This window comes from Nerophis ophidion, linkage group LG12 (assembly GCF_033978795.1).
Source record: "Nerophis ophidion isolate RoL-2023_Sa linkage group LG12, RoL_Noph_v1.0, whole genome shotgun sequence".
NCBI lineage: Eukaryota > Metazoa > Chordata > Actinopteri > Syngnathiformes > Syngnathidae > Nerophis > Nerophis ophidion.
In genome coordinates this window covers 50085092-50157180 of record NC_084622.1, presented here as the reverse complement: position 1 = coordinate 50157180, position 72089 = coordinate 50085092, and the positions used below count along the sequence as shown (strand labels likewise).

General features: G+C 41.1%; 1 protein-coding gene across 1 annotated transcript; it reads left to right on the top strand.

Annotated features, from left to right (window-relative positions):
- The first annotated feature begins 28722 nt into the window (after positions 1-28722).
- Positions 28723-71132, top strand: LOC133563519 (partitioning defective 6 homolog beta-like). Its single transcript, XM_061917682.1, has 5 exons — positions 28723-29062; positions 52125-52347; positions 62618-62898; positions 67750-67875; positions 70804-71132. The coding sequence occupies exons 1-5, from the start codon at positions 29006-29008 to the stop codon at positions 71095-71097; spliced, it is 981 nt and encodes a 326-aa protein (XP_061773666.1). The 5' UTR covers positions 28723-29005; the 3' UTR covers positions 71098-71132.
- The last annotated feature ends 957 nt before the right edge of the window (positions 71133-72089 follow it).

The following is a 72089-nucleotide window of genomic DNA, read 5'->3' as shown; positions in this document are numbered from 1 at the left end:
TGTTTAATATGTGTGTGTGTGTGCTTCACTGATGAGAGTATTTGGTGCACATCATTTTGTCCTACTAATTTTGGCGGTTCTTGAACTCACCGTAGTGTGGACTGTGCCGCAAAAGTTTGTTTGCATGTAAACAAACTTTATTTTATTTTGTCTACCAAAAGTTTTATACTGTGCATGAATGCACAAAGGTGTCTTTTGTTGATGTTATTGACTTGTTGGAGTGCTAATCAGGCAGATTTGGTCAGTGCATGACTGCAAGCTAATCCATGCTAGCATGCTATTTAGGCTAGCTGTATCTACTTATTTGAGGTCATTTAATATAATTTACTTCTATCATCTTTGTATATAATTTAGTTTTGCTTGTCTCGTGACACATTATCTGTATGTAACATTGGCTGCATGTCTGATAGTTGTGTGTGTGAAATGTCGTTATAGACCACAGCAAACATTATAAACCTTGCCAAAGATTGTAATAAATCCATTAGAAGACAACCTGGTGTTTCCTTTACCTTGGACAAACACATCTATACCTTTGGCCATTGAAAGCCAGTAGTTACCAGGAGTTATCTCACCTTCTGATTTACTAATTGTTTCTGATGTTGTAAAAATGTGTAGAATAAATATTACATTTCTGTCAACAAAGATTTGCGTCAGCCTGCAACACATAGTCATTTTGTTAGTAGGCTATCATAGCTAATATAGACACTTACATCATGTGTTGCCTTCGTTATAACACTTAGATAAGGCTTTTCTTCATTTTTTGTGGCTCTAGACAGATTTGTTTTTATATTTTTGGTCCAATATGGCTCTTTCACTGTTTTGGGTTGCTGACCCCTGCCCTGCCTTCCATCCATCTATTTTTTACTGCTTGTCCCTTTTGGAGTCGCGGGGGGTGCTGTAGCCTATCTCAGCTACATTTGGGTGGAAGGCGGGTACACCCTGGACAAGTCGCCACGTCATCGCAGGGTCAACACAGACAGAGACAACATTCAAACACTAGGGACCATTTAGTGGTGCCAATCAACCTATCCACAGGTGCATGTCTTTGGAGGTGGGAGGAAGCCGGATTACCCGGAGGGAACCCACGCAGAACATGCAAAATCCACACAGAAACTTCCACAGGAATTCGTATTGTGAGGCACACACACTAACCCCTGTTTCACCGTGCTTCCCTGACTAGAATGCATACTTGCAAAAAAGGCTTGAAATGCTAAGGAAACAAGCTATAGCAGCTGGACAGCAGAGTTATCATTATTATTTTATTAGCCTTAGACTTCTTTTTCCTGTCATTAAAATTTGAACTTTACAGTACAGATAACAACGAAATTGTGTTGCATTAGGTCATTGCATCAGCTCAGTGTTAAATGTTACAGAAAAAAATTGATTGTATAATTAAACAAACTAATGAGAACACTCACAAAAGTACCAACAATTGGTGTCATTGATTACTGGTAACGATTATCTGGTACCATGAAGCAGTATTGAATCACTTCAAATGTGAGAAGTACCTTCCCCATTTTATAATTCATCCATGAGTGTTAAAAACACCTACTACCTGTATTGACTGTGTAAGTGTTTCATAAGTCTCCTGTCTGTTATCTGCTGGGAAAAAAAGTTATTACGTTTGTCCTGAAAACAACATTTCCATCCATCCATCAATCCATTTTCTACGTGATGTTGTCTGTCGATCTGTGTTGGCCCTGTGATGAGGTGGCGACTTGTCCAGGGTGTACACCACCTTCCGCCCGAATCAGGCACCCTCTCTACCCCTTTCCTAATCAGTAAATATATTTTTTTGCAACGAATAGCTGCACAGAAGACAATATAAAACATGCAACAATGGCCGATGAACCAAATACTAAACAGTAAAACAGGGGCGCTCACACTTTTTCTGCAGGTGAGCTACTTTTCAATTGACCAAGTCGAGGAGATCTACCTCATTCCTATTTATAATTTATATTTATTTATTTATGAAAGAGACATTTTTGTTAACAAGTTAATGGTGTTTAATGATAATACAAGCATGTTTAACACACATACATTCCTTTCTTTCATGAAGACAAGAATATAAGTTGGTGTATTTGATTCTGATGACTTGCATTGATTGGAATTAGACAGTGGTGCTGATAACGTCCGCATTTTCAAATGGAGGAAAAAAAAAGTCCTCCTTTCTGTCCAATACCACATGAAAGTGGTTGGATTTGGCATCTCATTTGTCCAACTTGCATACTCGTTTTTAAACACTTTGTTATGAGAGTAGCATATGTGTGTGGCCCTTTAATGTCTGGCAGCAGGTGAGTGACGTCAGTGACTGTGCGGGTGGGCAAGCAAGTGAGAAAGCGGTCCCTGAGGGCGGGGGAGAAATACATTGGCATCAAACTCCGTAGCTTGCTAGCTTGTGCACGCTAGCTTTCTGAGACTCTTATTTTGTTAGCACAGGCAGGATGAAACAGGTCTTTTATGGTGAAGACAGGAACTGTGCAGTCGGTCTTTAGAGTTTTGACAGTAGGTACGGAGTCTCTAGAAATAAAATGTGTTTCTCTGCGTTCGCCCTGTTAGTGATTTTTTTCTTAAATATGAGCTCGCAGCAGCCAGCGTCATCTCACAAGATCCTCGGGTGCCGAGAATGTCAAACAACTGACGAAAGTGAAGTCTTGGTATGATTGATGATTGCTCATTTTTATGTCTATTTTTTAATGCCTGGCTTGAGATCGACTGACACACTCTCCGAGATCGACCAGTCGATCGCTTTCGACGTAATGCCCACCCCCGCAGTAAAAGAAGATCATTTAGCCTATTTGGATCTGTAAAACCCTGGGATAGGAATGAAGATTTACAAAATCATCTTAAATTTTTTAAATCCTAAATCACCGCTTTGCGGAAGGCCGCTAGAGGGGTCTGGGGGCATGCCCCCCCAGAAAATTTTTGAAATCTATATTAGCTTAGGATGCATTTCCTGCTATTTTGAGTCAAAATATGTTGTTAATCTTCACCTTCAGTTCAATAGATATATCGAGCCATGCCCAGTTCCATTTGTTTCTCACGCCCTTATCGATATCTTTCGCTAATGAAGCATTCCTATCTTAAATAAGCTTAACCAGGTCTGAAACGGTTTTGTCAATAAAGAAACGTGTTAATCGAGAGCTACTGTGTTTTCTTTCCAGATTAGTCGCCGATAAACAAAACCAATATAAACAGAATACAAGTTCAGAAACGCTCACAATAATTGAGGATCAGGGACTATATATTGTCGGCAAACGACGCGCGCAGACGCCTATAACGGGCAATGTCATTGGTTGATGTTGTCAGCTGATAGTAGAGCTAGCCAATCAGGTGCCTTCACACATTGGCATTATATTTTTTGCGGGAATTCTCTGTCTTGTATTGATAACTAGGTCAACGCAAAGACAAAAACCACGAGTACCTAACCCCCTCTATAATTTTCTCCCCAGATTCAAACGATTCACAGAAATGACCCTGGCGGTAGGGGTGTAACGGTACACAAAAATTTTGGTTTGGTTTAGAGGTCACGGTTAGGTTCATTTTCGGTGCAGTAAGAAAACAACAAAATATGATTTTTTTTGTTATTTATTTTCCAAATTTGTAAACAATGGCTTGATCCTTTTAACATTGGGAACACTATAATAATTCTGCCCACGTTAATCCACATTAAACTGCCTCAAGTTGTTGCTTAAATGAAATAAAATGACACAACTTTTCTTCTACATATAAAAAGTGCAACATTAAACAGTTTCAAGTCAACTCATCATGCTTAATTTATTACAACATTTGGGAAGCCTGTAGTTGATTTTTTATTATGTAAATGTTATATTTTTATCAACATGTGATAGCAGGGACCCTGCCATTCAAAACCAGGCTGCTACATTACTAATGATTAATGTAACTATTAGGGGTATGGGAAAAAATCAATTCAAATATGAATCGAATCGTTTATGTTGTGCGATTCAGAATCGATTCTAATTTTTAAAAAATCAATAATTTTTTTTAATAAAAAAAAAAAAATATATATATATGTATATATCTATATATATATATATATATATGTATATATATATTTGTATATATATATATATATATACACATATATATATATAGATATATATATATATATTCTTTTTTAAGCAATCCAACAAACCACTATACAGCAATCCCATAACAATGCAATCCAATTCCAAAACCAAACCTGACCCAGCAACACTCAGAACTGCAATAAACAGAGCAATTGAGAGGAGACACAAACACGACACAGAACAAACTAAAAGTATTGAAACAAAAATGAATATTATCAACAACAGTATCAATATTAGTTATAATTTCAGCATAGCAGTGATTAAAAATCCCTCATTGACATTATCATTAGACTTTTATAAAAATTAAAAAAAAGTGTCACAGTGGCTTACACTTGCATGGCATCTCATAAGCTTGACATCACACTGTGTCCAATATTTTCACAAAGATAAAATAAGTCATATTTTTGGTTTGTTTAATAGTTAAAACAAATTTACATTTTTGCAATCAGTTTATAAAACATTGTCCTTTACAATAATAAAAGCTTTTTACAAAAATCTACTACTCTGCTTGCATGTCTGCAGACTGGGGTAGATCCTGCTGAAATTCTATGTATTGAATGAATACAGAATCTTTTTAAATAAGGAACAAATTCGTTTTTGAATCGAGAATCGAATCGAATAAAAAAAAATCGATATATTATCGAATCGTGACCCCAAGAATCGATATCGAATCGAATCGTGGGACACCCGAAATTTCACAGCTCTAGTAACTATAGCTGAAAAAAATAGTACAGTAGCAATAGGAGAGACTATTCATACCTGAACACCATGGAGTTCATGTAGGCTTAATGATGCACTTACATTATTATATACACTATCAGAGACAGAAACTCTTCATTTAATATAATGTCCTTTTTTGCTGCTTCAACACACCTCAATCAACACTGTCTGTAACACACACACACACACATACACACACGCATGCACGCACGCACACACACACACACGCACACACACACGCACACACCGCAAAATGAGCTAACGTTACGCTAAAAGCTAACTAGCCTTCATTTCAAACAGGACTGCGAGTGAGCTGAGCAGTTTGTTTCAAGAAGGTCAACGGGCTCATAGTGATGTTTAGAAAGTAGTTGACTTGGAAGTGTTTAGTGTAATTTGGAGAGACCGCTGTTCACCTGCTAAACGCCTATCTGCTCAACGCTAAAGCGCTGACTACATGCGCTCTGAATACGCACAGCTGATTGGCTTGTTATCGCTACTGTTGTAACCAATCAGATGGTTGTGTGGGAGGGACAATGCAGGGTGCTGTGCAGGAGACAGAGGCAGAACGGAGTGGAGCAGCTTGTTAAGACTTTAGCATGTGTTCGTGTGGAACTCGTTCGGTACTCCTCCGCACTGGACCGGAACCCCCGTACCGAAACGGTTCAATACAAATACACGTACCGTTACACCCCTACCTGGTGGCGCCAAAATCGGGGGAATTCCGCGGATCCGCGGAAAATTCCCATCCCTGAAAACCAAAATAATCCCACACTTCGGAACATTTCCTTTATCTTAATTCTACTTAAATCGATGTTAAATGCAGAATTCCTTCTGTTTCATTTAGTACGATCTGTCACTTGTGGGCAAAAAGAAGTGCTTCCTGATAACAGTCAATACAAAGCACCTGCATTGGTCACATGGTATTTCGAGACACAGTATCTTGTCTCTCCTTAAAGCATTGATACTAAAGCATCAATGCTTTAGTATCACTAATATTAATGTGAGGAATGTTCATCTTAACGATTCAGTTCGATTCTGATTCTTAGGGTGACAATTTGGACCAATATCAATTCTCCATTCAGCACAATTCTTGATTCGTAATGTATTATGTGATATATAATAGATAATAAAACCATTCAAAACAGGTTACAGGTAAAAAAGAGATTGCAGATACGGCCTAAAAAAATAAATTTTTGACAAATTTTTACCAGTTCAGCATTATTTTTAAGTTTTGAATCGTTTTTTTCCAAACACCCCACTTAATATACATTTTATTTTATTTTACAAAGCCAGAAAATAAGTTGGGGGACACAGCAGAACTTTGTAGGCAAAAATAGTTCAATTAAGAGCAAATGTTGTTTTGTTATTTTATTTTTTCCAGCCTTCCATTTTTACGCCGCTTATCCGAGGCCGGGTCACAGTGGCAGCAGTCTAAGCAGAGATGCCCAGACTTCCCTGTCTCAGGCCACCCCCTCTAGTTCCACAGGGCCAGCTGTGAGACATAGTCCCTCAAACGTGTCCTAGGTCTGCCCCAAGGCCTCCTACCGGCTGGACATGCCCGGAACACCTCACTTGGGAGGCATCCATAGTAGATACACCCGAGCCATCTAAGCTAGCTCCTCTAATCATTTATCATTATAGCGGAGGACTATTTCACTGGCGGCCCAGGGGCGAAATCCAGCCTGGTAATCACACCACGCTCCGGAGTAGAGTTAAAAAAAGACAGCATTATCATAAGAACATTCGCATGCTGTCAAGAGATGATCTTTTGTACAGGCCAAAAGTTTAGACACACCTTTTTCTCATTAAATGTGTTTTCTTTATTTTCCTGATTATTTACGTTGTAGATTGTCACTGAAGACATCAGAATGAGTTATGTACTTACCAAAAAAAGGTGAAATAACTGAAAACATGTTTTATATTGTACTTTCTTCAAAATATCCATCCTTTGCTCTGATTACTGCTTTGCAAACTCTTGGCATTCTCTCGATGAGTTTCAAGCACACCTGTAAAGTGAAAACCATTTCAGGTGACTACGTATTGAAGTTGATGCCTTCAGTGACAATCTACAATGTAAAAAATAGAGAAAAGTTCCTCTCTATTTTATTTTTTCTTCTTCTTTCTATACCGTCCTGGTGTGGTGTGGACGTGGCCTGAATTGACTTTGGACATCTCAGAGTTTGACTTTTTCACACCTCGCTCTATTCATGTGAACAAAGATATATATGCACAGCTGACTTAGGGTGGAAAATATATTCGTGAGAACAACCCATCTGTACTGGATAAAGATGATTAGTAAAAAAGTTGAAAAAAAGTGGAGTAGAAACATTATGAGTTAAGGTTAAGTATCAAAGTAATTGTAAAGTTATTCACACCAGATAAGGTAGTACAATTTTACATACACATGTTTGTAAATCCAAATTGTATGTGTGTGTGTATATATATATATATATTAGGGGTGGGCAAATTAGTGCGTTAATTATGAGTTAACTCATCAATCTATTAACGCCGACAATTATTTTATCGCACATTTGCGTATGTTGTTTACATGCTTTTATTTTGTTAACGCCTTTTCTTAACAAGATGGCGTCGCCCGGCGTCGAGGGACTCTTGGTAAAGATGGAACATTTGGCAAAAATACCGGACAATTCTGCAAATTTCATGGCTGGCTTACCGCGTGGTCACTCCGGGATCACTTACGACCGCCAGACAATTCTGCATGTGGATAGATCGGGCCGTTTTGGACTGAATGACGCGTGCTTGCTAGACCGGCTAGCTAGCATGGGAATACTTTGCCGGCTACATCCAGCAGCCTGTGAAGCAGCGGAGTATGTTTGTTGTCTGGCTATTTATGAATAATGCAGACGAGGCGTATTAGCTGAGTTCTTAACGTTTACTTTCAGAGCGTGCATATCACAACATAAAAGATGCTGTCATGGCGACACAACCTATACCGGGCTACCGCGCATGCTCGTCACTCCTGTTGCATGCTGGGTAGGGTAGTTCTTTTTTTCCCTGGCTCATAACATCACAATATAGTACCATGTATATGCGTTCAGTTTATCAAAGCACCAAGCAAACAATCGGAAAATTCCCATCATATCAATTCCTAGATATGGTCATAATTATTTTAAGTGCACTACGCAGAATAAACACATTATTAATATTGCTACTACGGATAATTTGATTAAAATTCCCTAAAACAGCCCACTACCTATAATATAGGTTTTTTAAACATAAGATCCCTGATAAAAAAAATGTTTCTGCTGTTACCTCAGAAATTGCCTGTTCAGATGTTATGATTGTGGCTCAGAGATTTGTATGTAGATTATATTTATTTTCCATAACAAACAGGATAACTTAAATACCCTGGCAGTGGCAATAAGCTTAAATGTTTGTATTTACATTTTTTGAGTTGATTTTCATAAAATATGCTATTTAACTGCTACTGTTTAACAAGGACTGATTTAAATTGTGTTTGCACAACAAATGTTTTGGCGCTTTTGTTCATGTAGGAGAATATTCCAATAAAGGTGCACTACACACTACTTTTGAATTCATTATTGGGCTTTGCGTATACAATGCAGTTAATCACGATTAATCAGAGAAATAGTGCGATTAACTTCGATTAAAATTGTTAGTCGTTGCCCAGCCCTAATATATATATATATATATATATATATATATATATATATATATATATATACATATATATAAATATATATATATAGAAAAAGATCTCTCTGTCAGAGTGTAGAGATAAAACACTGCGTTATGGAACGTTTATGTCAACGAAAACACAAGCCAATTGAAATTATAATCAGTATTACAGAATAATTCAGATCAATGGAGTACATACTGGTAGGATGTGTACATTTGAATGACAGTGTTACCTCGATTTTCATCGGAAAAACACTCCAATAGTAAGGACAACCGAATTGTTTAATTTACTAACAACATGTCATAGAATAATTATAGGTTTTAATGCAGAAAATAATGTGAAATACATTCAAACGACGAAATGGATGAATAAACATATATTACTTTTGTCTTTAACGGGTAACTGCACTTATTTTGGAATTTTATCTTTAACAATCATTATGACGATAGATGGATTTTTTTTTTTTTTATGCATTCCAAGTATTAAACACATGTAAATAAAAGTCTGCTTTCAGGGGAGCCAGTGGGAGCTCCACTACTCTGCCTATAAAATCAGATAAATAACCATTCAAAAAACTCAATTTACATTTTGTGACTTGAATATTGCACGGTGGAACAGGAGTTAGTGCATCCTGAGTAGTCCTGGTTTCAATCCTGGGCTCCGGATCTTTCTGTGTGGAGTTTGCATGTTCTCCCCGTGACTGTGTGGGTTCCCTCCGGGTACTCCGGCTTCCTCCCACTTCCAAAGACATGCACCTGGGGATAGGTTGATTGGCAACACCAAATTGGCCCTAGTGTGTGAATGTTGTCTGTCTATCTGTGTTGGCCCTGCGATGAGGTGGCGACTTGTCCAGGGTGTACGCCGCCTTCCGCCCGATTGTAGCCCCCTCGACCCCAAAGGGAATAAGTGGTAGAAAATGGATGGATGGATGGACTTGAATATTAACCAAGTAATAGTGATATTAATATTATAAGCAGTAACGAAGACAAACTATCACTTCATGTGTGTTTATATCATCGACTGATCAGCTGCTTTCATGTTTCCCTGCTCCCTGTATGTTAATTGTAGATAATAAATCATGCCTCTCACCTGGACAGAAGGTGGCTGTTGATAGAATCCGATAAGTTGGGACACGTTGACAGCCATATAAGACCTGTAACTGGCGAGGACGACAGTCCCCCTGTTACTTCGCGAGGATTATGAGACATTTTTGTACTAAATGGGGAATATATACACATTCTAGCAGTCGCATCCTAATGACAGTGGACCTTATACAGTAGGTGATGTTTTAGTATGTTTGTTGGCTCCCATTAAGTCTACAGTGAGTAGAAATCAGTGATGAAAAAAAAAAGGCAATGTTTGATGAGTTTTTGAAATGAATGTGCTTAAAATGTTTAAAATACATCAATACTAAATGTTATTAGAAATGTGCCAGTTACTACATTACATATATACTTACATCATGTATATAAAACCCTAATGGATGTGTTTTAAGAGCTCTATAGACAGAATTGAACGGCTCCCATAGGACGGCAGACTTTTGATCGCATTTATTTAATATTTAGAATGCATTTGTTAGGAAACCGCATGGCTGCCATTTTGTTACCCCAAGATGCAAAAACCAGGAGTATGATAATCAGGTAAGATGACTTTAATTATCATCAAACTGAAAAATGAAGCAGTCTTGCAAACAGAGGTTCCAAACAGAGTGTGTTATCTTCGAGTATTGAGGAGTGCTCGAGTGAAAACATAAATACACATATGTTGATTGGCAACTTGTGTGGACCGGCTGCCAATCAACGACAGGTGAGGAGAAAACAGTGCTCCGCGGAACAAACAGGAAATTTAACAAAATAAGAGCACTGACGAGAAGTAAATACAAAAACAAGGAAAACCAACAGAAATGAAGTGACAGATCGTCCATCACACCATTAAGAATCATCATGTCTTTCAAAATTTTTGTGAACGATAGGCAAAATTCCCCAAAAAGTGCAGTTCCCCTTTCATAAAGACTTTTTGAGCCACCATTGAGTCAGTGCCAGCACTTTGACAAAGAAGTGAGAAACACTCCTGAATTCAAGAAATAACTCATAAAAAAGTATTGTATTTCTCCAACAAGTGGTCTTCGCCAGCTAGTCGTAAATAAAAGGAGATGCATCTCTTTGAGACATTTGTGATTAAGGGCTATAGTAGTAAACTTCGATTGATTGATTGATTGATTGTTTGATTGAGATGTTAAATTGGTACAATTCTAGGGATGTCTTTGACTAAAGATTTTTATAGTCGATCCATGCTCCCAGCGACTCCGAGAGGGACAAGCGGTAGGAAATGGATGGATGGAATTTGATTCATTAAATTTTTCGTACAGTCGACGATCAGTAGATCCATCCCATCCATCCATTTTCTACCACAGTGCCACTTGTCCCTTTCTGGATTGCGGGGGGTGCTGGAGCCTATCTCAGCTGCATTCAGGCGGAAAGGCGGTGTACACCCTGGACAAGTCGCCATCCCATCACAGGGCCAACACAGATTGACAGACAACATTCACACACTAGGGACCATTTAATATTGCCAATCAACCTATCAGTAGACTCGATGCCATTTATTTTTCAAAGGAATAAACAGATGATGATATTTAGTGGTGTATACTGACTGGCCACTAGATGTCAGAAATGTCATACGGATGTGCTACATGACATCCATGATTAGAGATACTTGTGAAAGGAATACAGTTTTTTCATTTAAGTGAACAAAATAAAGAACTCAATTTTTACCTACTAAAATAGCTGAAGCACCTGAAGACATTAAATTTGACTAAACAGAGGAAGCAAAAGTCATAATAGCAGGATCATAACGTGTGCAGAATGAGAGCTATAATTGTACGTGGTGGAAGGTGTAATTTCTCATTTCTTGCCGGGCAGATGATCGTGATGGCACCGTGTGCTCTGTGTGTGAGAGCAGCGTCCTGACTAGCCTCAATCATGTCACCCATGTAGAAACATCCTCCAAACATAACATACTCTTGTTTGCAGATGAATATATTTTATATAACAAAATATGTGGAGGGCCAAAACACAGCCAGCTGGTATTAGAGACCTGAAGTCAATAAAAGCAATCAGGAAGTCTAAAGAGAGATCTAAAACTAAAATTCATTTATTGCTCTCTGTACAGATGAATATTGTTGTAATACTTACAGGAGACATGATGAACACAGTCATTATCCTTCCGACACACCAGCTGTACGCGGGGTCCTCAGCATGTATTGACTCCTTTAAATCCCATAGATGGAGAAGGGGGGTTCAACATGAGATGATTCGACTGGGAGCTGGATAGTCGAATCAGATGTATCTGAATCAAATTATTTAGTCTTTGACTGTTTGAAGACAGCCCTATCCATTAAATTCATTATTTACATGTATTTCACGTTTTCTACATGTAAAACTATCATTATTGTATAAAATGGGTTTTGTGTCAGGAACAAATTCATTGGATTTACGTTATCTATTGCTTCGATTTTTGACCGATTTTGGTTCTTCTGTTCTTTTGGAAATCACTTTCTGAATTGTATACTGGCATCGTGAAGTATTTCAATCAATCAATCAATGTTTACTTATATAGCCCTAAATCACTAGTGTCTCAAAGGGCTGCACAAACCACTACAACATCCTCGGTAGGCCCACATAAGGGCAAGGAAAACTCACACCCAGTGGGACGTCGGTGACAATGATGACTATGAGAACCTTGGAGAGGAGGAAAGCAATGGATGTCGAGCGGGTCTAACATGATACTGTGAAAGTTCAATCCATAATGGATCCAACACAGTCGCGAGAGTCCAGTCCAAAGCAGATCCAACACAGCAGCGAGAGTCCCGTTCACAGCGGAGCCAGCAGGAAAACATCCCAAGCGGAGGCGGATCAGCAGCGCAGAGGTGTCCCCAGCCGATACACAGGCGAGCAGTACATGGCCACCGGATCGGACCGGACCCCCTCCACAAGGGAGAAAAAGAAAAGAAACGGCAGATCAACTGGTCGAAAAAGGGAGTCTATTTAAAGGCTAGAGTATACAAATGAGTTTTAAGGTGAGACTTGAATGCTTCTACTGAGGTGGCATCTCGAACGTTTACCGGGGTGGAATTCCAGAGTACTGGAGTCCGAAATGAAAAAGCTCTATAGCCCGCAGACTTTTTTTGGGCTTTGGGAATCACTAATAAGCCGGAGTCCTTTGAACGCAGATTTCTTGCCGGGACATATGGTACAATACAATCGGCAAGATAGGATGGAGCTAGACCGTGTAGTATTTTATACGTAAGTAGTAAAACCTTAAAGTCACATCTTAAGTGCACAGGAAGCCAGTGCAAGTGAGCCAGTACAGGCGTAATGTGATCAAACTTTCTTGTTCTTGTCAAAAGTCTAGCAGCCGCATTTTGTACCAACTGTAATCTTTTAATGCTAGACATGGGGAGACCCGAAAATAATACGTTACAGTAATCGAGACGAGACGTAACAAACGCATGGATAATGATCTCAGCGTCTTTAGTGGACAGAATGGAGCGAATTTTAGCGATATTACGGAGATGAAAGAAGGCCGTTTTGGTAACGCTTTTAATGTGTGACTCAAAGGAGAGAGTTGGGTCAAAGATAATACCCAGATTCTTTACCGAGTTGCCTTGTTTAATTGTTTGGTTGTCAAAGTATGTGTGACTCCAATTATGCAGAGGACAGCAGACATTTTGCAAGAATAGTTTTGATTTCAAAATACGAGGCAAAAAGTACAAACTCACGGAACTCGCGAGAGCTTGAGGCTGACCAAGACTATATATCATAGAGAACTCAACATGGCTTAAAGAGACAAAGTAAACCATAGCACATAGCCAATACAAACATGACAGGTTAACATTGAACCCGCAAGCAAGGCAGGGTGAACCCAACAAATATAGGGAAGTGATTAGTGGTGACGACAGGTGGCAATAAGTCTGCTGCAGTAGAGTTAGACGGACCAGTGACATTGGTAAATCCTTGGTAAACGGTAAATCCTTGGGACCAGATGGTTATCCTCCGAATTTTTCAAAAAACACTAATCAGGAAGCAAACAAGCATGTGGTCCGTGCCCAAATCCTAGGCATGGAACAGCACACCTCGCAGCCAACAAGAAGGAGGGGGTGCATGCGACTCACCCAGTGGAGGCGCTGTTGTAATCGGACCCAATGGAGGAGCTTGTGGCATTGGACCCACTAGAAACGAGACTGGCAGTGGCGTCAGGGGAAGACCCACTGTAAGCGGACGTAAAACTGGCAGCAGTGGCCTCTCTGGACATAGAGCTGGTGTGTCTGTGGAACGCTCTCCCTGACAACCTGAGGGCACCTCAGACTGTGGATGCTTTTAAAAAAGGCTTAAAAACCCATCTTTTTTAAAAAGCCTTTCTATAGACATGCATGCTGGTTGTAGCCTTTGGGCTGTTTCTAGTTTTATATTTTATTTATTTTTTATTATTACTATTTTTTTACACCGTGGCACTTTGAGGTTGTTTGCTCAACGTGAAGTGCTTTTTACAAATAAAATCTATTATTATTATTAGTTACGTGGGCAGATATATCCATACATGGTAGAGGTTTACCCAAAGAGCTTTGCATGAGTACGGCATTTTTATTCAATTGTAGTCCCACGTTTTTGTCCATAAGTTCTTTATTTTTCTCTGTCCTTTTGTTGTGGTGCAGACTGGCTCTTACATGCACATGCAATCCAATTCTAATAAAAAAGTAGTATATTTTGTATTTATTTAATTAAGTTTTTTTTGTCTAATCATTATTTTTATTAGAAGCCAACAGGGCCAGTACAGAAGAAACTGCCTAAATTTGGTGGCCTTCCATCGGTCTATTTCTCCAGACGAGCGTGATTTCCGTTCAAATTCCACGGGAACGTAAGGCCTTAGCTAATTCATGCGATCAGACCTTTGACAACTTTTGAAGATAACATTAATATGGCCTCCAAAGCACATTAACAACAACTTTCTAACCACACCCAAACAAACCAAATGCATATAGTTAAAAGGAAATTGTGACATCATGCCAATATTTGAACTGTTAAAAGGATTTGGCTTCATAAGCCTGCTGTACAAAAGATTCAATAGTTCTTGATGTGCTCAGTTAATGGAAAATTAATTTGTCTGTTCACATATAGTCCTCGTTGCACACATTTGTCACAACCTTAGTATTCGTTATGTGGCCTTATGTTCTAACAAATGCTCTTGCAGGTGGGTCACATATTACATAGTCTACATAAAAAAAGCAGTTCTCCTTAAAGTCTAAGGCCTTTTCCAGTTTACTGAGCTCAACAACAGAATCTTTTGAAAAATCCTCAGATGAGTGTAGTTTGTTGGGCCCACAAAATAGAACAAAGACAGTTGGACCCTTTGTTGGAACACTGACCAACAGTCCTAACATTAGCTAAAGTTGAATGTTTGTGCTTTTGAACAGGTGTAACCCATCAATATTTTTCAGCAATTATAAGGTACAACAATCAGATAGTAAATCAGTGAACTGTTCTTTTCATGGATGGCAATATTCAAAAACTGTGATACTGTTCTTAAACATTGTTCTAAATAGTGTACTCTATATTAGTCCTTAAGATAGTGCTTGCATCTTTTGCTACGTCTGGGTGGTAAACTCAAAAGTGCTGTGAGAGCAACAAGAGATATACCAAAAATTAGGGCCCAAAAACAGATGTGTTTGAGACTACTTTGCTCAACACCATCATCAGATTTGGACAAGTCTGAGCTACTACAATGAGGAAAATCATAAATGGCCAGAAGTGTGAGCATCTACATCTTAGTTAGAAATGGTGTCCATGTCAAAAAATGTTGCACGGTCATCTACTGTATCTACCAATGCTGCATTTTTGCTAAAACTGTTACCCATCACCTTTACCCAGTCTGATGATCACCACACAAAAGCAAATTGGTGCTGTAGTCATCACTCATTTCTTGCAGTTTTCTTTGCTCAGAATGGAGTTACAAACATCCTTATTTGCTTCCATTTTTTTTTTTTTTTACTCAGGTCTTCCCGGAGTAGCACAGCTATTGAGTGACCTGTGGGAAGAGAAGGAGATGTGTTTACAGAGTAAAACAGAAAGTACTGCTGAATTGACCGTGAACTAAATGTGCTGTAATTTAGGTAATTACATTTATGATTAGTTAGTTATATAATATAATTGTACTTGTTTTAAAAACATTTGAAGAGTTTAGCAACTTGTTCATTGTGTTCAGATGTCAACATTGCAGATTTTTACACATTAATTAAGCATGCGCTAGTACTAAAATAACACATGTGTATAGTTTGATCTTAGTTGATGTAAAGCAAGGGTCTCAAACATGCGGCCCGCGGGCCAATTGTGGCCCGCAAGACGTTAATTTGCGGCCCGCACACTGATATGACAATTTAATGCTAGTGGGGCCCGCGAGTTTAATATGAATGCATGAACGGCGCTTGGCAGCACCATACTTGCCAATGCTCCCTATTTTCCTGGGAGACCCCTGAATTTTAGGCATCCATTCTCTACATTTTCTCCCAACCAACAACATTAAGGGGCTGCCATGATGGCGCTGTCTTAGCGCCACCTACATCCTGTACAAACAGCGAGCAAGCCCAGGTATATGTTGTATTTGGCTATTGAGGACGCACGTGTGCTATTGCAAGACATATTTGATCAACAGCTACACAGGTCACACTGATGGTGGCCGTAAAAAAAACTTTAACATTGTCACAAATATGTGCAACACTGTGAACCCACACCAAACAAGAATGACAAATGCATTTTGGGAGAACATACGCACCGTAACACAACATAAACACAACAGAACAAATACCCAGAATCCCATGCAGCACTAACTCTTCCGGGCTACAATATACACGCCCGCTACCAGCATTCAACAAGTTTTTATTTATTTTTATATCTTTTTTTCCAAATAGTTCAAGAAAGACCACTACAAATGAGCAATGTTTTGCACTGTTATACAATTTAATAAATCAAAAACTGATGACATAGTGCTGTATTTTACTTCTTTATCTCTTTTTTTCCAACCAAGAATGCTTTGCTCTGATTAGGGGGTACTTGAATTAAAACAATTTTCACAGGGGATACATCAGTGAAAAAAGGTTGAGAACCACTGTTGTAGAGGACGTTAAAGGCAGTGCTGTCACGGCACACCCTTAATAATGTCAACCGGATGAACATTTTGACAAATTTGGGGGAATGGTTGCATCAGTTGATTGTCGGGAGGTGCACTGAAATTCGGGAGTCTCCCGGAAAAATCGTGAGGTTTGGCAAGTATGTTGCTAGGGTGGGAAAACCATTCATAGAAAGGTGAATTTATTAAAATGTGCATGTGTGAATTTTTAAGAAATCGTTTCTTGCGGCCCAGCCTTACCCAATTTCTGCATCCAGTGGCCCCCAGGTAAATTGAGTTTTAGACCCCTGATGTAAAGTGTTACATCTCTATATAATATAAACAAGTATTGTTTGTGCATTAGAAAAAAAACGCAAAGCATCAAAAGTTTCCACATTACAAAACAAACAAATGAAACCCTGACCAGCAACATTAGCATGTGGCACTTATTTTGTGGCAATAACAGTTCGAGGCTAACAATGAACTTAAATACAACAATGTAATGCAAGAATCAGAGCTCCAAAACATGTAAACAAACAATGACGACCAATACCAATAACATCTTTTACATTTTCCTGAAGGAATAAATAAAGTACTATCTATCCATCTAAAAAAAACACACGTCAAGACTTTATGTGGCTGGGAAGTTTTAATACATTTTTTTTAAGCCAAGATATAAAAGGAAAACACCTGTTTCGCGCATGTTTTTTGTCTGACGTGTATCTTTAACTTGGATATTGGACAGGGGACTTAGAATGGATGTCCTTCCATTAGGCAGTGTGTGTGTCTTGAACAGTCTGACACCGGGTGGCTTGTGAGTTCTGTCCAGACAATAGTTCCCTATGATAACCCGCCTGAGATCAAGGCGTTGAGCATAATGGTCATTGAGATCTCTGTTGTACTGTTGTCTTACTTTGTGCACAATCAATCAAAGATTATTTACATAGCCCTTAATCACAAATGTCTCAAAGAGCTGCACAAACCACAACAACATCCTCAAATCTGATACCTCTTCAAGGCAAGAAAGAAGTCCACCGTGCTGGACCAGGATAGGATATAAAACTGTGTGTGAGGTTTTCTGCCACACTCTACATTCTATTTTGTTGTCACAGTCATTTGCTTAGTGTTTGGTCAAACCATAGCACCTGAAGTCGATTTTTTTCAAGGTAAGTTTTGCAACCTTTTATCAGCTTACTGCGGAAGGTACTGCATTTCCTGAGTGTGTAAGGCTTGATTGGCAGGGGACACTAATCTATACACTCAGCATGCATATAATCACTTTTCAGAGTGCAGCTGAGATAGGCTCCAGCACCTCCCACGACCCCGAGAGAGACAAGCGGTAGAAAATGTTGTTGTTTGAACTGATAAACTTAATTTTATTTTGTAAATAATAATTAACTTAGAATTTAATAGCAGCAACTCTTTGCAAAAAGTTGTCACAGGGGCATTTTTACCACTGTGTTACATGGTCTTTCCTTTTAACAACACTCAGTAAACGTTTGGGAACCAAGGAGACCATTTTTTTTAAGCTTTTCAGGTGGAATTATTTTCCATTCTTGCATGATGAAGAATGTCGTATTTTACGCTTCATAATATGCCACACATTTTCAATGGGAGACAGGTTTGGACTACAGGCGGGCCAGTCTTGTACCCGCACTCTTTTACTACAAAGCCACGCTGTTGTAACGTGCAGAATGTGGCTTGGCATTGTCTTGCTGAAATAAACAGGGGCGTCAATGAAAAAGACGTTGCTTGGATGACAACATATGTTGCTCCAAAACGTGCATGTACCTTTCAGCATTAGTGGTGCCTTCACAGATGTGTAAGTTACCTATGCCTTGGGCATTAATACACTCCCAAACCATTACAGATGCTGCCTTTTGAACTGTGTGCCTATAACAGTCCAGATGGTTCTTTTCCTCTTTGGTCCGGAGGACACCACGTCCACAGTTTACAAAAACAATTTTAAATGTGGACTCGTCAGACCACAGAACACTTTTCCACTTTGCATCAGTCCATCTTTGATGAGCTCGGGCCCAGCAAAGCGTTTCTAGGTATTGTTGATAAATAGCTTTGGCTTTGCATGGTAGAGTTTTAACTTGCAGTTACAGATGTAGCGAGAAACTGTAGTTACTGACAGTGGTTTTCTAAAGTGTTCCTGAGCCCGTGTGGTGATATCCTTTACACGCTGATGTCACTTTTTGATGCACTACTGCCTGAGGGATTGAAGGTCTCGGGCATGCTACTTACGTGCAGTGATTTCTCCAGATTATCTGATCCTTTTGATGATATTATGGATCGTAAATGGTGAAATCCCTAAATTCCTTGCAATAGCTCGTTGAGAAATGTAGTTCTTAAACTGGTGGTGACCCTCACCCCATCCTTTTTTGTGAAAGACTGAGCATTTCATGGAAGCTGCTTTTATACCCAATCATGGCACCCACCTGTTCCCAATTAGCCTGTTCACCTGTAAAATGTTCCAAATAAGGGTTTGATGAGCATTCCTCAACTTTCTCAGTTCTTTTTGCCACTTGTGCTAGCTTTTTTGATACATGATGCAGGCATCAAATTCCAAATGAGTTAATATTTGCAAAAAATAACAGTTTACCAGTTTGAATGTAAAGTATGTAGTCTTTGCTGTCTATTCAATTGAATATTTGAAAATGATTTGCAAATCATTGTGTTTTTTTTTTTTTTTAGGATATACACAATGTGCTAACGTCACTGGTTTTGGGGTTTGTACTTCATTAACCGTGTTTTTTTTTGCTTTAATTTTAGTGTAATATTTGCTGATGTTATTCTGTTGTCTCCCTGTCTTGTCCCCACTATTTCCACCTCTGTCTTCTTGTTTTTGTTCCTCTAACTTCTCTTGCTGCGGTCCGGCTGCACCAAACATTAAATACATCCATTTTATCAATTCAAATACAAATAAGGCAACAAGATAAATATTTCACACTTCTCTTTTGTAAAGTAAATCTGTACAGCAGACATGGGCATTTACTAGGGATGTAACGGTATACAAAAATGTCGGTTCGGTACGTACCTCGGTTTAGAGGTCACGGTTCGGTTCATTTTCGGTATAGGAAGAAAACAACAAAATGTAAATGTTTTGGTTATTTATTTACCAAATTTGTGAACAATGGCTTGATCCTTTTAACATTTGGAACACTATAATACTTCTGCCCACGTTAATCCATATTAAACTGCCTCAAGTTGTTGCTTAGATTAAATAAAATGACACAACTTTTCTTTTATATATAAAAAGTGCAACCTTAAACAGTTTCAAGTCAACTCATCATGCTTCATTTATTACAGCATTGGGGAAGCCTGTAGTTGATCTTTTTGTTATGTAAATGTTATATTTGTATCAACATGTGATAGCAGGGACCCTGCAATTCAAAACTTCGCTGCTACATTGCTAATGATTAATGTAACTATAGCTGAAAAATAGTATAATAGCAATAGGAGGGACTATTCATCCCTGAACACCATGGAGTTCATGTAGGCTTTATGATGCACTTACATTATTATATACTCTATCAGACACAGAAACTCTTCATTTAACATAATGTCCTTTTTTGCTGCTTCAACACACCTCAATCAACACTGTCCGTAACACACGCACACACACGCACACACCGCAAAATTAGCTAACGTTACGCTAAAAGCTAACTAGCCTTCACCTAAAGCCAGGATTGCGAGTTTGTTTCGAGAAGGTCAATGGGCTCATAGTGATGTTTAGAAAATAGTTGACTTTGAAGTGTTTAGTATAATTTGGGGAGAGTCCGTTGCTCCCCTGCTAAAGACCTATCTGCTCGACGCTGAAGCACTGACTAGATGCACTCTGAATACGCACTGCTGATTGGCTTGTTACCGCTACTGTTGTAACCAATCAGATGGTTGTGTGGGAGGGACAACGCAGGGTGCTGTGCAGGAGACAGACACAGAACGGAGATTGTTAAGACTTTAGCATATCTACATATCTACATATCTACTTCATATGTTTGTGTGGAACTCGTTCGGTACTCCTCCGCACCGAACCGGAACCCCCGTACCGAAACGGTTCAATACAAATACACGTACCGTTACACTCCTAGCATCTACATCAACAATATGATTTGCCTGAATGGCTGGACAGGAGCTGTTAAAAAAAAGGGTCACCTGAACACATTCCATGCTGCATATTTTCACCAAGCTTTGTAGCCATTCAAACATGTCAAGAATGAAAATGTGAGCGCTTTCATGGCACAGGTTTTACAAGAAGCCAGTGTGGAATGATTGAAGCCGCCTGACATACTGTAGGAACCTGTTCTTGAACATCAGCACCCGGCACACCCTAACTCAGGAAAATGCCAGTAGAGCTGACTAAAACAATATTCAACATAGCTCACATACATTAGATGAACATGTTGAAAAGACTGGCTGGAAGCAAACTAAAAGACCACAGAAGGTAGTTTGTGTAAAAAATTACGCATGAACGCCGAAAAGCTGTTTGGAAAACGTGGCAAATTGGGAAATGTGAAAAATTGATAGCCTGAATGTTATGGTTCTGGAAAGTTTTGAATGGGTGGAGGAATGTGGAAAAATGGTATTCATTTCAATGAAAATTTTAGGCCGGAAATTGTAAAATTGCTGGAAAACATTTTCGGAATGTCAAAGCTACACTGCCAGTAATATCTTACTGCGATTGAGCTGAAGGTTTGGTTTACTTGACACATGTGGAAAGAGAAAAAAATGTTCGAGGTAAAAGGGGATTGTAAAAATAGTCCTTAATTTTAAATTGGAATTATGTTGTGAAAATACAATATTACAAAACACGAGAAATGTTTGTAATGTGCCAATAAATAGCCATTTCAGATAATAACATTTTGATAGCTGATTGATTTGAATCAAGTTAGAAATGTGAAAGTAGTAAAAAAAAGTATCATAGTATTCGGGGTTTAATGAAAGATCAACGAGTGAAGCTCATCTTTGAGCTAATTGTCATTTTTCGAACACTGTAATGTTCGCACTCAGATAGGTAGGTTATGCCACTATCATTAATAATATAATTCGGGCAGTTTGGCCCAACTAGCATTACCATCATGGAAGCGCAAATGTGAAGTTGATCCCGTAGAGCAGGGGTCGGGAACATTTTTGGCTGAGAGAGCCAAGAAGCTGAATATTTTAAAATGTATTTACGTAAGAGCCATATAATATTTTTTCAACACTGAACACAACTAAACGTGTGCACTTTTAAATAAAACCAACCTTTCTAGAGTATAATAGGTCTCTTATTCTTTGTAATAAGATTGTTATTCTGAAGCTAACTGTGGAAGGGGCGTGGCCTGCGGGCCTGCAGCGAAGCGGGGTGTTGCCACGATCGGCCTCAAAATCAGTGACAGGTGCGTAGATGGCCCACCTGGGCCTTGTTATCTAATCACCTGCCGCTCTGTTATACGCAGCAGCCAGGAGGAGAGACGGGGTTGGGGCTGGACCCAGAGCACGAGCGAGAACAAAAGAGAAAAAGACTGTTGCTGGAAAGCAACTGAGAGACTTATTGAAAAATAAAACAATATTGTAACCCTGAAACAGGCTCTCATGTCGGTGCTTGGTGGTCTGAAGAACCCCCAGCAGGGCTAGTCTCACACTAATCAAAAATAAATAAATAACTTCTTACCATTAACGTAACTTCATGGACAGGTGCGGTAGGAAATGGATGGATGGATAAAAAATGCATGAGAATGTTTTATAAAAGTTATTTTTAACACTGTGATTACAAGTGGAATTATTCATTACTTATTGTGTCAAGCAATGTCAGCTCAGATGTATCCGCAAGCCAGATGCAGTCATCAAAAGAGCCGCATCTGGCTCGCGAGCCATAGGTTCCCTACCCCTGCCGTAGAGATAGGCTTCATAATCCAACAATTAAATTTAGAAGACAGTTTAGGTTCCATGGGCAATTTCAGTCCGAAATAAAAAAAAAACATTATGCACTCTCCGCAGGAATGATTTTGTATTTCACTAATATACATTCAACTGAAAGTAGCACATCAATGACATAAAATGAGCAAAAGGTCCACATTCATTTGTTTAGAAAAACAACATGATGTTGAAAGTGTTTAACAAATGTGTTAAGTGCATATAAATTATCTTATTTAACAAAATGAATGTACATTAAATGTGATTGTTAGCCAATTGTGAAAATCAGCAACCTTTTTGACACCGCTAATAGTTGTATTGGGGTTTGCCGATCTGAAATCGATAATGTATATTGCACCGAAAAAAAAGATATCCTATTTCATCGCCTGCATCTAAAACAGACCCTGGCAAATTAAGGCCCGGGGGCCACATGCAGCCCGATAAGCTTTTCAATCAGGCCCGCCAGACATTCCCAAATATGTTTTTTAGATTTTAAAGATCAAAACTGTAGCCGCCATTATAATGTGCAGTGATGTTTTCAAATTACTGTAAGTCTTGGAATTTACAAAGTATTTCAATGGTTGGAATCTGCGCTTTTGGATGATATACTAGTTACTATGGTAATCTAAGTCACAGCAGCTCCGACGAGGCACCAAACAATGTGGGTGGGGTGCGTTTCCAGGACGGCCAGCCTGAAATGCGGGTGTCAGGGACAAACGTGGAAGGAGACTTTTACAACAAAGTTCTAAAGCTTAGTGATGTATCAGATAGTAGGTATTTTTTTTCCTATTTTTTTACCCTTCGCGTTCATATTTTGCTGTGTTTGAACCATTTTTGTTGCGTTTTGCTGGTTTGTAAAATATGTCAATCGAGAGGGGGTGTGACGTTTAATATGTTGTCAATATTAAGTGTTTTATCGTTCATAGTTAATATTGTAAATCACACATTCTAGGTGTCTCATTCAGTTAAAAAAAATAAAATTCCATTCTGTTTTTTAAGGCGGTCTGTAATAAAGTTTTTAGCATTCAATCAGACGGTATTGTGAGGTTTTGTATTAGTGGTCCTAAAAATCACATTTTTTTCTCTAAATTTGGCCCCCCCAGTCAAAATAATTTCCCCAGGTCTGCTCTAAAATGTCCAATTCCGGCAGTCTCCTCTTTTGTTGGTTCCATCATAGCACTGGTGCCAAAATAAACGGTAGTAATCTGACTGGAAAAATAAGAAGCTATCAGTGACTCACTTGGGTGCTAAATAAATGATGACTCAGCCATCTGGAATGGTTGCTTCGCGCTGATATTGTGCAAGTAACATAGTGTGACGCTCCTTTTAAATGTTATTTTTTACCTTACCGCACCAACAGCAGCCCTCATAATGTCGCAACTGTGTAGGCAATTGTCCCCCGACAACCGCAAGTAATGTATCATGTGGCGCGTGGGCTCAGAAGGTAGAGCTGCCGTGCCGAGAACGCCAGGATTCCTGAAAGGGACTAGCGCAGACATGGGCAAACTACGGCCCGTTTTAATCCGGCCCGCGGAAATTGTCCAAATAATTGAAAAAATAAACGTATCAATGTTAAGGCTTCTACTCCCATATGAGTTTTCAGCGCTTGACTATCACTAAGGAGGAGACACCCATTAAATTCTATTATTAAATCACATTTCATATCATCGTCGGTAAACCTCGTTCGTTTCACCATATCCCTGTAATACCGCGTTTCCCGACTACATGGTGCTCATTGACCTTTTTGGCCTTTGGGATATTACTCCCTTCTTCTCTTAAGCTTTGTCCTGTAAGCCCCTCTGTAAAATTTAGCTTATCAAAGCAAAGAAAAGTGGACAGTGAGTGCAGAGTGGACAACAAAATACTTTTTTACTGAAGTCCGATCAAAGGCTGTGTGTCTGATATGCCAAGAAACCGTTGCGGTTTACAAAGAGTACAATTTGAGCTGCCACTTTGCTACCAAGCATGCTAACTTTGTTTGGCTCGACCTACGTCTGTGAGCAAACATTCAGCGTCATGAACATCAACAAATCCCGTCACGGATCCAGGTTAACTGACCATCATCTCGGAGCTATCCTGAGAATTTCCACAACCAAACTCACTCTACACTTTGATGCATTGAACACAGAGGGAGATCAACAACATTGTTCCCACTGAAATTGTGAGTTTCTCTGCTGTTATTCTGTGATAATCAAAAGTAAATTTTGTGAATTTTTCTACTGTGTTTATTCTTAATCAAATGAAATGAATGCATTTGAAGAAAAAAAAAACAGTACAATGAGCTTTGCAGTCTACTCATGATATGTTACATGTTTGTAGGCCAAATCCTCTCACATAATGGTTTTTACATGTAATTTATATTATTTCACACAAACACTCTATCCATCTGTTCCTGATCCGGCCCCCCTGTCAAATCTTAGAACCCAATGTGGCCCTCCTGAAAAAAAGTTTGCCCACCCCTGGACTAGCGGTAGGAAATGGATGGATGGATTTTTTGAATGTATTAGTTATGTATTCATATAATTAAATGATAAATGGGTTGTACTTGTATAGCGCTTTTCTATCTTCAAGGTACTCAAAGCGCTTTGACACTACTTCCACATTTACCCATTCACACACACATTCACACACTGATGGAGGGAGCTGCCATGCAAGGCGCTAACCAGCACCCATCAGGAGCAAGCGTGAAGTGTCTTACTCAGGACACAACGGACGTGACGAGTTTGGTACTAGGTGGGGATTGAACCAGGGACCCTCGGGTTGCGCACGGCCACTCTCCCCCTGCGCCACGCCGTCCCTAATAATTGAATTATATTAATTAATAGTCTCTCCAAATTGAAACTTACAAAACCCCCTAAAAAAAAAAAAATTATATATATATATATGTGTGTGTGTGTATATATTTAAAAAAACATATGTATATACATATATATATATATATATATATATATATATATATATATATATATATATATATATATATATATATATATACATACAGTATATACCTCCACTCATTTTCTACTGCTTGTCCCTTTCAGGTCGCAGGGTCCTGCAGCCTATATCAGCTCTTTCTCTCTCTCTCTCTCCCTCTCTCTCTCTGTGTGTGTGTGTGTATATATTAAACCCCGTTTCCATATGAGTTGGGAAATTGTGTTGGATGTAAATATAAACGGAATACAATGATTTGCAAATCCTTTTCAACCTATTTTCAACTATTTCAATTGAATGCACTACAAAGACAAGATATTTGATGTTCAAACACATAAACTTTATTTTTTTTTTGCAAATAATAATTAATTTAGAATTTCATGGCTGCAACACGTGCTAAATTAGTTGGGAAAGGGAACGTTCACCACTGAGTTACATCACCTTTTCTTTGAACCACACTCAATAAACGTTTGGGAACTGAGGAAACTAATTGTTAAAGCTTTGAAAGTGGAATTCTTTCCCATTCTTGTTTTATGTAGAGCTTCAGTCGTTCAACAGTCCGGGGTCTCCGCTGTCGTATTTTACGCTTCATAATGCGCCACACATTTTCAATGGGAGACAGGTCTGGACTGCAGGCGGGCCAGGATAGTACCCGCACTTTTTTACTATGAAGCCACACTGTTGTAATACGTGGCTTGGCATTGTCTTGCTGAAATAAGCATGATAACGTTGCTTGGATGACAACATATGTTGCTCCAAAACCTGTATGGACCTTTCAGCATTAATGGTGCCTTCACAGATGTGTAAGTTACCCATGCCTTGGGCACTAATACACCCCCATACCATCACAGATGCTGGCTTTTGAACTTTGCGCCTATAACAATACGAATGGTTATTTTCCTCTTTGTTCTGGAGAACACCACGTCCTCTGTTACCAAGTAGAATTTGAAATGTTGACTCGTCATACCACAGAACACTTTTCCACTTTGCATCAGTCCATCTTACGTGAGTTCGGGCCCAGCCAAGCGGCGGCGTTTCAGGGTCTTGTTGATAAATGGGTTTGGCTTTGCATAGTAGAGTTTTAACTTGCACTTACAGATGTAGCAATCAACTGTAGTTACTTGCAGTGGTTTTATGAAGTGTTCCTGAGCCCATGTGGTGATATCCTTTACACACTGCTGTTGGTTTTTGATGCAGTACCGCCTGAGGGATCAAAGGTCCGTAATACCATCGCTTACATGCAGTGATTTCTCCGGATTCTCTGAACCTTTTGATGATTTTACGGACCGTAGATGGTAAAATCCCTAAATTTCTTGCAGTAGCTCGTTGAGAAATGTTGTTCTAAAACTGTTTGACACTTTGCTTACAAAGTGGTGACTCTCACCCCATCCTTGTTTGTGAATTACTTAGCATTTCATGGAAGCTGCTTTTATACCCAATCATGCCACCCAACTGTTCCCAATTAACCTGCACACCTGTGGAATTTTCCATATAAGTGTTTGATGAGCATTCCTCAACTTTATCAGTATTTATTGCCACCTTTCCCAACTTCTTTGTCACATGTTGCTGGCATGAAATTCTAAAGTTAAGGATTATTTGCAACAACAAAAAAATGTTTATCAGTTTGAACATCAAATATGTTGTCTTTGTAGCATATTCAACTGAATAAGGGTTGAAAATGACATGCAAATCATTGTATTCCGTTTATATTTACATTTAACATAATTTCCCAATATGGAAAAGGGGTGTGTGTATATGTATATATATATATATATATATATATATATATATTTATATATATACATACTGTATATGTACTTATATATATATATATATTGTGTATATATATAGATATATATGTATACTGTATATAAATATATACTATATATACACACACACACACACATATATATATATATATACATATATATATTGTATTTTACTAAATATTGCATCTTTTTCTTATCAAGCACTGGAACTGTTTTTAAAAGATCTATATATATATATATATATATATATATATATATATATATATATATATATATAGATATATATATATATGTATATCTATATATATATCTATATATATATATATATATATATATATTTCTCTCTCTCTCTCTCTCTCTCTCTATATATATATATATATATATATATATATATATATATATATATATATATATATTGTATTTTACTAAATATTGCATCTTTTTCTTATTAAGCACCGGAACTGTTTTTAAAAGATACCCATCTGTATATATATATATATATATATATATATATATATATATATATATATATATATATATATATATATATATATATATATATATATATATATATATATATAGATAGATATAGATAGATATATATATCTATATATATATTGTATTTTACTAAATATTGCATCTTTTTCTTATTAAGCACCGGAACTGTTTTTAAAAGATACCCATCAGTATATATATATATATATATATATATATATATATATATATATATATATATAAATATATATATATATATATATATATATATATATATATATATATATATATATATATATATATATATATTGTATTTTACTAAATATTGCATCTTTTTCTTATTAAGCACCGGAACTGTTTTTAAAAGATACCCATCTGTATATATATATATATATATATATATATATATATATATTGTATTTTACTAAATATTTAGGAGAATTTAAAAAGTATTTTACTCCAAAACACTGTGAAACGCAACGTAAAGAAAAAAAGTATATCAATATAACTTGCATGAAATACTAAAAAAAGAACTCTCTGTGATATTTCCACATATAATAAATACATCAAAACACATTGATGCTAATCTACACATTAGCAATTTTAGAGAGCAATATTCAACACCTCCAAATTTGTTATAAAAACGCCAACTAAAATGCCAGTTACAATCAAACAGCTGATGTGTAAAAGGTACAATAATTAAAATATAAAATATATAATACAATACTTACATTTTGTAGGTCTCAACAAAATACAACATAAACTTAATAACAGTGGACTACTTCCTGTCTACGGCAGCTCACGTAGGACAAACTGAAATGCATGCATACTGGCAAATGATCCTCAACCCTTACAAGTTACACCATATACTTACTCAAGGTGTTTATAAGTTTAATGTTCCAGGAAAAATCTTTATGGCTCACAGTTTTGAATGATTCGAGGCAGCTGTGGGTTGGGAAATGTCATTCCTGCGCGTCCAGCCTGTGCCCCGCCCTCCGCGGGCAGCCTCCTGCGGTCGGAGGTGATGATGCCTCCTCGGCGCACAGAGCTCAGCGCCGGATGGAATTTACAAGGTCGCACCTGTCTCGAAAGCGGCTGATATTCGACACACTTTTATTGGAAAACGCTGGCTTCTGGAAGAGAAAGCGACACGCAGGCGGAATGAGTTTGGCGTGCGAATCGCTTTACTTTTAACCTGGACGGACAACGAGAAGCGGCATTTTGCCGAATGATTTTTAGCCGCAGTGCCACACTGGATCATCCGGCGGCAGCGCATAATGTCTAGAATGCAGCTGCAGAAAGCCATGGGCGGCGTGGTGGAGGTGAAGAGTAAGGTGAGTGGAGGGCGAATGTAAACGACATTGCTCGGACTGGACGTGATTCCCGAGGGCAGTTTTCTAATACCCGTGCTTGTTTGTAAACACATGCAGTTGTTTTAGCGTTTGTCGCAGGCGTATCGAGCATTTCCGCATTCATAAGAATGTATTTAGAATGGAGTGGATTTTGTTACATTAAACTGCTGTTTAATTGTGATATCATCATTACACGTTGGCAATTGACACATTGACAACATGGCATAGTATCTTATAAATCAGCTCCACCAATGGTGTCCAAATTGCAGCACGCTGCTCGTTATTATTGCCCCCGGCAGGGGATTGGTGGGTTACTACCACGTGACATTAAAGAGGCTTTTCCGGTTTGAATTGGTGGGCAAAATCAATCAATCAATGTTTATTTATATAGCCCCAAATCACAAATGTCTCAAAGGACTGCAACATCCTCGGAAGAACCCACAAAAGGGCAAGGAAAACTCACACCCTGTGGGCAGGGAGAATTCACATCCAGTGGGACGCCAGTGACAATGCTGACTATGAGAAACCTTGGAGAGGACCTCAGATGTGGGCAACCCCCCCCCTCTAGGGGACCGAAAGCAATGGATGTCGAGCGGGTCTAACATGATACTGTGAAAGTTCAATCCATAGTGGCTCCAACACAGCCGCGAGAGTTCAGTTCAAGCGGATCCAAGACTGCAGCGAGAGTCCCGTCCACAGGAGACCATCTCAAGCGGAGGCGGATCAGCAGCGTAGAGATGTCCCCGACCGATACAGGCGAGCAGTCCATCCTGGGTCCCGACGAGCGGTCCATCCTGGGTCTCGACTCTGGACAGCCAGTACTTCATCCATGGTCATCGGACCGGACCCCCTCCACAAGGGAGGGGGAGACATAGGAGAAAGAAAAGACGCGGCAGATCAACTGGTCTAAAAAGGAGGTCTATTTAAAAGCTAGAGTATACAGATGAGTTTTAAGGTGAGACTTAAATGCTTCTACTGAGGTAGCATCTCGAACTGTTACCGGGAGGGCTAATGTTTGGTTCCCCCCAGCAGTGCAGATCTCAGTGTAGGGTTACGTGACTTAGGCTATATTAGGGCTGGGCGATATGGCCTTTTATTAATATCTCAATATTTTTGGGCCATGTCACGATACACGATATACCGTATACACTTCCCCTGTCATCATTTTCAAAATGGAGGAGGCTGATTTCAATACCGGTAATTCGAAATCGCATAAAGGGAAGAAGATTAAGAGCTGTTCAGTAGGATTTAAGGTCCAAGCTTACATCACACTCAAATTTTTACTGCATGCCTTTGGTAAGTGCCGGAGTGAGAAGCGCTTTAAAAATAATTAGCGCATGCTTACTTTTACCGCATGCCTTTGGTAAGCGCAGGAGTGAGAAGAGGTTTTAAATTAATTATTCAAGGAAATACGGTACATTGCAATATTTTTGCCTTAGCCTTAAAGGCCTACTGAAAGCCACTACTACCAACCACGCAGTCTGATAGTTTATATATCAATGATGAAATATTAACATTGCAACACATGCCAATACGGCCTTTTTAGTTTACTAAATTGCAATTTTAAATTCCCCACGAAGCGTGGTATTGAAATCGTCGCGGTATGATGACACGTGCGTTTGACGTCTCGGGTTGTAGCGGACTTTATTTTCTAGCCCGATCCAAGCTATAAGTAGTCTGATTTAATCGCATAATTGCACAGTATTGTGGACATCTGTGTTACTAAATCTTTTGCAATTTGTTCAATTAATAATGGAGAAGTCGAAGTAGAAAGATGGAGGTGGGAAGCTTTTAGCCTATAGCCACACAAACACAGTCGGTGTTTCCTTATTTAAAATTCCCGAAGGTGAAGCTTTACTATGGAACAGAGCGGTCAAGCGAACATGGATCCCGACCAAATGTCAACCGGCAGTTTTCGGTGAGAAAATTGTGGTAATAAGTCTGCTGTTACCGTGACTTGCCTCAGAGACACCGTGGCCACACCACTCCGACTTTCAGGTACTATCTAATCTCACTAAAACACTAGCAACACAATAGGCAGATAAGGGATTTTCCAGAAATATCCTAGTAAATGTGTCTAATAACATCTGAATCGCTCCCACTGCAATCACCTTTTTTTTTCTTTCATTTTTTTTTTCCTAGTCCTTCATTCTAAATTTCCTCATCCATGAATCTTTCATCCTCGCTCAAATTAATGGGGAAATGATCGCTTTCTCGGTCCGAATAGCTCTTGCTGCTAGAGGCTATGATTATTAACAATGTTCAGATGTGAGGAGCTCCACAACCCGTAACGTCACGCGCACAGTGTCTGCTACTTCTGGTAAAGGCAAGGCTTTTTTATTAGCGACCAAAAGTTGCAAACTTTATCGTCGATGTTCTCTACTAAATCCTTTCAGCAAAAATATGGCAATATCGCGAAATGATCAAGTATGACACATAGAATGGACCTGCTATCCCCGTTTAAATAAGAACATCTCATTTCAGTAGGCCTTTAAATGAACACTTGATGCACGTAATCACATCAGTATGATGATTTCTATGTGTCTACGTCAAAACGTGTTTGTTCATACTGCATTAAATATGCTCATTTTAAACTTTCATGCAGAGAGGGAAATCACAACTAAAAGTGTATTTACGAAACAGTTATTAAGCAGTGGCACAAACATTCATGTCATTTCCAAAACAGAACGTGCAAGATTGTCAGAGACATTTTAAAACAAATAAAGTGCACTTTTGTGCATGATGTCACTAAGATGACATATCAAAACAACACTAAATTAAAGTACACTTTATGTACAGAACGCCACTACAATCGTTAAAAACAAATAAAGTGCACTTTTGTGCATGATGTCACACAAGATATTTCAAAAACTGTCAAATAAAAATGAGCTGCATAATAGGAAATAAAACAGTGTATACATATGTCCTTGGTTCTGTGGTAGGTTCCTGCGGACGTTATTTCCTGTTGTTGATTTTTTTTTTTTTTATACGGTGTTTATCTGGAAATTGTTGCTTCGACATTTTGTGGGTGTGGCACCGAATGGAGATGTTGAAATGCAGTTCCAAGCACTCTTCATTCTCTAGCGGGTGACTTTTCAAATGATGCTACATTAACAGTGGTGCTACTTTTTGTAGCAAGGCTTTTGCCGCAGAATTGTTCAACATATTCCCACTTGAAGCCAAACCACCGCCAGACGATGCACCCCGTGCTGTTTTACTTGGGAATTTATTCTTCCTCCATTTGTTACCAGAGTCGCACCTACGTATTACCACTCGCAACGCACCGTTAGCATCACAGCTATTGTTACCATGTAGCTAACTCTCTGCTCGGGGAGGACGTGTGACGTTGCACGCGTATGTAAGAAGGTGCGCTTGGTTAAGTCTCTGTGAGAAGGAGAGACAAGAAAGAGTGGGAAACGCCTGCAGTGTAATGCCCGCAGCTAAAAGCAACTGTGTGAGAACATGCTCGAATATCACGATATAGTCATTATCTATATCGCACAGAGACAAACCAGCAATATGTCACCCAGCCCTTGGTTATATGATATAAATCATGTACATTATGCTGACAATAGAGTTTTTAAAAACATTGGTGTATTGTGATAATGTACAGTACAGGCCAAAAGTTTGGACACACCTTCTTATTCAATGCGCTTTCTTTATTTTCATGACTGTTTACATTGTAGATTTTCACCGGCAGTAAGTCGAACACATTTCCAGTGAGGGTTGGACTCCGCCAAGGCTGTCCTTTGTCACCGATTCTGTTCATAACTTTTATGGACAGAATTTCTAGGCGCAGTCAAGGCGTTGAGGGGTTCCGGTTTGGTGACCGCAGGATTAGGTCTCTGCTTTTTGCAGATGATGTGGTCCTGATGGCTTCATCTGACCGGGATCTTCAGCTCTCACTGGATCGGTTTGCAGCCAAGTGTGAAGCGACCGGAATGAGAATCAGCACCTCCAAGTCCGAGTCCATGGTTCTCGCCTGGAAAAGGGTGGAGTGCCATCTCCGGGTTGGGGAGGAGACCCTGCCCCAAGTGGAGGAGTTCAAGTACCTAGGAGTCTTGTTCACTACTGAGGGAAGAGTGGATCGTGAGATCGACAGGCGGATCGGTGCGGCGTCTTCAGTAATGCGGACGTTGTACCGATCCGTTGTGGTGAAGAAGGAGCTGAGCCGGAAGGCAAAGCTCTCAATTTACCGGTCGATCTACGTTCCCATCCTCACCTATGGTCATGAGCTTTGGGTCATGACCGAAAGGATAAGATCACGGGTACAAGCGGCCGAAATGAGTTTCTTCCGCCGTGTGGCGGGGCTCTCCCTTAGAGATAGGGTGAGAAGCTCTGCCATCCGGGAGGAGCTCAAAGTAAAGCCGCTGCTCCTCCACATCGAGAGGAGCCAGATGAGGTGGTTCGGGCATCTGGTCAGGATGCCACCCGAACGCCTCCCTAGGGAGGTGTTTAGGGCACGTCCATTCGGTAGAAGGCCACGGGGAAGACCCAGGACACGTTGGGAAGACTATGTCTCCCGGCTGGCCTGGGAACGCCTCGGGATCCCCCGGGAAGAGCTAGACGAAGTGGCTGGGGAAAGGGAAGTCTGGGTTTCCCTGCTTAGGCTGCTGCCCCCGCGACCCGACCTCGGATAAGCGGAAGAAGATGGATGGATGGATGGATGGATGGATTTTCGCTGAAGGCATCAAAACTATTACTGAACACACGTGAAGTTATGTACTCAACAAAAAAAGGTGAAATAACTGAATTGATTGATTGATTGAAACTTTTATTAGTATATTGTACAGTACATATTCCACTAAATGGTAACACCAAAATATGTTTTTCAACTTATTTAAGTCGAGGTCCACGTTAATCAATTCATGAAAACATGTTTTATATTCTGGTTTCTTCAAAATAGCCACCCCGTACTCTGATGACTGTTTTGCGAACACTTGGCATTCTCTCGATCAGCTTCAGGAGTTAGTCAGAGGTAGTCACCAGAAATGGTTTTCAGCACTGCTCTCCTCACCTCTCAGGGGATGATCGAGGGTGATGGGTCAAATGCAGAGAATAATTTCGCCACACCTAGTGTGTTTGTGACAATCAGTGGTACTCTAACTTCTAACTTCACAGGTGTGGTGGAAACTGATTGAGAAAATGCAAAGAGTGTGCAAAGCAGTAATCAGAGCAAAGGGTGGCTATGTGGAAGAAACTAGAATATAAAACATGTTTTCAGTAATTATACCTTTTTTTGTTAAGTACATAACTCCACATGTGTTCATTCATAGTTTTGATGCATTCAGTGACAATCTACAATGTAAACAATAATGTAAATAAAGAAAACACAAAGGGGTGTGCCCAAACTTTCGGCCTGTTCGGTATGATGATGACACATTTACTGTGTATCGCAAATTTGACAGGGACAGGATAACGACCGCGATGTAGCATTTTACTAGTGAATAATGTCCCTCCACAGTACAAAGCCACTTCTAAGTTACAAATCCTTGCCTCGCAATGCCACAGCTCAGGGTCATACATTGGTCATATTCAAAGTCCTCGTGTGTCCAGGGACATATTTCCTGAGTTTATAGACATAATATAAATTAAATAAAAAAGAAAAAGATTTTGTGATGCTAAAAAATATCAACGTAATCATAGTAGTATCGACTCAATACGGTCCTGTACTTGGTATCATTGGACGTAACGTGTAGGTAGATCCACCCATGGCGTTGGTTTACATTTTGACGCCGGTGAGCTATGGTACGTATTGAAGCATGTTTAGCTATTCCCCGTCCTGCAGGGATGAAATTTGTAAGAACTTACTTTTTTGTCGCCATGGAGACAGGAATTAGTGATTTAGAAGTAGCTACAACATTGCAGACTGCGAATGGACTTTAGCCGCCAGTTAGCTAGCCACGTCTTAAAGTACCTCATCCTGGGGACGTTTTAGTGTTATAGCTCCACCTTTATCGTTAGTTTTTAGGCCAAAATGCGTCCGTTCTCCCTTTTCTGTCTACACACTGTGTCTGCTTGGAAGTACTCTGTGATTGTGCGCTGCCGAACATGCTCCTCTGCTCGTATAACCAGCAATGTCATGACGTGACAACGACGGGGGAGGCAGGTTGGTGGGGGATTAGTACTTTTTAGAGGCATTATAGTACTGAATATGATTCATTAGTATCGGGGTCCTATACTAATACTGGTATACCGTACAACCCTAGTGCAAAGTATGCAAAATGTATTGTTTGTTCCTTATGTAACCCAGCTGGTTCGGCCCCCTCTGCCACTGTGTCTTTAAATGGGTCGGGAACCCTGGTTGTTGGTATGAGAGGCAAGTGTGCTGACCACTAGGCTAAAAGGTCGAGCTAATAGCCTGGCATCCAGCCCTACTCTTAAAGCCGTACGGGAGTTACTAACACACTGGCTGACCTCCGTTATACATGTTTCAATAAACCAGTAACAGCAGCTTTCAGCTACAACACTTTATTTACAACTATGCAGGATACTCGTACTGGCTTTTATTGTCACTTTTATTTCCGGTTCCACTTTATCACTTAGACCGGGGGTCAGCATCCCGCGGCTCTTTAGTGCTGCCCGAGTGGCTCCCTGGAGCAATTTTAAAAAGGATTTAAAATGTAAAAAGATGGGGGGTAAATTATTTTATTTTGGTGTGATTTTTGACACAAATCTTTCCAATTGTTAGAAAGCCCACTGTTTAATATGTTTGTGTGTATGCTTCACTGATTTGGTAAACATTGTTTTGTCCTACTAATTTTGGCGGTTCTTGAACTCACCATAGTGTGGACTGTGACGCAGCAGTTTGTTTACATGTAAAATCTTCCACTCCTTCTTTGTCTCATTTTGTCCACCAAAAGTTTTATGCTGTGCGTGAATGCAAAAAGGTGGGCTTTGTTTATGTTATTGACTTTTGGACAGCTAATCAGCATGACTGCAAGGTAATCCTTGCCATGATGCTATTTAGGCTAGCTGTATGTACATGTTGCATCATTATGCCTCGTTGAACTAATTAAATATCCTTTACTTTTATACTCTTTGTATATAATTAAGTTGTGCATGTCTTATGACACATTATCTGTTTGTAATATTGGATGCATGTCAGTTGTTTGTGTGCCATGTTGTTCCAGACCACAGCAAACATTACCTAGCTTGCATAGATTATAATAAATCTATTAATAGAAGACAGCCTGTTGTTTCCTTTTACTTGGACACACATATCTATACTTTTGGCCATAAAAAGCCAGTAATTTACAGGAGTTATCTCACCTTCTGAGTAGCCTCTGACGTACTAATGGTTTCTAATATGGTAAAAATGTATAGAATAAATATTAAAAATCTCAACATTTCTGTCAACGAAAGCCTGCGACACAAAGTAATTCTGATAGTAGGCATGGAGACACTTACGTCATGTGTTGCCTTCATTATAAGACTTTTCATTTTTTGCAGCTTTTATACAGATTTGTTTTTTGTATTTTTGGTCCAATATGGCTCTCTCAACGTTTTTGGTTGCCAACCCCTGACTTAGACTTTTGGGTAATGTACTCTACAAGTAGCAACACACAGAATACCTGCAGAAACAATTAAACCTTTAGCATTTCATAAGTGCGAAGAACTTGAAGACAGCTTAGAGACACTATTTCGTCATTTGGAAACACTTTGCCCTCCTACTGAAATTTGTAAACCAGTGGTGTTCAAAGTGTAGCCCAGAGACCATTTGTGGAACGCAGATTTATTTGGGCCCTTACAGTACATAAAAAAAAAACATCAAAAATTGAAACAGAGCAAAAAAGGCTGTGTATTGAGAAAAACTAAAATGCTGGGGTAATGAAAGCGACAGAGTGAACCATTGCACCCTCTTTGACAACAGACGAAAAACAAACACACACGGAAAAGGCAATTCATCCATGCCAACAAAGTTATTGAGTTCATTTTAATTTATTGTTCGATAAGGTCTAATTTTAGCCGTGTCCCACAAATTTGGCAACAAACGTCTCTTCAAGACAGTGTGGCAAATGTCCTGCCACAGAACAAAGACGCTTTTGAGTCTCTAATCTTCGCCTCAAATAAACTGTTTTATACAATTAGAATTATCACTGGAGAACTACAGACTCCGGTTACTCCGACTTCCTCCCACCTCAGAAGACATGCACCTGGGGATAGGTTGATTGGCAACACTAAATTTGCCCTAGTGTGTGAATGTGAGTGTGAATGTTTTCTGTCTATCTGTGTTGGCCCTGTGGCTTGTCCAGGGTGTACGCCCCCTTCCGCCCAAATACTTGTGCACGCCAGCTTTCTGAGACTCTTATTTTGTTAGCGCAGGCAGCATGAAGCAGGGCTTTTATTGTGAAGATAGGAACTGTGCAGTCGGCCTTTAGAGTTTTGACAGAAGGGACGGCGCGAAAGTCTGTTGAAATAAAAAGTGTTTCTCGCCTTCCTCTCTGTCATTTTTTCATAATAATGAACTGGCAGCAGCCAGCGTCATCTCACAAGACCCTCGGGTGCCATGAATGTCAATCAAGCAAGCTATGGAATTTGCCGCCAATGTTTTTCTTGTAAAGTGTATGGAAGCTGGATGAATTAGATGCCAAAAACCAACCACTTTCATGTGGTATTGTACAGAAAGGACAACTTTTTTCTCCTCCATTTGAAAATGTGGGAGTTATCATCATTACTGTCTGATTCCAATCAATGCAAGTCATCAGAACCAGGTAATACACCAACTTATATTCTTGTCTTTGTGAAACAAAGACATCTATATGTGTTACACATGCTTGTATTATCATTAAACACATTTAACTTGTTTACAAAAATGTCTCTTTCATAAATAAATAAATATAAATGATACATATAAATGAGGTAGATCCCCTCGAGTTGGTCAATTGAAAAGTAGCTCGCCTGCAGAAAAAGTGTGGGCACCCCTGCACTACAGGCTCTTCCAACTCCTTTTTGTCTCTCCTTCTCACAGACAGTAAGCGCACCTTCTTACATACGTCACATACTGTCACGTCATACGTCACATACATATACGCCCTCGCGAAGCAGAGAGGTAGCAGCATGGGTAATGTTAGCTGTGATGCTAGCGGAGCCGTGCGAGTGGTAATACGAGAGAAAGAAGGTGCGGAACTGGTAACAAATAAAGGAAGAATTAATTCCAAAGAAAAACAGCAGGGGGTTCCATCGTCTGGCAGTGGTTCGACTTCAAGTGTGGGGCACAAGCGTTGCTACCAAAAGTAGCATTACTGCTAATATGTAGCATCATTTGAAAAGTCACCTGCTGGAGAATGAAGAGTTACTCCGCATGTCAACATGTCCATTCGGTGCCACACACCCCCACCATCAAAATGCCGAGGCAAACATTTCCAGATCAACACTGTGTGAAAAAAACAGTCAACAACAGAAGGAGATAATGTCTGCATTAAACTACCACATAGCGAAGGACATACACTATTTGATTTCCTATTATGCAGCTAATTTTTATTTGACACTTATTGAAATATTTTGTGAGACATCATGCACAAAAGTGCACTTTATTTGTTTTAAACTATTGTAGTGGTGTTCTGTACAGAAAGTGCACTTTAATTTAGTGTTGTTTTGATGTCATCTTAGTGACATCATGCACAAAAGTGCACAATAGCTTGTTTTAAAATGTCTCTGACAATCTTGCACTTTAAGTTTTGGAAATGACATGAATGTTTGTGCCACTGCTTAATAACTGTTTAATAAATCGACTTAGTTGTGATTTCCTTCTCTGCATGAAAGTTTAAAATGAGTATATATTAATGCAGTATGAACAAGAATGTTTTAATGTCGACACAGAATCATCATACTGCTGTGGTTATATGCATCAAGTATTAATTCAAGGCTAAGGCAAAACATCGAGATATATATCGTGTATCGCGATATAGCCTAAAAATATCGGGGTATTAAAAAAAGGTCATATCACCCGGCCCTACTTGCAATCTACATTAAAGAAACATTCAGCTGTACTCAATTTTTCAGCTAACAAAAACACAAAAGAACAAAATAAAAAGAGGACATGTTTATACGTCAGCAGCAACATAAAAGTAATTGACCTATAGCAATGGTGTTTTTATAGGTTAACATTATTAGTGAGCATGCACACAAATATTTGAGCCAGGAACACCAACCTGTCAACTCCCTCATGATGCTGTGTGACAGGCTGTGTTCTGAAAATTACTTTTTAAAAAGTACTTCCTTTTAGTTACATGTTTCTACTCCAATAATCTCATTGAAATACTAACAAAATTAATCTTTAATAAGTGTAATTTATTACTTGGGAAATGAATGTGTTACTTAAAAAGTTTCATATGGATGGATCTATATGAGAGCAATGTGTGTGTCTGAGTGTGTACTTGTTGCCCAATGGCGAGTGACGTCAGCGAATCCACTCAGTAGTCATGCTTGAGATGTTTTTCTTAGCTTAGCAGGCTGGTAACAGCAGTTTGTCTTCTTTTTGAATCTTTCATTGGTTTGTGTCACCTCTGCTTAATAAATAGAACAAATGTGCTTCCATAGCTGTGTGTTGTTGTCATTAAACGGGATATTATTTAAATGGCAAGTTTGTCACTTCTAGAATTATTGACAATAAGGCGCAGTGCAGTTTGTGTCAAGTGGTGGTGAAAAAAACATGATCTTTCACTGACCTGTTCCTTCAACTCGTATTTTTCCATGCATTATATTAGTCAGATTTTTCAAATAGTTAGTTTTTTTGTATTTTCATACCAACGTGTCACGTCCAAGTGTCCATGCACACTCTCAAATGCAACTTTTTGTCATACGCCATGTGCCTTCCGTGTACAGGGGGCACTTATTTCATTTTAGCATGGATAACTGAATTACTTTCACAGTTGACCTATGACTTCACTCTAGGATTTGCGGATCCTTACAACTTCTTTTAACTGATGTCCGCTGCAATAGTGGCACATATGACTAATATTACATCTCTAAATCAATAAATCAATGTTTATTTATATAGCCCCAAATCACAAATGTCTCAAAGGACTGCACAAATCATTACGACTACGACATCCTCGGAAGAACCCACAAAAGGGCAAGGAAAACTCACACCCTGTGGGCAGGGAGAATTCACATCCAGTGGGACGCCAGTGACAATGCTGACTATGAGAAACCTTGGAGAGGGCCTCAGATGTGGGCAACCCCCACCCCTCTAGGGGACCGAATGCAATGGATGTCGAGCGGGTCTAACATGATACTGTGAAAGTTCAATCCATAGTGGCTCCAACACAGCCGCGAGAGTTCAGTTCAAAGCGGATCCAAGACAGCAGCGAGAGTCCCGTCCACAGGAGACCATCTCAAGCGGAGGCGGATCAGCAGCGTAGAGATGTCCCCAACCGATACAGGCGAGCGGTCCATCCTGGGTCCCGACGAGCGGTCCATCCTGGGTCTCGACTCTGGACAGCCAGTACTTCATCCATGGTCATCGGACCGGACCCCCTCCTTAAGGGAGGGGGGGACATAGGAGAAAAAAAAGAAGCGGCAGATCAACTGGTCTAAAAAGGGAGTCTATTTAAAGGCTAGAGTATACAGATGAGTTTTAAGGTGAGACTTAAATGCTTCTACTGAGGTAGCATCTCGAACTGTTACCGGGAGGGCATTCCAGAGTACTGGAGCCCGAACGGAAAACGCTCTATAGCCCGCAGACTTTTTTTGGGCTCTAGGAATCACTAACGCAGATTTCTTGCCGGGACATATGGTACAATACAATCGGCAAGATAGGCTGGAGCTAGACCGTGTTGTATTTTATACGTAATTAGTAAAACCTTAAAGTCACATCTTAAGTGCACAGGAAGCCAGAGCAGTTGAGCAAGTATAGGCGTAATGTGATCAAACTTTCTTGTTCTTGTCAAAAGTCTAGCAGCCGCATTTTGTACCAACTGTAATCTTTTAATGCTAGACATGGGGATACCCGAAAATAATACGTTACAGTAATCGAGACGAGACGTAACAAACGAATGGATAATGATCTCAGCGTCTTTAGTGGACAAAATGGAGCGAATTTTAGCGATACTACGGAGATGAAAGAAGGCCGTTTTAGTAACGCTTTTAATGTGTGACTCAAAGGAGAGAGTTGGGTCGAAGATAATACCCAGATTTTTTACCGAGTCACCTTGTTTTATTATTTGGTTGTCAAATGTTAAAGTTGTATTATTAAATAGAGGTCGGTGTCTAGCAGGACCGATAATCAGCATTTCCGTTTTTTTGGCGTTAAGTTGCAAAAAGTTAGCGGACATCCATTGTTTAAATGGCTATGCTAATGTTAAATAGCAGAAGCATCAATAAATTATCTTGGATTGAGCTATGGACATGACACCTCTACCAAAAATGTATCGGGGTGGATGAAAAGAAAGACAGTGGAAGAGTTTTTGGCGCAGGCGTGTCGAGCATTTCCGCATTAATAAGAATGGAGTTTAGATTTTAGTTTGGATTTGGTTACATTAAACTGCTGTTTAATTGTGATATCATCATTACACGTTGGCAATTGACACATTGACAACATGACATAGTATCTTATAAATCAGCTCTACCAATGGTGTCTAAATTGCGGCACGCTGCTTGTTTTTATTGCCCCCTGCAGGGGATTGGTGGGTTACTACCACGTGACAAAGAGGCTTTTCCGGTTGGAATTGGTGGGCAAGCATTCAAAATGGCTAATGTTTGGTTCCCCCCAACAGTGCAGATCTCAGTGTAAGGTTGCGTGAGTTAGGCTATATTAGGGCTTTTATTAATATCTCAATATTTTTGGGCCATGTCACGAGACAAGATATACATAGAGATTTGTTGCCTTAGCCTTGAATGAACACTTGATGCATGTAATCACAGCAGTATGATGATTCTATGTGTCTACATTCAAACATTCTTCTTCATACTGCATTAATATATGCTCATTTTGAGCTTTCATGCAGAGATGGAAATCCCAACTAAGTCAATTTGGCAAAACTGTATTTATTAAACAGTTATTAAGCAGTGGCACAAACATTCATGTCATTTCCAAAACAGAATGTGCAGGATTGTCAGAGACATTTTAAAACAAGCTATTAGTGCAGTTTTGTGCATGATGACATCAAAACAACACTAAATTTAAGTGCACTTTTTGTACAGAACATCACTGCAATAGTTTAAAACAAATAAAGTGCACTTTTGTGCATGATGTCACACAAGATATTTCAAAAAATGTCAAATAAAAATGAGCTGCATAATAGGAAATAAAACCGTGTATACAGTGGGGCAAAAAATATTTAGTCAGCCAGCGTTTGTGCAAGTTCTCCCACTTAAAATGATGACAGAAGTCTGTAATTTTCATCATAGGTACACTTCAACTGTGAGAGACAGAATGTGAAAAAAGTTGTATTTTGGTTTCATCTGACCACATGACATTCTCCCAATCCTCTGCTGTATCATCCATGTATACATTTTGGTGTTAACTCAACTTGCCGTGTTTGGAAGAAGAAGAATACTGAGTTGCATCCCAAGAACACCATACCTAATGTGAAGCATGGGGGTGGAAACATCATGCTTTGGGGCTGTTTTTCTGCTAAGGGGACAGGACGATTGATCCATGTTAAGGAAAGAATGAATGGGGCCATGTATCGTGAGATTTTGAGCCAAAACCTCCTGCCATCAGTGAGAGCTTTGAATGGTTGACCAAATACTTATTTTCCACCATAATTTACAAATACATTCTTTAAAATTCCTACAATGTGAATTCCTGGATTTTTTTTTTCACATTCTGTCTGTCACAGTTGAAGTGTACCTATGCTGAAAATTACAGACCTCTGTCATCATTTTAAGTGGGAGAACTTGCACAATCGCTGGCTGACTAAATACTTTTTTGCCCCACTGTAAATGTCCTTGGTTCTGTGGTAGGTTCCTGCGGACGTTATCTCCTTCTGTTGTTGATTTTTTTTTTTTTTTTCATACGGTGTTGATCTGGAAATTGTTGCTTCGGCATTTTGTGGTTGTGGCACCTAACGGAGATGTTGACATGCAGTTCCAAGCACTCTTCATTCTCTAGCGGGGGACTTTTCAAATGATACAACATTAGCAGTGATGCTACTTTTTGTAGCAACGCTTTTGCCGCATAATTGGTCAACATATTCCCGCTTGAAGCCAAAAAAGAAAGAAAGTGGAAGAGTTTTTGCAAAGGAATTTGCGGACGAAAATCATTGAAACAAAACTTTTTGAATGTCTTAATTCATAGGCTCTGTGGATTGATGGAACACATTTTAAATCTGGAAGAAAAGACCAATCGTGCCCCAACTGATATCCAGAGGAACGTTGCTATTGTTCTGGACTATCTTGCCTGTTGTGCGGAAAGTTAATCAGTTGGCTTGCACAAATAGAGGTCTGTGTTCGCCTTTGATATAACTGCTTTATTATGGTAAATGGTAAATGGGTTGTACTTGTATAGCGCTTTTCTACCCCCTTTTTAAGGAGCCCAAAGCGCTTTGACAGTATTTCCACATTCGCCCATTCACACACACATTCGCACACTGACGGCGGGAGCTGCCATACAAGGCGCTCACCAGGACCCATCAGGAGCAAGGGTGAAGTGTCTTGCCCAAGGACACAACGGAGGTGAGTGCGATGGTAGAAGGTGGGGATTGAACCAGCAACCCTCAGATTGCTGACACAGCCACTCTACCAACTTCGTCACGCCGTCTCCTTTCATCTTATTTGTGTTTTGTTAGGGAGTCTGAAATAAGCTGGCATTTTACATTTTCTTTAGTTACCGTCTTAAACAGATCTCAGTTTATTTTTTTTCTATCATCAATGCACTTTAAAATGTTCTGTTCTTGGATCAGTTTGCAGCCGAGTGTGAAGCGACCGGAATGAGAATCAGCACCTCCAAGTCCGAGTCCATGGTTCTCGCCCGGAAAAGGGTGGAGTGCCATCTCCAGGTTGGGGAGGAGACCCTGCCCCAAGTGGAGGAGTTCAAGTACCTAGGAGTCTTGTTCACGAGTGAGGGAAGAGTGGATCGTGAGATCGACAGGCGGATCGGTGCGGCGTCTTCAGTAATGCGGACGTTGTACCGATCCGTTGTGGTGAAGAAGGAGCTGAGCCGGAAGGCAAAGCTCTCAATTTACCGGTCGATCTACGTTCCCATCCTCACCTATGGTCATGAGCTTTGGGTCATGACCGAAAGGATAAGATCACGGGTACAAGCGGCCGAAATGAGTTTCCTCCGCCATGTGGCGGGGCTCTCCCTTAGAGATAGGGTGAGAAGCTCTGCCATCCGGGAGGAACTCAAAGTAAACCCGCTGCTCCTCCACATCGAGAGGAGCCAGATGAGGTGGTTCGGGCATCTGGTCAGGATGCCACCCGAACGCCTCCCTAAGGAGGTGTTTAGGGCACGTCCAACCGGTAGGAGGCCACGGGGAAGACCCCACGTTGGGAAGACTATGTCTCATGGCTGGCCTGGGAACGCCTCGGGATCCCCGGGAAGAGCTAGATGAAGTGGCTGGGGAGAGGGAAGTCTGGGTTTCCCTGCTTAGGCTGTTGCCCCCGCGACCCGACCTCGGATAAGCGGAAGAAGATGGATGGATGTTCTTGTAAAATGTGGTTTTCATTAAAATTGTTGCATTTTTATTTGAATTGTATGTGCTTCCGGGTTATATCCCACGTGTCGAGACTGGCGCATGCACGATACGAAGGGTCCTCTCTGGCCGCACACACCCCCTGGAGAGATTTGTTTTCCAATAGCGTGTGTTGGTCTGACTTTTCAAAAAGCGAATATGATTGGATTAAGGGGTTTCAATGGGTTGTAAGAGGCTCATTTAGAGCAGAACTATTTTAGAAATTGGACTAATTTAGTGCATGGACACGCACTGTGTGTGAGAGAGGAGGAGCGGCCCTGCTCCCCTCTGTGCATGGCGCAGAGGGGGAGTAGACAAATCTCTCAGAGCGAGTGATCAATAACAGTTCATTTGGTTATGCTCGTGAAAATTAATTCTACTTTTCTCAAATTTGTATGGCTTTGTTTTAGGTCAAAATGCGATAAAAGGGTCGGAATCCCTTTTCTCACATGTGCGGCAGGGCTTTTTTTCGAAGTCGCACGGCCTGTTTTTCTACTTTTTATATTTGCGAGTAAATTTGTTGCACCGTACAGCACTGATTCTATACAACGTATTTTATTTGTGTTAAAAAAAAGGCACTACACAATAAACAACCGCAGATGCACTAAAACAATTCAACACGTCCAAAAAGCAGTAGGAAAATTCAAAGCATACCCAATATGAGATAATAAGTGTCAGATATGGTTTCAGACACTGTTCTTAAGCAGTTTTTTCCCTTGTTGTACTTTTTATATACCATATGCTTATGAAGTTTCTAAAATGGGAACACATTTGTAGAATGTCTTTGCTTCATCAATTATATAGTGTAATTCCATCATGGATGCACTGAATGCCTTCATTGCTTTGCATGCATACACATGTTTAGTAATATAAAAAACAATAAAATTCAGTTTTTCTGTTGGAATTTTCCTAAAATTAAGTTTTTTATCCTCTAGACTTATTTCATCACAGAGGACTGTGCTTTTAGTGTCATTATGAAAATATTTGTTAATTAAATGCAAACATCATTTTATTCATTTATTGGTGCAATACATCTTTGGACAATTTTGACAGTATTTTTTAGTCAAAGCCTATGCTTGTGTCAAGTATTTTTTTGAAGCCTGGATGTTGGGCACAGTTCATTATGGGTTACAAAGGCTCCTAATTTGGTTGCTGACCTACGCAGTAAAATTGTGTCATTTCCCATTCTATTTTTTTGTTCAAACTATGAGGGGCAAGCGGTGGAAAATGGATACATAGACGAATGTGGTTACTTTCTGTTTTAAATGTTTATCTACACGTCTGCAAAAATGTAATATGAACATTTTCTTCAAGTTTTGGATACTTTACATTAGTTTTAGCTGATACAACACATTTTGGTATTAATCCAATACCAAGTAGTTGCAGAGTCACACTTAGGTCATATTTAAAGTCCTCCTTTGTCCAAAACAAAATGGAAAGGAGAATGTTCTGTTGATCATATGGGTTGATGATGTTCTTACTGCAGCTAGTGATGGTATAACACTCAAAAAGGTGAAGGTAATGTTAGCGACTATGTTCAAAATTAAAGATCTTGCGAAACTTTGACATTTTATAAGCCTTGATTTTGCACAGAAGCAAAATGAGATTGAAATATACCAGAAGAAATACATTGCAAAAATGTTGTAGCAATTTGACATGACTCACTGTAAACAAATCTTTCTCAAATAGTGGGGCGGGCCGTCCTGGGCGCGTGTGACCTTGGGGCACATGCTTTTTTTGCCGTACCAGAATATGATGAAGCAAATGTAGCACTTGGCTTCACTGAAACCACTGTGGGAGACGAGGAAAGACCGGTGTGCTGTTTCCTTTAATGTTAATATGTTTACAATGTAATGCAGAGATATAGTATAGCAATTTTATAGACAAATTATACTATTTATAGCAGGGGTGCCCACACTTTTTCTGCAGGCGAGCTACTTTTCAATTGACCAACTCGAGGGAATCTACCTCATTTATATATATCTTTTATATTTATTTATTTATGAAAGAGACATTTTTGTAAACAAGTTAAATGTGTTTAATGATAATACAAGCATGTGTAACACATATAGATGTCTTTCTTTCACGAAGACAAGAATATAAGTTGGTGTATTACCTGATTCTGATGACTTGCATTGATTGGAATCAGACAGTAATGATGATAACGCCCACATTTTCAAATGGAGGAGAAAAAAGTTGTCCTTTCTGTACAATACCACATGAAAGTGGTTGGTTTTTGGCCCCTAATTCATCCAGCTTCCATACACTTTACAAGAAAAACATTGGCGGCAAATTCCGTAGCTTGCTTGATTGACATTCACGGCACCCGAGGGTTTTGTGAGATGGCGCTGGCTGCTGCCAGTTCATTATTATGAAAAAATGACAGAGAGGAAGGCGAGAAACACTTTTTATTTCAACAGACTTTCGCGCCGTCCCTTCCGTCAAAACTCTAAAGGCCGACTGCACAGTTCCTATCTTCACAAGTGATGTGCACGCCAGCTTTCTGAGGGATCGCTTGTGCACATCAGTTTTCCGAGACTCTGTATTTAGTTAGCGCAGGCAGCATGAAGCAGGGCTTTTATTGTGAAGATAGGAAATGTGCAGTCGGCCTTTAGAGTTTTGACGGAAGGTACGGTGCGAGAGTCTGTTGAAATAAAAAGTGTTTCTCGCCTTCCTCTTGGTCATATTTTCATAATAATGATCTTGCAGCAGCCAGCGTCATCTCACAAGACTCTCCGATACCGTGAATGTCATTTAAGTGACGTCTTGGTGAAGATTGATGATCACTAATTTTTAGGTCTATTTTTTTTAAAAGCCTGGCTGGAGATCGACTGACACACCCCCCGCGGTCGACTGGTAGCTCGCGATCGACGTAATGGGCACCCCTGATTTATAGTCACAGTGGAAAGTGGAAGGGCGCACAATATTTTCTTTTTTCTTGGGAGGCGTAACAGAAAATATTTGAGAAGCAGTGCTGTAAACGAAGAGCAACTCTTTGAAAACAAAGGGAAATTCAACAATGAGGATAAACCAGTTGAGTTAAAGAGTTATCGAGAATTAGTTGGTTGTTTAATCTACGTAATGATATGTACCGTTTTTTTCGGATTATAAATCGCTCCGGAGTATACGACACACTGGCCGGAAATGCATAATAAAGAAGGAAAAAAACATATAACTGTCGCACTGGAGTATAAGTTGCATTTTTGGGGGAAATGTATTTTATACAATCCAACACCAAGAATAGTGAACAACAGGCTGAATAAGTGTAGGTTATATGAGGCATAAATAACCAACTGCTATGTTAACCTAACATATTATGGTAAGAGTCATTCAAATAACTATAACATATAGAACATGCTATATCTTTACCAAACAATCTGTCATTTTTTAAACGATAAATCCCATGAAATCTTCTTCCTCGACGTCGCTTCTAAACAACTCTGCCAACTCCAAAGGAATGCACCGCTTCCTCTTGTCGTTTTCTGCTGCATATTTCACTACGTCCAGTTTGTAATGTGAAGTGAAGTGAATTATATTTATATAGCGCTCTTCTCAAGTGACTCAAAGCGCTTTTACATAGTGACACCCAATATCTAAGTTACATTTAAAGCAGTGTGGGTGGGACTGGGAGCAGGTGGGTAAAGTGTCTTGCCCAAGGACACAACGGCTGTAACTAGGATGGCACAAGCGGGAATCGAACCTGCAACCCTCAAGTTGCTGGCATGGCCACTCTACCAACCGAGCTATCTGTAGTACAAGATTTCCTTTTCGGTCCCATTTTTGTTCAGCCCTTCTCAGTTTTTATAAGTGACCGCCAACGATGAGATGATCCATTTTAATAGATACGGCAGTAGCATATAGCAGTTAGCAGTTAGCATTTCATGACCCACAATGCACTTCTGCCATGACCCTCCCCCCCCGAATTCTTATTGGTTGACGTGTATGTGACGATTGCTGACATTTTCTTTGTCTCTTTGACGAATGAGATAAATAATATTATTTGATATTTTACGGTAATGTGTTAATAATTTCACACATTAGTCGAGTGTGAAATAGAGTATATGTCGCACTATGAAAAAAACTGCTACTGTACAGAACATGTCATGGCTGTCTTGAGTTTCCAATAACTTCTACAACTCTTATTTTTTTGTAATAGTGATTGGAGCTTACACTTATTTGTCACAAAAAACATTCATGAAGTTTGTTTTCTTTATGAATTTGTTATGGGTCTACTGAAAATGTGACCAAATCTGCTCGGTCAAAAGTATACATACAGCAATGTTAATACTTGGTTACAAGTCCCTTGGCAAGTTTCACTGCAATAAGGCGCTTTTGGTAGCCACCCACAAGCTTCTGCTTGAATTTTTGACCACTCCTCTTGACACAAATGGTGCAGTTCAGCTAAATTTGTTGGTTTTCTGACATGGACTTGTTTCTTCAGCATTGTCCACACCTTTAAAGTCAGGACTTTGGGAAGGCCTTTCTAAAACCTTAATTCTAGCCTGATCTAGCCATTCCTTTCCCTCTTTTGACGTGTGTTCAAGGTAATTGTCCTATTTGAACACCCAACTGCGCCCAAGACCCAACCTCTGGGCTGATGATTTTCGGTTGGACTGAAATCCTTCTTTTTTATTGTCTTATTTACTCTCTGTAAAGCACCAGTTACATTGGCAGCATAACAGGCCCAGAGCATAATACTACCGCCACCATGCTTGACGGTAGGGATGGTGTTCCTATGCTTAAGGCCTCACCTTTTCTCCTCCAAACATATTGCTGAGTATTGTGGCCAAACAGGTATTTTTTTGTTACATCTGACCACAGAACTTTCCTCCAGAAGGTTTTATCTTTGTCCATGTGATCAGCAGCAAACTTTAGACCAGCCTAAGGGCTTCCTTTTTGCATGGTTGCCTCTCAGTCCATGGGAATGCAAATCACGCTTGACTGCGGACACTGACACCTGTGTTCCAGCGGCTTCCAGTTAATTGTAGAACTGCTTTTTGGTGGTTCTCGCTTGACTTGATCATCCTGACCAATCCTGACCAGTATCATCCCTGCAGGACGAGGAATAGCTAAAAATGCTCCATTACACACCGTAGCTTACCAGCGTCAACATGTAAAACAAACGCCATTGGTGGATCTTCACCTGACATCCACTGTAATGATATTAAATACAGAAGCGTATCTAGTCGATAATTACATCAATATATTATGGCATCACAAAATCTTATTTTGTTTTTTTAAAATGTATATTATGTTTGTAAACTCAAGAAATATGTCCTTGGACACATGAGGACTTTGAATATGACCAATGTATTATCCTGTAACTACTTGGTGTCAGATGGATACCCAAATGTGTGGTATCATCCAAAACAGATGTAAAGCATCCCAACAACAGAATAATACATTATTATTACATTTGAACAGAAATGTAGATAAAACATGTTAAAAGAGACAGTTAGCAGATATTAACAGTAAATGAACAAGTACTGTAGATTAATAATTCATTTTCTACCACTTGTCCTTAATAATTTTGACAAAATAATAGAATGGAAAATGACACAATATGTTACTGCATATGTCTAGAGACTAAATTAGGAGCCTTTGTTGTCTTGTATGTTCACTATTTTATTTAAGGACAAATAATAAGAATACATTGAAACGTATGTTTAATGAACCGTAAGATATTTTGTTAAAATAAAGCCAATAATGCAATTTTGAGTTGTCCCCTTTATTTAGAAAAGTATCGAAAAGTAACAAAATATTTTGGTACCGGTTCCAAAATGTTGGTATCAGAACAACACTAAAAGGTAGCGTATAGTTAGGGTCCTTGGCCCATGGCAAAGGACTCCACTGCTGTGTTTTATTATTATTCCGCACCTACGCGCTGTAATTTGACCCCCTTAACATGCTTCAAAACTCACCAAATTTGACACACACGTCGGTATAGCAAACCTTCCCAACATATTAAGCAACCAATCCCCCAAAATGAAAATTGCGCTCCAGCGCCCCCTAGCAAACAATTACAGACAAAACTGCACGTAACTTCTGTTAGGAATGTCATGTCGACATGAAACAAAAACTCCTACGTAGTTCTGACTTAGACCCAATTTTCATACACTCACTTCTTTCAGCAAAAATCTACAGGAAGTTGGCAAAAACCCCTTCAAAATAAAATTTTCGCAAAAAATGCAATTTTTGCCTCTTTGCGCTGTAATTTGACCCCTTTAAAATGCTTCAAAAGTCACCAAACTTGGCGCACACATAAGGACTGGCGAATATTGCGATCTAATGAAAAAACCAAACCCCAAAACTCAAAATTGCTCTCTAGCACTATTTTTTAATAAAACACTGAATAAACTGCTCCTAGGAAGAAAACACAGACAAAATTGCTTGTAACTTCCGGTAAGAATGTCGGAGAGACATTAAAAACAAAAACCTCTATGTAGGTCTCGCTTAGACCTACATTTCATAGATTGACAACCCCCAACAAAAATCAACAGGAAGTTTGCAATCCCCCCTTTTGTAAAAACCGGTCACCTTTCTTCAAACATTATCTCCTCTGAGTGCGTTTGTTGTTTTGGCTTCAAACTCGCACAGGAGAGAGATTGAACCCTTCTGATTAAAAGTATAGGACAGAGTTTTTATAAGTTCTCAGGTTTTGATTTTACGCGTCTTCAAAGAACCCCTGTGCAAAGTCTCCTAAAAAATGTCATTTTTGCCTCTTTGAGCTGTTATTTGACCCCCTTAAAATGCTTCTAAACTCACCACACTTGACACACACATCAGGTCTGGCAAAAATTGCGATCTGATGAAAAAAACCTAACCTCAAAACTCAAAATTGCGCCCTACCGCCCCCCTAGGAATACAATACGGACAAACTGCTCCTAGGAAGAAAACACAGACAAAACTGCTTCTAGCTTCCGGTAGGAATGTCAGAGAGACATGAAACAAAAAATACTATGTAGGTCTCACTTAAACCTACATTTTAATAATTAACATACTTTAGCAAAAATCAACAGGAAGTTTGATATTTTCACTTCAATACAACAACTGCATTACTTTCACAATGCATTAGATTCTCAAAATAGTGGCTCCAAGGCGTCTTCTAACGCTTATCCGGCCGTGGGTCTCGGGGGCAGCAGCCAAAGGCGGACCCGACCAACGCTGCTTGCAGCTTTAATTCAAACTTGTATCTGTCAGCAAACTCCATATGGAAGCGCTAAAAACTAAAACATGGCTAATGGGGATAAGACGCAGTCAAAATCAAGGCACATAAATAAGACAGGAGACGGTCGGAATGCAGCTTGAAGACGGTCTGTAAAACATAATCTTTGCAAAATTTTGACCAAAGAACTAACAAAAAAAATCACAACATGACCCCTTTAAAATATCATGTTTTTCTGATCTGCTTGTCCTGTTTGCAGTTTGAAGCAGAATACCGTCGCTTCGCTTTCAAGAGGAACTGCCCAGGTGGCTTCCTGGAGTTTTATAGCCTCCTGCAAACAATACATCGCATCCATGATGTCGACATTTTATTGGGATACGCCGATGACTCTGGGGACCTCCTTCCAATCAACAATGAGGACAACTTTAACAAAGCTGTCATGTCAGCAAATCCCTTGCTTCGCATTATCATAACCAAGAAAGGTAAGACTGAGGCATTATTAAATTGCTTGGTAATTTGGGAGTTTCAATTTCACGTGGGGCTGTGTCATATTGTTCAAAATAGGTTTGCGTGATATTGATATCAATTTGGCCTATAATAGAGCTTTTAATACCATTGTTATATTGTGATGATGCATGTTGATGACACATTCAAGCTGTATCCTGCAAATCTGACTAGCGAACAAAGGCATGCTCAACACACTGTAGCATTCTGAAAGAGACTTCCAAGTCAGCAATCCTTGCCTCCACGGTGGCAAATAAACTGTGTTTCATATTAATATCATCCCTTGAGGACAAGCACTAGCTAAACATGCTACTGTACACACTATAAGAGGATATGCTAACCACTAATCGGTTAGGTGGGCGGATTGATACAAGTATCGACAGTAACAATACTAAGTATAATATCACTCATTGGTCGATACTATAGAGATTAGATGGATTTTTTTTAATATCAGGAAGTAATTAAAATATTGAATTAGCATTTTAGGTGAGTGTGCCTTTTGTAACCATAGGAATTGTTATGTGTTTATGTTGAGTGACAGACCACAGGCCTGTTGAGTGTTGACAGCTGTCGATGTTTGTGTAGTGTGCACTATACAAATAAAAAGACTAGGGATGTCCCGATACAGGTTTTTGCACTTCCGATCCGATACCGATATTGTTTTTGCACTTCCGATCCGATACCGATACCGGCCGATACTGGCCTATCCGAGCATGTATTAAAGTTTAAAGTTATTTAGCCTACTTATTTGTCAGATTCATGATGAAAAGGGTTTTAGTACTCTTGATAACAACTAGCCAGCTGAATTAGGTGAGTTTGAATAATATACAATGGTTGGTATTCAAGGATAAACACAAAATAGAAAAAAAATATACATGACAAACAGAAATAGCATCATTAAACAGTAAAAAAGTGAACAGTATACAGTGCAAATAATGCTGTAAACATTAAAAAAAAAGCAAAACACACAAACAACCTGAGTGGGATAACATGTCTATTGCTCAGCATCAATACTTGCTCTTGAACAAGTGTAAACTTCCATCCATCCATCCATCTTCTTCCGCTTATCCGAGGTCGGGTCGCGGGGGCAACAGCCTAAGCAGGGAAACCCAGACTTCCCTCTCCCCAGCCACTTCGTCTAGCTCTTCCCGGGGGATCCCGAGGCGTTCCCAGGCCAGCCGGGAGACATAGTCTTCCTAACGTGTCCTGGGTCTTCCCTGTGGCCTCCTACCGGTTGGACGTGCCCTAAACACCTCCCTAGGGAGGCGTTTGGGTGGCATCCTGACCAGATGCCCGAACCACCTCATCTGGCTCCTCTCGATGTGGAGGAGCAGCGGCTTTACTTTGAGTTCCTCCCGGATGGCAGAGCTTCTCACCCTATCTCTAAGGGAGAGCCCCGCCACACGGCGGAGGAAACTCATTTCGGCCGCTTGTACCCGTGATCTTATCCTTTCGGTCATGACCCAAAGCTCATGACCGTAGGTGAGGATGGGAACGTAGATCGACCGGTAAATTGAGAGCTTTGCCTTCCGGCTCAGCTCCTTCTTCACCACAACGGATCGGTACAACGTCCGCATTACTGAAGACGCTGCACCCACTCGTGAACAAGACTCCTAGGTATTTGAACTCCTCCACTTGGGGCAGGGTCTCCTCCCCAACCCGGAGATGGCATTCCACCCTTTTCCGGGCGAGAAGCATGGACTTGGACTTGGAGGTGCTGATTCTCATTCCGGTCGCTTCACACTCTGCTGCGAACCGATCCAGTGAGAGCTGAAGATCCCGGTCAGATGAAGCAATCAGGACCACATCATCTGCAAAAAGCAGAGACCTAATCCTGCGGTCACCAAACCGTTACCCCTCAATGCCTTGACTGCGCCTAGAAATTCTGTCCATAAAAGTTATGAACAGAATCGGTGACAAAGGACATCCTTGGCGGAGTCCAACCCTCACTGGAAATGTGTTCGACTTACTGCCGGCAATGCGGACCAAGCTCTGGCATTGATCGTACAGGGAGCTGACCGCCACAATAAGACAGTCCGATACCCCATACTCTATGAGCACTCCCCACAGGACTTCCCGAGGGACACGGTCGAATGCCTTCTCCAAGTCCACAAAGCACATGTAGACTGGTTGGGCAAACTCCCATGCACCCTCAAGAACCCTGCGGAGAGTATAGAGCTGGTCCACAGTTCCACGACTAGGACGAAAACCACACTGTTCCTCCTGAATCCGAGGTTCGACTATCCGGCGTAGCCTCCTCTCCAGTACACCTGAATAAACCTTACCGGGAAGGCTGAGGAGTGTGATCCCACGATAGTTGGAACACACCCACCGGTCCCCCTTCTTAAAGAGAGGAACCACCACCCCGGTCTGCCAATCCAGAGGTACCGCCCCCGATGTTTTTTAAGTGTAAACTTAAAAAAAAAAAAAAAAAACTATCTACACACACCTTTCAATTGTTTGCCCCAGTCAGGGGGGGCAAACAATTGAAGTCCAAGCATAATGGGGAGATTCTTTCTAATAAAGACGAGCACTTCAAGATGCTCAGGTGTCAGCCTGCTCCTGTGTTCATCTACAATGAGTGCTAAAAAGCCTCTCACTCTCAAGAGTCATTAAAATGTCTTACAACTATGACACCACACTTGACTTTATTGTGGCATGTTTGCACTCCACCTCTTCATCTTTTTCGTTTTATAGGATAAAATAATCCCACACAGCTGACATTTTTACCGTAACTTTTAATTCACACGGCCGTCTCAACGGTGAGAAGGCAGACCTGTGGATGTTTTGAAGGTGTTCTGGAAAATGCGTAACAAAATTTAGGGAGCAGCATAAGAGTGGAATGTATTATTTAAATCGGTGTGTTGGAAAACACGGACCGGAGTTTTTTAAAAAACTGGATCTAGCTCGGCATTTTCCCATGCCTTGCCAATACGCATTTTTTGGCAAATATCGGCAGCCGATCCGATCCAAATATCGGATCGGGACAACCCTAGCTAATATACAAACCTTGATTCCATATGAGTTGAGAAATTGTGTTAAATGTAAATATGAACGTAATACAATGATTTGCAAATCCTTTTCAACCCATATTCAGTTGAATATGCTACAAAGACAACATATTTGATGTTCAAACTAATAAACTTTTCTTTTTTTTTGCAAATAATCATTAACTTTAGAATTTGATGCCAGCAAAATGTGACAAAAAGTTGGGAAAGGTGGCAATAAATACTGATAAAGTTGAGAATGCTCATCTAAAACTTATTTGGAAAATCCCACGGATGTGCAGGCTAATTGGGAACGGGTGGGTGCCATGAATGGGTATAAAAACTGCTTCCAAAAAATGCTCAGTCTTTCACAAGAAAGGATAGGGCAAGGTACACCCCTTTGTTCACAACTGCGTGAGCAAATAGTCAAACAGTTTAAGAACGTTTCTCAAAGTGCAATTGCAAAAAAATTTGGGATTTCAACATCTACGGTCCATAGGCATGGGTAACTTACACATCTGTGAAGGCACCATTAATGCTGAAAGGTACATACAGGTTTTGGAGCAACATATGCTGCCATCTAAGCGCCGTCTTTTTCATGGACGCCCCTGCTTATTTCAGCAAGACAATGCCAAGCCACATTCAGCACATGTTACAACAGTGTGGCTTTGTAAAAAAAAAAAGAGTGCGGGTACTTTCCTGTCCCGCCTGCAGTCCAGACCTGTCTCCCATCGAAAATGTGTGGCGCATTATTAAGCGTAAAATACAACATGGGAGACTGTTGAACGACTGAAGCTGTACATAAAACAAGAATGGGAAATAATTCCACTTTCAAAGCTTCAACAATTAGTTTCCTCGGTTCCCAAACGTTTATTGAGTGTTGTTAAAAGAAAAGGTGATGTAACACAGTTGTAAACATGCCCTTTCCCAACTACTTTGGCACGTGTTGCAGCCATGAAATTCTAAGTTAATTATTATTTGCAAAAAAAAATAAAGTTTATGAGTTTGAACATCAAATATCTTGTCTTTGTAGTGCATTCAATAAATATGGGTTGTAAAGGATTTGCAAATCATTGTATTCTGTTTATATTTACATCTAACACAATTTCCCAACTCATATGGAAACAGGGTTTGTATATATACTTAATCACGTGTTGCCTTCATTATAGCACTAATTAAGCTTTTAATGTTTTGCGAATCCAGACAGATTTGATTTAGGTCCAATATGGCCCTTCCAACATTTTGGGTTGCCGACCCCTGCACTTGATTATGTATAAGATAATGCATTCAGTGCATAATGCTGTCTGTTTCGCCCTTTGATTTTATATTGTTTGAAGATGATTCCCCAAGAGCAGCAACATTTGAAATACAGTACTTTTGAAATTTTACCAGACACACCAGGTATATTTGCACAAAGTATCTGTATCGGCTCGGTATTGCCGATACTAGTTAGAATTTTACTCTGGATCGGATTGGAAGGTAAATCAGTCGTGTCGCACATCATTAACAATCACTTTATTAACATGAACAGCTGTCCTTGAAAGCAAACACACTCATGCCTTCTTCTAGTTTTACCCACGCTCATCAAATTACCAGCCATGACACATTTAAAGACTCCCAAACTGTCGAAAAATATAATTCTTCAGCAGAAATGTATTAAAACAAACATTGACATTTAAAAAAAAAAAATTCACATTTCCTCCATACAAGTGTTTAAAAAAGGTCCATCAATGCAAGAGTAGTTTAAAAAAATGTTTGTCCACGTAAAAATCCATTCACCAACTGCACATTTTGTCTAAACTAGAAAAAGCAACCACAGATGACCATAACATACAGATTGCAACCTACAACCAGGACAGCCAGCCCACTTTAACATATAAGACCTCTCTTCATTTATATTGATATATTAAATGTATAAACGTATGTATATTATCTTTAAAATCAGTGCACTCTAACACAATGTCTAATTTCCCGCATGAGTACTTTAAACTTTTTTTTGGTATTTTGTCTATCGTTCACAGTCATTATGAAAGACATGTCGCTTTTGTTTTTTTTTTAATGCTTTCTAACTTTCTTAAGTCCGGTTACAGCAAAGCCAATGGGAGCTACTCTATTTAGCCCATAAAATCCAATAAATAACCATTCCAAAAGCACCAACAATACTCCATTTACATTTCGAAATTCAAATAGTAACCAAGTATTAGTGATATTGTTATAAGCAGCAGACAAATGTGCAGGGGCTGCAGCCAAAGCAGGCACCGGTGCGGGGGCTGCAGCCGAAGCAGGCACCGATGCTGGTGCTGATGCCGGCAGAGGAGCAGGTGCAGAGGCTGGCAGAGGAGCAGGTGCAGAGGAGCAGGTGCAGAGGTCGGCAGAGGATCAGGTGCAGAGGGCGGCAGAGGATCAGGTGCTGAGGCCGGCAGAGGATCAGGTGCAGAGGATCAGGTGCAGAGGCCGGCAGAGGATCAGGTGCAGAGGCCGGCAGAGGATCAGGAGCTGAAGCCGGCAGAGGATCAGGAGCTGAAGCCGGCAGAGGATCAGGAGCTGAAGCCGGCAGAGGAGCAGGAGCAGAATCCGGCAGAGGAGCAGGAGCAGAAGCCGGCAGAGGAGCAGGAGCAGAATCCGGCAGAGGAGCAGGAGCAGAATCCGGCAGATGAGCAGGAGCAGAATCCGGCAGATGAGCAGGAGCAGAATCCGGCAGATGAGCAGGAGCAGAATCCGGCAGATGAGCAGGAGGAGAATCCGGCAGATGAGCAGGAGCAGAAGCCGGCAGATGAGCAGGAGCAGAAGCCGGCAGATGAGCAGGAGCAGAAGCCGGCAGATGAGCAGGTGCAGAAGCCGGCAGATGAGCAGGTGCAGAAGCCGGCAGAGGATCAGGAGCTGAAGCTGGCAGAGGAGCAGGAGCAGAATCCGGCAGAGGAGCAGGAGCAGAAGCCGGCAGAGGAGCAGGAGCAGAATCCGGCAGAGGAGCAGGAGCAGAATCCGGCAGAGGAGCAGGAGCAGAATCCGGCAGATGAGCAGCAGCAGAATCCGGCAGATGAGCAGGAGCAGAAGCCGGCAGATGAGCAGGAGCAGAAGCCGGCAGATGAGCAGGTGCAGAAGCCGGCAGATGAGCAGGTGTAGAAGCCGGCAGAGGATAAGGAGCTGGTCTCCGCCGCGGAGCAGGTACTGGTGGAGCAGGCACCGGTGCGGGGGCTGCAGCCGAAGCAGGCACCGATGCTGGTGCTGATGCCGGCAGAGGAGCAGGTGCAGAGGCTGGCAGAGGAGCAGGTGCAGATGTCTGCAGAGGATCAGGTGCAGAGGGCGGCAGAGGATCAGGTGCTGAGGCCGGCAGAGGATCAGGTGCAGAGGATCAGGTGCAGAGGCCGGCAGAGGATCAGGTGCAGAGGCCGGCAGAGGATCAGGAGCTGAAGCCGGCAGAGGAGCAGGAGAAGAATCCGGCAGAGGAGCAGGAGCAGAAGCCGGCAGAGGAGCAGGAGCAGAATCCGGCAGAGGAGCAGGAGCAGAATCCGGCAGATGAGCAGGAGCAGAAGCCGGCAGATGAGCAGGAGCAGAAGCCGGCAGATGAGCAGGAGCAGAAGCCGGCAGATGAGCAGGTGCAGAAGCCGGCAGATGAGCAGGTGCAGAAGCCGGCAGATGAGCAGGTGCAGAAGCCGGCAGAGGATCAGGAGCTGAAGCTGGCAGAGGAGCAGGAGCAGAATCCGGCAGAGGAGCAGGAGCAGAATCCGGCAGAGGAGCAGGAGCAGAATCCGGCAGAGGAGCAGGAGCAGAATCCGGCAGATGAGCGGGAGCAGAAGCCGGCAGATGAGCGGGAGCAGAAGCCGGCAGATGAGCAGGAGCAGAAGCCGGCAGATGAACAGGTGCAGAAGCCGGCAGATGAGCAGGTGCAGAAGCCGGCAGATGAGCAGGTGTAGAAGCCGGCAGAGGATAAGGAGCTGGTCTCCGCCGCGGAGCAGGAACTGGTGGAGCCGGAACTGGTGGAGCCGGAGCTGGTATCCGCCGCGGAGTAGGTACTGGTCTCCGCCGAGAACTGGAACGGGTATCAGCCGTGAAGCAGGCACAGGGACCCACCGAGGAGAACTAGGGGACTGGCTGAGAGAAGTACTAGGACTACGATTAGGGATAAGACAAACACTAGGGCTTGGGCAAGGACTTGTGTGAGGACCAGGACTAACAATCAAACTAGTGCTCTTGCAAGATCTAGAGCAAGGAACAGGACTTACAATCTTACTGGTGCTCGGGCCAGGGCTTGGACAAGGACTAGGACTAACAGTAACACTGGGGCTCGGACAAGAACCTGGGCAAGGACCAGGGTTCGGACTAGGACGAAGAGGGGAATCAGAACTAATATTAAGATGACAAGAAACTAGACTCGGGACAGGACTCGGACTTGAAACAGGACTAGAACAAAAACTCGGACCAGGACTTGGACTACGACTCAATCTACAAGTCGGTCGACGAGTAGGACTGGAACACAGACGAGGAAGAAGGCTAGGACTTGAACTCTGAAAGAGACTGGTACTAAAACAAGAACTAGGGCACGGACGGAACACCGGTGGTGGAGGTCTAGGTGGCATAAGTGGCTTATCGGGTCGCAAGACAGGTGGTGGAGATCCAGGGATGTGCAGGCTTAACCGGGGGGAACTCTGGTGGAGGAGGTCTAATGGGCAGAAGTTTTATGTGCTGGAACAACGGTGGAAGGGGTTGAATTGAGGGTTGTGGCTTAGTGTTTCGCAGCTGTGCTACCGCCGTAGCACAGCTACTATCACTAGCCCTCCCTTCAAGACCCGGATTCCAGACGGGTTCCTTGTTGCCAGAGACTGACCCCAAGGGTGGGCGGTGGGAGGTTTGGAGGAGGGCAGATTCCTCCCCTCTAAAATGTCCAAAATCCTCACTAACAGGAGAGGAAAACACAGACTTGGGCGGGGAACGAGACTTACGAGGCGGGGAAGTAAGTGTGAGGGGCAAAGGCGGACTAGAGCTGTAGTGGCGAAAAATGTCCTGATAATACTCGAATTAAACTCATTCTTAGGTGGGTGACTGGCTTCAGGGCTGCAAAAATTGTCCTTGTAAATTTTCTTTAAAGAAAACAGGTCCTTAGGTGACAAATGAGAAAATTCTGACTCAAAAAACCCATTGTCGCTGCTATTAAAAGAAAAGGTAGGTGGAGTGTCTAACAAGGGGTTAACAGTGACGTCATAGGGAGGCGGGAACGAAGTGACGTCATGTTGAGTGACAGGGGAGGCGGGAGGTTGTGCGGGGCTAACAGCATGGTGACTGGGAACAGGATAAGTGAACAAAGTACCAACCCTTAGAGAAGAGTCCTGGGTTGGAGCGGTGGATATCCTGCTTGTCGGGGACGGAGTTCTGGAGGATCCCACGCAAGGTGGCGCGTTTCTGGTCGCCAGTTTCTGTTACGGTTGCGTTGCATCGCGGATGTGCGGGGAGTGTCGCCTCTCGATGCACGGGATCAAAACAAGCAGGAATGAAGGTAGGAACAGATTTTAATATAAAAATACAAAAGGAAAACTTGTACCAACGGTAAAAATAAAAGTTTGCCAATGCACGGGAAACAGAACACAAAACGTGAGCAAAAGGCAGAGTTCAAAAAGTCCATAAAGCGCGAGCCGAGCGCGCGGAGGCTAAGCTATACTTAGCAGAGAATACAAACAGACAAAACTAACATAACTGTTGCGTGGTGCAAACAAACTGGCGACGAGGAACTGAGGTAGCAGGCGGTCTTAAATACAACACAATAAATCAAAACAGGTGTGCTTCGGGAGTGCTTGCAGGAGGCGTAATTAAGTAGCCATGGTGACGAATGTAAACAAGGAAGTGTTCAACTGAAGGGATCGGCACAGTCCAAACGTGATCAAAACATCCATCCATCCATCTTCTTCCGCTTATCCGAGGTCGGGTCGCGGGGGCAGCAGCCTAAGCTGGGAAACCCAGACTTCCCTTTCCCCGGCCACTTCGTCTAGCTCTTCCCGGGGGATCCCGAGGCGTTCCCAGGCCAGCCGAGAGACATAGTCTCCCCAACGTGTCCTGGGTCTTCCTCGTGGCCTCCTACCAGCTGGACGTGCCCTAAACACCTCCCTAGGGAGGCGTTCGGGTGGCATCCTGACCAGATGCCCGAACCACCTCATCTGGCTCCTCTCGATGTGGAGGAGCAGCGGCTTTACTTTGAGTTCCTCCCGGATGGCAGAGCTTCTCACCCTCTCTCTAAGGCAGAGCCCCGCCACACGGCGGAGGAAACTAATTTCGGCCGCTTGTACCCGTGATCTTATCCTTCCGGTCATGACCCAAAGCTCATGACCATAGGTGAGGATGGGAACGTAGAGCTTCCGGCTCAGCTCCTTCTTCACCACAACGGATCGGTACAACGTCCGCATTACTGAAGACGCCGCACCGATCCGCCTGTCGATCTCACGATCCACTCTTCCCTCACTCGTGAACAAGACTCCTAGGTACTTGAACTCCTCCACTTGGGGCAGGGTCTCCTCCCCAACCCGGAGATAGCACTCCACCCTTTTCCGGGCGAGAACCATGGACTCGGACTTGGAGGTGTGATCAAAACATATCCAAAGCAAAACAAGAAACGATCTGTGTAGCGGATCGTGACAATATGAACGTCCGAGCAGTCGGCATCCTAATTACAGCGGACGTTGCACAATAAGATATGTTTTATTATATTTGTTGGCTGTCATTAGGTCTGCAGTGAGTGTTAAACAGTGACGAAGGGGGAAAAAATCAAACGTGATGCCTTTTTTAAATTAAAAATGACCAAAATACGTAAATATTAAATGTGACTTTAAATGTGCTCGTTATTACATTAACAGCTTCCTCCCACCTCCAAAGACATGCACCTGGGAATAGGTTGAATGGCAACACCTAATTGGCCCTAGTTTGTGAATGTGAGTGTGAATGTTGTCTATCTGTGTTGGCCCTGTGATGACCCCACCGCCCGAATGCAGCTGAGATAGGGTTCAGCGACCCCGAAAGAGACAAGTGGTAGAAAATGGATTGACTACATTACATATATACCTCCTGTATTAAAAAAAAAACTCAATATTTTTAAGGTCTTTGAGAATGAAATAGAGCGTTTTCCTTAAGCTTCATTGTAAGCGGACTTTTGATCGCATTTATTTAATAATTATCGCTGGCGAGATATGAGTGTGACAACCAATCCTGACGCTTTCTCACGGCACACTAACAACTACTGTTTTTTTTCCCCTCTTCCTCTCTCTGATTTTTTTTCAAGAGGATGAACCTGCACGATTTCCAGACAACCGGCGTAAAAAAGGCTTAGGGCTGTCAGTACTCCGTACCAATGGCTCATTGTCGATCCACTCAAAGAACAAACTTGGTCGCATGATTAGCAGACCAAAGGACTTCCGTCAAATTTCATCAATCATCGACGTGGATATCTTACCTGAGACACATCGGCGCGTACGGCTCCACAAGCATGGCACCCATAAACCACTGGGCTTCTATATCCGAGACGGGGTCAGCGTGCGAGTGACGCCACATGGTGTCGAAAAGGTAAGATTCATCATTTTATATTAACATTGTACGTTCAATAACAATTTTGGGTGTCATTTGCAAGTTTTACATAGGAGACTTTGCATACAGTAGCAATTCCAATTATTAGATGACTGTGGCGTGTAGGCTAAGGCAGGGGTGCCCATTACGTCGATCGCGAGCTACCAGTCGACCACGGGGGGGCGTGTCAGTCGATCTCGAGCCAGGCTTTTAAAAAAAATAGATCTAAAAATTAGTGATCATCAATCTTCACCAAGACGTCACTTAAATGACATTCACGGTACCGGAGGGTCTTGTGAGATGACGCTGGCTGCTGCAAGATCATTATTATGAAAATATGACCGAGAGGAAGGCGAGAAACACTTTTTATTTCAACAGACTCTCGCGCCGTACCTTCCGTCAAAACTCTAAAGGCCGACTGCACATTTCTTATCTTCACAATAAAAGCCCTGCTTCATGCTGCCTGCGCTAACTAAATACAGAGTCTCGGAAAACTGGCGTGCACAAGCGATCCCTCAGAAAGCTGGCGTGCACATCACTTGTGCACGCCAGCTTTCTGAGACTCTTATTTTGTTAGCGCAGGCAGCATGAAGCAGGGCTTTTATTGTGAAGATAGGAAATGTGCAGTCGGCCTTTAGAGTTTTGACGGAAGGGACGGCGCGAAAGTCTGTTGAAATAAAAAGTGTTTCTCGCCTTCCTCTCTGTCATTTTTTCATTATAATGAACTGGCAGCAGCCAGCGTCATCTCACAAGACCCTCGGGTGCCGTGAATGTCAATCAAGCAAGCTACGGAATTTGCCGCCAATGTTTTTCTTGTAAAGTGTATGGAAGTTGGATGAATTAGATGCCAAAAACCAACCACTTTCATGTGGTGTTGTACAGAAAGGACAACTTTTTTTCTCCTCCATTTGAAAATGTGGGCGTTATCATTATTACTGTCTGATTACAATCAATGCAAGTCATCAGAATCAGGTAATACACCAACTTATATTCTTGTCTTCGTGAAAGAAAGACATCTATATGTGTTACACATGCTTGTATTATCATTAAACACATTTAACTTGTTTACAAAAATGTCTCTTTCGTAAATAAATAAATATAAATGATATATATAAATGAGGTAGATCCCCTCGAGTTGGTCAATTGAAAAGTAGCTCGCCTGCAGAAAAAGTGTGGGCACCCCTGGGCTAAGGTGTGTTGCCATATTCAGGAAGTAGTCCTTGCCATTAGTTAAATGTGCCAGTCTTGCCTTTTGTTGAGTCCTACAAAGTATTGTAAATATTTTACGGAAAATGTGCTGAAAGCGACTTAAGTAATATTGGCGCTCATAATTTTGGGTGCTCATTAACGCAACATCACTCGCCGCAACCGTCATTGGTGCATAATGAGGGAGTGTGATGTTTTGTGGCTAACAACAAGCCTGCTGTTCACGTATTAAGTTCAGTAACAAGTTTAAAAAGATTTTCAAACTCTGTGTGTCTGTTGGAATGCTGCATTAGTTAATTGCACATTGTTATTACCAAGCAGGTTGCTGTGACTACATTCATTTAGCACCGGAATTAAACACGGATAGCTTCTTCTTTTTTCGGTTTGGGTACCATCTGTTTTGCTGGCACCAATGTCATTATGTGACAGGGATTTGGCGCCAATCTCTAATGACTAGGGATGTAACAGTATTGTAAATGTTGTTGTATTTGGATTTCAAAATGTTAGCAATAATGCTGTGGCATGTGACAGAGTCAAAGGAGAACTTGAAATACTCTTATCAGTGTATTTTTTTTTTTTTTGAAGCTATAAAGGGGGCTGGTTTCAAAAAAGTAAACTACCGGTACATCTCCAATGATCCCTTGCGCAGTGCTGGAGAGCTGCAAAGTCTTAATTAGAAGTATACATTTTGGTTTTACGGTGAATATATACCTACGTGTGTGTGTGTGTGTGTGCGTGTGTGTGTGTGTGTGTGTGTGTGTGTGTGTGCATATATCCATCCATCTTCTTCCGCTTATCCAAGGTCGGGTCGCGGGGGCAACAGCCTAAGCAGGGAAACCCAGACTTCCCTCTCCCCAGCCACTTCGTCTAGCTCTTCCCAGGGGATCCCGAGGCGTTCCCAGGCCAGCCGGGAGACATAGTCTTCCCAACGTGTCCTGGGTCTTCCCTGTGGCCTCCTACCGGTTGGACGTGCCCTAAACACCTCCCTAGGGAGGCGTTCGGGTGGCATCCTGACCAGATGCCCGAACCACCTCATCTGGCTCCTCTCGATGTGGAGGAACAGCAGCTTTACTTTGAGTTCCTCCCGGATGGCAGAGCTTCTCACCCTATCTCTAAGGGAGAGACCCGCCACACGGCGGAGGAAACTCATTTCGGCCGCTTGTACCCGTGATCTTATCATTTCGGTCATGACCCAAAGCTCATGACCATAGGTGAGGATGGGAACGTAGATCGACCGGTAAATTGAGAGCTTTGCCTTCCGGCTCAGCTCCTTCTTCACCACAACGGATCGGTACAACGTCCGCATTACTGAAGACGCCGCACCGATCCGCCTGTCGATCTCACGATCCACTCTTCCCTCACTCGTGAACAAGACTCCTAGGTACTTAAACACCCCTCCACTTGGGGCAGGGTCTCCTCCCCAACCCGGAGATGGCATTCCATCCTTTTCCGGGCGAGAACCATGGACTCAGACTTGGAGGTGCTGATTCTCATTCCGGTCGCTTCACACTCGGCAGCGAACTGATCCAGTGAGAGCTGAAGATCTTGGCCAGATGAAGCCATCAGCACCACATCATCTGCAAAAAGCAGAGACCTAATCCCGTGGCCACCAAACCGGAACCCCTCAACGGCTTGACTGCGCCTAGAAATTCTGTCCATAAAAGTTATGAACAGAATCGGTGACAAAGGACAGCGTTGGTGGAGTCCAACCCTCACTGGAAATGTGTTCGACTTACTGCCGGCAATGCGGACCAAGCTCTGACACTGATCGTACAGGGAGCGGACCGCCACAATAAGACAGTCCGATACCCCATACTCTCTGAGCACTCCCCACAAGACTTCCCGAGGGACAAGGTCGAATGCCTTCTCCAAGTCCACAAAGCACATGTAGACTGGTTGGGCAAACTCCCATGCACCCTCAAGAACCCTGCCGAGAGTATAGAGCTGGTCCACAGTTCCACGACCAGGACGAAAACCACCTGAAAACCTCCTGAATCCGAGGTTCGACTATCCGGCGTAGCCTCCTCTCCAGTACACCTGAGTAAACCTTACCTTATTGTTACTGCTGTTATTATTACTTGTTGTGGTTATTGGTCACTAATTTATATCTGTTTTTTAAACTAAATTTACAGTTCTGGTGGTACAATTAATACTCATGTTTTCAAATAAATGAATAAATGCGTTTAAATTTAAATACATTTTAAAATTGTTTTTTTGGTGGGTTTTACTGTCTTATTTTAATGTTTTTATGATGTTTTTACTCTGTCGCACTTTGAGACCTGTTATTCAAATATAATAGAAATCAAATCTATTATTGTGTCACCAGGCAACAGGCACTGCCATTTAAAAGGCACTCGCACACGACACTCATCTCAACTGCATTATGCCTGATATTTAATTTTTTTTTTTTTTAAGTAACACATTATTTTCCCCGTGTAATTAATTACATGTATTAAAAAGTAATTATGTTAGTAATTCAATGACATTTTTGGTAAAGTAACAAGTAACCATAATTAATGACTAATTTTCCGAACACAGCCTTCCACACATTATGAAGCAGGTGTATGTGCTATAATAATGTTTACCTATAAAAAACACCATTGTTAAAGGTCAATTATTTTCATGTTGCTGTTGATGTTTTAAACCTCCTATTAAACCAGAGTTTTTGAAAAAAATAATAATATTTTTATTTAAATAAGATTGGAGATTATGCGTGGGCTTCACGGTGGCAGAGGGGTTAGTGCGTCTGCCTCACAATACGAAGTTCCTGCAGTCCTGGGTTCAAATCCAGGCTCGGGATCTTTCTGTGTGGAGTTTGCATGTTCTCCCCGTGAATGCGTGGGTTCCCTCCGGGTACTCCGGCTTCCTCCCACTTCCAAAGACATGCACCTGGGGATAGGTTAATTGGCAACACTAAATTGGCCCTAGTGTGTGAATGTGAGTGTGAATGTTGTCTGTCTATCTGTGTTGGCCCTGCGATGAGGTGGCGACTTGTCCATGGTGTACCCTGCCTTCCGCCCGATTGTAGCTGAGATAGGCCCCAGCGCCCCCCGCGACCCCGAAAGGGAATAAGCGGTAGAAAATGGATGGATGGATGGAGATTATGCCTCTGGTGGATCTACACCTGACATCCACTGTAATAATACCAAGTACAATAGCGTATCTAGTCAGTACTACTATGATTACATCAATAATTTTAACATCAGAATAGCTTTTTTTCCCCTTTTTTTAAATTCATATCATGTTTATGAACTCAGAAAATACATCCCTGGACACATGTGGACTTTGAATATGATCCTGTAACTACTTGGTATCGGATTGATACCTACATAAATAAATATATATATATATATATATATATATATATATATATATATATATATATATATATATATATACACACACACAGTATATAAATGACAGCCCAGCATGTGACTATAGTTTTTCTAACCAGACTGTGTTGCATGTTGTGCAAAATTCCCCTTTAGATGTTCTCCAGGTGGCCTTAAAGCAATCAATGACACAAGAAACGATTACTTAGCCTGACTCATCAGCCTGAACTAATGACTCTAACTGTACTTGCAGTATCATACAATAAGAAGTGATGTACCACTGGACTGTTTTTTTTATTCTTTCTTGCTATAGGTTCCAGGAGTGTTCATATCTCGCCTGGTGCGTGGTGGTCTTGCAGAGAGCACAGGCCTCCTGGGACTTAATGATGAAATCCTCGAGGTCAATGGCATCGATGTTACGGGAAAATCATTGGATCAGGTAACAGCACATTGTTCTTTAGTTTTCATAGCTGTCGGCACCTCAACATGTACTGTACTTTTTAATATTCCCAACAAATAATCTTCAAAGTGACGTCTTTTTAGCTTCATGTGTTACACCCTGCTTGAGTGGTTTTCTAACTTTGCAGACTTTGGCAAGATAGTAAATGGGTTGTACTTGTATAGCGCTTTTCTACCCCTTTTTAAGCCGCCCAAAGCACTTTGACAGTATTTCCACATTCGCCTGACCAGATGCCCGAACCACCACATCTGGCTCCTCTCGATGTGGATGTGATCAGTGGATGATACTGTATAATAATTTTTTGCGGTTAAAAGTACATGTTAATATAGTAATAAATATGATTAGAACATTTGGGCATTATGTTTGTGTTTAATTACAATAAGTGTGTTCATCCTCAACATTCCTGCCAATTAATTTTACACTATGGCATTTTGACCAAGCCTTTTTTGGAGCTATACCACCATAAAAACATAACTTTTTCCTTCAAATCAAACTTTTTCAAGTGGTATTTTCTGCTCTCAATGCCATTTGTCGGAGGGACCTTTTTCCAATTGCTCTTTTCCATGATATTTTCTTGGCCAAATTGTCAAAAAATGTGTGACCGGATGTTCCAGGCTATCTACTTGATGTCATGTCCCCCAATGGAAGACAAGGCAGAAATCTGGGGTGGATGAATGAATGAAATTTTAACAACTCATTTTAGAGATGCTGCCAATATATCCAACTGGAAATAGCTTGACATGGTGAACTATCTACAGCTCAATAATTGTTGAAATGCACATTTTTGAAAGGTTATGAAAATATGTTTGTATAGCATTCATAAATGTACCATGCAGATTTGTTACTGAGCACGATACCATTTGCACTATACCATTTACACTTTGACCATGATCAATTAAAAGCAGTTTTGTGTTTTTTAATGACCCAAAATGTAGAGGAAATTCCAACAGCCACTCGAATGGACCACAAAAGCAGTCAAACTCATGTGCCTCATATCCTGCAGTTCACCATTTCTTCTAGCAAACCTTTTGTAACAAGAATTATGTTTTCATCTTAAAGCGGGGATTAATTTTAGCTATAGCTGCTTGAGTCTTTGTAAAAAAAAAAATACTGTTAAAGATGGTGTTGGGACATGTTTCCCAGTAAACGTACAAAGTTCGATACGTATAATTCATGTCTTTTACTAAGATTACAGTTGAGGCGTCCTGGCAAAATTCGACAGTTACAGCTAATGTGAACAGGCTAGCTGATTTTTGCCACATGCTAATCTGCCAATAGTTATTAATCATTTGATATAATTCTAAAGCCAGACAGTGATCCAGATCACCCCCCAAATAAAATAACGTTGTCCTTAGCTCACCCACTGTATGTTGCTAATAACTAACTAAAAAAAAGACAAAGTTGTCGATAAAATCCTGCGTCGCAAACTCCTCCGTAACGACCTTGTCAACGTTGGCAGCCTCGTTGTATCTCACCACCCTGTTGATGTTGGTTCCTATTTTATTCTCTCCAACTAACCACGGCTGACAACAAGTCGGCAATGAAACGTCTCGTCTATGCTGCTTTTCAACTCGCCCCAGATCGCTTTTGTGTGAAGCTCGGCCATTGATTTTGCTTGGACCTATACTGAGTGAAAAAAACTAAGAAAATGTTGTATGGAAAGACGCATAAGGAACATGATGAAGCATTAAGAAAAGTATTGCAAAGAACGGACGACATGGCCATATGCCAGCGCAGTGCATAATCAGGATCAAACCCAAAATCGAATCACTTATTCCTTATTCCATTTCTCACATTTCCTAAAATTTCCATATACATCTTCCCATAGTTTTTTAAGTTATTTTAGTAACGAAAAAAACCCTAGGATCACATAACCATCTGGTCGAGGTAAAAATCCCAGTGTTTTTGGGGCTGTTACGATGAAATAAGAGGGTCTTAATAGCAATAGATGATTGACACAAACATGTTTTACATGTTTTACATGTTTTATGGACAGAATTTCTAGGCGCAGTCAAGGCGTTGAGGGGTTCCGGTTTGGTGACCGCAGGATTAGGTCTCTGCTTTTTGCAGAGGATGTGGTCCTGATGGCTTCATCTGACCGGGATCTTCAGCTCTCGCTGGATCGATTCGCAGCCGAGTGTGAAGCGACCGGAATGAGAATCAGCACCTCCAAGTCCGAGTCCATGGTTCTCGCCCGGAAAAGGGTGGAATGCCATCTCCGGGTTGGGGAGGAGACCCTGCCCCAAGTGGAGGAGTTCAAGTACCTAGGAGTCTTGTTCACGAGTGAGGGAAGAGTGGATCATGAGATCGACAGGCGGATCGGTGCGGCATCTTCAGTAATGCGGACGTTGTACCGATCCGTTGTGGTGAAGAAGGAGCTGAGCTGGAAGGCAAAGCTCTCAATTTACCGGTCGATCTACGTTCCCATCCTCACCTATGGTCATGAGCTTTGGGTCATGACCGAAAGGATAAGATCACGGGTACAAACGGCCGAAATGAGTTTCCTCCGCCGTGTGGCGGGGCTCTCCCTTAGAGATAGGGTGAGAAGCTCTGCCATCCGGGAGGAACTCAAAGTAAAGCCGCTGCTCCTCCACATTGAGAGGAGCCAGATGAGGTGGTTCGGGCATCTGGTCAGGATGCCACCCGAACGCCTCCCTAGGGAGGTGTTTAGGGCACGTCCAACCGGTAGGAGGCCACGGGAAGACCCAGGACACGTTGGGAATACTATGTCTCCCGGCTGGCCCGGGAACGCCTCGGGATTCCCCGGGAAGAGCTAGACGAAGTTGCTGGGGAGAGGGAAGTCTGGGTTTCCCTGCTTAGGCTGTTGCCCCTGCGACCCGACCTCGGATAAGCGGAAGAAGATGGATGGATGTTTTACACCTGACAACTTTCTCTGTTTTATTTTAGGTAACAGACATGATGGTGGCCAACAGCCACAATCTTATCGTGACTGTGAAGCCAGCTAACCAGAGGAACAATGTGATACATCGCGGGAGTCGGACCTCCGTGGGAAGTTCTATTTCTTTTGGCCTAAATGGATCTACAGGCCCTGCTCTTTTGCATGATTCAACAAGTCCCACTTCCCAGAGCAACCCCATCACTGCAAGGTTTGACATGAACCTTCAAATATTTTGTATGGTTGTCAATTTTAACACTTTAACCTGTGTGATGATAACTAAACTGATCACATTAATCACGTAGAAAAACAGATTAATAACACAATTTGTTTTGTCTGCACAAGCTACTTCACCTTAACTGTGGTTGGTTACATGAAAGGTGTGGTTAGACGCTATGGTTACGTATGTTTTATACTGTAAAGGAAATTTTCTCGTCAATGTTTATGCAGTGCTTTGATCCAAATTGTGCATAGATTTTGCAGTACAAATCATTTTCAAGCCACTTCCTGACTATGTCTTTAGAATGCGCTGTTTTGTGGGCTGTCTTATTAATGTGCCACAGCCCTCGTGCAGGCCCCCTTCGACTGCGTCTCCACCCTGTCAACCATGTTGTAGTTTTTATCGCTTCCACATGGAGTCTTCAGACAGATATAAGTTACAACTACAGGCAACAACGGATGATTTTAGAGCCATGCATTAGCCAGTCTGCCCCAACAAGGCCAGAGAAAATAAGGACCTGAATGACTAGATAGATAGTACTTTATTGATAGTACTTTGATAGTTTGATAGATTGATAGTACTACAACGACAGACTACAAATAAAAATGGCAGACTCACACAAAGCTCTTTGGGTTAACCTCTACCATATATGGAGCTATCCGCTGACGTAACTAAGGCAAAATACGTCACTAAGGTCTCAAATTCCAAACCGCTTGTTTGGAGCAAGTTGGAAAGAAGGCAATGTTTCCAAATCCAAAAAACAGGTACCAATAGGTGAGAAAAGTTGGATTTGCATTACACAACCCCAATATAGTAGGATTTATTCAAGATAACTAAAGCGCTTTACAGTGAAAGTGTATCATTTATTTCCTCCACAGTTATCCAATGGTTATAGTAAGCTACATTTGTAGCCACAACTGATGAAAACGTGGCTGCTAATTGTTACCAACATGACCAGCACAAAACTTTCAGGAGGCAAAGTGGTTGATGTGTCTACCTAATGCACAACATTGCGCAGTGTTAAAAAGTAGCGACACTACAAGTAGCGGTGTCACTTGTTTGACCACATTTCTCACA

Coding starts and splice junctions, on each gene's coding strand:
- LOC133563519 (XM_061917682.1), top strand. CDS start 29,006: ATGTCTAGAATGCAGCTGCAGAAAGCCATGGGCGGCGTGGTGGAGGTG. Junction 29,063..52,124: donor TGGTGGAGGTGAAGAGTAAG/GTGAGTGGAGGG, acceptor TCCTGTTTGCAG/TTTGAAGCAGAATACCGTCG. Junction 52,348..62,617: donor CATTATCATAACCAAGAAAG/GTAAGACTGAGG, acceptor TTTTTTTTCAAG/AGGATGAACCTGCACGATTT.